The sequence below is a fragment of the Lathyrus oleraceus genome, chromosome 7, assembly GCF_024323335.1.
Source record: "Lathyrus oleraceus cultivar Zhongwan6 chromosome 7, CAAS_Psat_ZW6_1.0, whole genome shotgun sequence".
Classification (NCBI taxonomy): Eukaryota; Viridiplantae; Streptophyta; class Magnoliopsida; order Fabales; family Fabaceae; genus Lathyrus; species Lathyrus oleraceus.
Window position 1 is genome coordinate 264,591,586 of NC_066585.1, and position 72,089 is coordinate 264,663,674.

The window sequence follows — 72,089 nt, forward strand, 5'->3', positions numbered from 1 at the left end:
ATTTAATATTAGTATGTCTCAACTTAAATTTTATTTGATAAAAATATAGTATAACAAAAAATATATGACCTATTCAATTTTATTATTAAAAACTAAAAGTAATGTAGATAGACTATTATTAGATAGAACAAGAGAGTTATTATAAAGAGAATTAATGAGGGTAATTTTTTTAAAGGTGTTAGTTTTTTTTTTAAATGTGTGACATCATCACAATACTTGTCTGAAATTAGTCTAAAATTGTTTATATTTGAGTTATCTAAGATATGAAGAGGGAGTATCTTCTAGTGCGTGGACATGAGATGGAGAGACAACCCAGATTTCTCTATTATAATAAGATTACACCAAAGTTCAATCCAAAATTCTTACTTTTTTATTTTTATTTTTGATGTACTCATGGGATATACACTTTCAAGAGCTAACACTGAAATGTATATTTTTTTAGATGATATAGTCATACTTTGAGAATTGAAGGAGGATTTAAATGAGAGGCTGGAGACGAGATCTAAAAATGTATGACTTTTGCCTAAGAAAAAGTAAGATGAAGTATATGAAATTTAAGTTTAATAAAACAAGAATTTTTTTCTAACCTAAAGGTGAACGCTGAAAACCATATCACCTAAAGGTTAACGTTGGAGACCATATCATGCCATAAGTTATGCATTTTAATTATCTTTAGTCTATTTATCAAATGTTATAGAAATAGAAGAGGATGTAAATCATCGAATTCAAGCAGATTGTCTTAAAGAGATGAGGGTCTTAGGAGTTTTATGTGACACAATAATATCAATCAAGCTGAAGGGAAAATTTTATTGGACATCAGTAAGACGTGCAATATTTTATGAGACAAAATGTTGGGCGCTTAGGAATCAGCACGAGGATAAGTAACTGTAAAAAATATGAGGATGTTGCATTGGATGTGTGGTAAGGGTAGATGGGATAAGACTAAAAATGATAATATTAAAGAGAGTATATTAGATTATGTAGAAATAATACTTGTAGATTATGTTGAGGATAATATATCAGATGTAGATGATTCAAGCAACTAGAGGTAGAGGAAGACATAGAAAAAAATATAAAATAAACTATTAAGAAAAATCTTGAGATTAATGAATTGGATAGAAATATAGCCTTAAATAAAACATTATGGCAAAATTTGATCCATGTATCCGACCTTACTAGTGGGATAAGGCATGAATGCAGTTGTTGGAGTATTATTGTGTCTCCACATGCATAATTTGTTTCTGTTTGTTTCACATGGTAATTTGTATCTCTTGTTACACTTTTTTTGTTCTTGTCTCGCAACCCTTCCATCTTCATCAAATATTCAAATTGAGAACATCTTTGATAGATGTGAAATGGATAAATAAATAATCTTCTTGGACAATGTGTCTCCCTATTGTGATATCAACCCATAATTTGACTCTCAATCACCATTCATTGTTACAGGTCACTCTCCAATTGATCGTACCCCATCTTATCACACACAAATAACATTTTTTTTACTATAGTTAGTTAATGTAAGTCCTAAATGCAAATGTTTTACATTAGAACTTGATATTTGTATTTTACTATTTATTAATAGTATATAATTAATTAATTTATTATATTTGTTTCAAAGTAAGGAAATCTCTATAATAGTTAGTTTGTTTATTGGACCATTAAGTGAGACCTAATCGTGCAACCTTATTAAATATAAGAACATTATTCTTAAAGTATTCACAATATATTTTTAATGTAAGGGAAATGCTAATGAGTGTCCCCGAGGCACTGGTTAAGAAATTAAAATGGTAAATTGAGCATTATTTAAGAGATTAAAAAACATGTTTTTTCTATATATATATGTGTATTCAATGCACTGAAAACATAAATAATCAACTTTTTAAGAGAATATTATGTGTATTCAATAAACTGAACATAACATATATTCTTTATTTGGAATTCTTAACCAGTGCCCCGGGGGCACTGATTAGCATGACACTTAATGTAAAATGGGTTAATAATAAGACATAAAGACTATTATGTGAGTATATTGATAATTATTGATATGAGATATCAAATCTTTATATATTATGAGTAATATTAATATTATAATGACCCACTATGAGAATACTATATAATATGTTATATAAGTGTCATAAGTTATTCTCATAGTGATTCATTCTTCAACTTGAAATCACTATGATCCATAGATGAGGAGTTGAGTGCTTAGTTTCCATTCAAATATTATCTATAACAAGATGATGATAAAGTTAGGTAATGGGTATTTTATGAATCATACTCAAAGACATGAATGACTGTTAAATATGATTGGATCTCAACCCCAAAAGCTAGCTCACAGGGTGAAGTTGCCCTCACATATTTATACAATCTACAACATGGGAACCTAAGCAACATGAGACTTCAAACAAACTCCAACAATACATATACCAACTTCAACACCCACCATCACCCCTAGCGTGGGCCTGGGTCAAATAACCATATTGCAGTCCTTAACTCAGATCTTATACCATATTAAATAAAATTAGATCTCAACACCAAAAGCTAACTCAAAGGATGAGGTTTCCCTCACATATTTATACAATCAACAACCTGAGAATCTAAGTGATGTGGGACTTCAAACAAACTCCAATAACACAAATACCAACTTCAACAATGGCCTAGGTGAAACTTTCTCCTCCTACATAACAAGAGTAATATTTATGGGTTTCTTGGTCGAGTATGACTATCAAATGTATGAACATGCTGAAATAAGTTATAATGATATATTTAACTTATTTATTGTTACATATACCTGGGTATCAAATCATATGATATTGAAATATACAATAGAGACACATATCATGCCTTGTATTATAGGTCAAAGATACACATAATCATTATTATTAAAAGGTTAAGTTATATCACATGATAGCCTCGACAATTCAATGACACTGGTATATTGCTAGATATCACTAACTGCTTATAATATTAAATAGGTGATTTAATATGATTACCAATGTTATGAGTATCTACAGGATCACACACATAAATATTAATAGACATGAGATTAAATAAATGTATTCACTTATGATTTGGTGGTTTACTCTTACAATGAACCAACATGAGTTAAAAAAATGTGATATATCGTAAGTTACAATGCACGTAAATGAATCTATAAGTAAAATAATTATATTTAGGTGATATTCATTCATTCATACATAAAACCCTAGTTGTAATAGGATTATGAATTTGCATTTCCTAAAAACTTTCATTCGACCATAACTAGCATTATAGACTTATGTTCTCTCATTCTAATTGTGTTCATGTTGACTTGTTATAGGTTTTGTTGTTCGTGCAATACTCGTGATCAATTCAATTTTGACAAACACCAATTATGTACTATAAGAGTTAAACAATATATCCATAACTTAATATCATTCATAAAGATCCATTGAAATAGAAATTTAAATATTTATTTGTCATGTTTACTTATTTTATTCATATTTCCATTCATTGCCACCACACCCACTTGCATAATCGACCTCCAATCCCCCTTGAAAGACATCATGTTAACTAGGTGTTTTGCTCGACTGGTGTTTAAACAAATGTCTGTATGTACTCCAAGTGTTTGCTGAAATGCCTAAAAATGAATTGTTTTGTCGGTACCATATTCTAATTAACATTCTTATGGAGGTTATCACCAAATTTAGCCTCACATATGACTGGTCAACATAGTTGAATTGTTCATGTTATAGGCCACTTATAGTCGATATGAACTAATACCAACAAATATATTTTCCTTTTAGATGAATAAAGTTAAAGATCGTGAATTTTGTAAAATTCTATCATTGCTGATATGTGGAAGAACTTAGTTTGATTATTAAGATTAAGATTTTTATTTGTTAATTTTCTACAAACTTATAAAATATTTGTCTTTTGAGCCCTTTTGGCTCTCTTAATCACTAGTGTTGATCTCAAAATAGGGTTGTGAAATGTCTAAACTCATGATCAATTTAGTTATACTTTCTTATTTTAGTAATTGACTGAGAGTTATTTTTCTATAAAAAATATAAGACTATTGGTGTTTGTAAATTTACATATGACACATAAAATATTTTTCATTTCATAAAGATATTTTCTACTTTTCACTATATTGTTAGAAAAATTAAAAGAGTAAACTCTAAATTTAGTTATAAAATATTTGTCTCTCTTATTTATTTTTTAGGTATATAAAAGTGTTATGGTTAAACAAAATTATATATCTCTCTAGTACATGTTGATGTTGAGAAAATGAAAGGAAACAAAACAAACTTTAATGTACTATATGATTTATTATAGAAAAATCAAATATTTAAGGATTCAGCAAACTAAAAAAATGTAAATATGAGACAAATAACAATGACAACAATACTAAATCATATCAAACAATAATCAATCTCTAAACTATGTGTGTACAAATCACAAACTAACAAGAACAAGATAAAAGTAGAGAATCAGCACACATAAATTATTTACCTAGTTCGATAAAAAATGATTTACTCTGAAGGAGACAATAACTCTATGATCGACTAACGATCAAGAGTCTTGACAAGATATTATGAAAGAGTTACAAAAATTAGTTCAAAAAATTCATAAGAACACTTACTAATTTCTAGCCATTTATGACCCAAAATTTTCTCCTCTAGATACATGAATTACTAAATTCCAATCACACTTCTTAATTAAATGAGTTATTTCACCCCTTCAACTAAGAAAATTTTCCCTACTTGAGTTGTAGATAATGTCAAAATCAATTGTTGATATTTTTCCAACTAATAGTCATCATAGACAACTTAAATAAAAAAACACGACAAGGAGTTTCTAGTGTCACATTTCCAACATAATATGCATCTACATATCCTTCTAGCACATCTTTATCTTAAGTTTATTTTATGTGCTTCAATATGTTCTTTAAGAATCTTTTGAAATATATCAACACCCACTTCAAAGCTTCATAGTGAACTCGGTCCAGATTTAACATAAGTCGACTTACTATACTAACGACATATGATAAGTCTAGTCTACTTCAAACTATCTCATACATAAGGCTTTCAACTCCACTTGCATATGGAGTAACCTCCATATTCTTATTTTTATCTTTGGTTTAAGGAAATTGAATGACCAAAATCTTAGTCTGATGATTAAAGTATTATTTATAATTTTGGCATCAAGCACTTTAAACCACACCACCGCTATAAGTGACTAGATTGAGATAAGAATAATTACATCTTTAAAGGTTTATCATGATATCCATTCCTAGTATCTTGTTAACCCCGCCAAGATATTTCATCTTGAATTCTTTATTGAAAGTCTAATTGAGCTTATCGATTTCTTCCATGTTAGAGCTTCCCATCAAGATATCATTAACAAATAGAAGTAGGTAGTGAATGACTTCCATATTCCTATTTAATATGTATATATAATTGTCAGACTCACTACGATGCAATTTTCTAGGGTTTTGTTTCAACCTATATAAATATTTCTTCAAAATATATGAACCCTCTGATTGCTCCATGTAGATTGTATCTTCAAGAACTCCATGTAAGAAAGCTGTTTTGATATTCATTTGTTCCAAATCAAGATTATAATGACTTACAATAGCCATAAGTACCCTTATAAAATAATATTTTACAACATATGAAAAGATTTTATTATAATTGGTTCCTTCCACTTGAATAAAGCCCTTTGTCAGATATCTTGCTTTATACCTTATTTTTCAATTCCCATAATGTATTCCTTATTATTGAAGATCCATTTGCACTCATCTACCCTTTGTCTCTTAGGTAGTTTCGTAAATTCCCAAGTATGATTCTTATCCAATGAATGATTTTTTTTTTCACTTACCACCCTCAACCATTTCTTCTCTCTATATTTTCAAATGCTTTCTTGAAGGTCTTTGGTCATGAGCCTTGCAACTCTTACTATATATTTAAAACATAGCAAGTAAGATCAATATAATCATACATTTGAGGTGGTACAATTTTCCTCCTTTCCCTCTTATGAGCCAATTGATAGTTTAGAGCTATTGTAGGTCGTTCTTACCAAACCAAGTCTTCTTAACATTGTAGGTTTCCCTAGAACCAGTTGGACTGTCAACATCAACCTCATCTTTAATATCACTAGTACGAATCTCCATATCAAATCAAGTCTTCTTAACATTAGTTTATGAGTCTTTATCTTTCAATTATTTGCACATCATCCACATACGAATCTCATTAAAAATAACATCCATGCTAATAATCAACTTTAATCCTCCACGTTCCATTTTTCATAACTTATATCCCTTCAAGGTCCTAATCATTAACTTTCAATTACATATAATATCTAAACACTTAAGTTTGTGATTGTACAAGTTGAGAGTTAGTGATTCATTATTGATAAAAATAAATAAGTCAATGTGAATGAAACTTAAATCAAATGCATGATAAAATCTTGATATCTTTAATAATAAGACTTAAATATCTTTCCGATAAAAAAAATTACATTGTTATTATGTTAAACCAATTTTGGTTATTAAAGTACTATATCAGAAGGAAAACAATTACCTTCCTCATTAATTTTCAAAATGACACAAATTTTAATATTAATGATAAAATTAAAGAATTTAAGGTTTGTTTGAATGAATTTTGGTTTTTAGTTTTCTAAAACTATTTTATAAATTAGTTTTAAAAAAGTGTTTTTTTTTTAAAGTTTGGTGGTCTTATTTTTAAAACCTATTTTAGAGATTAAAAAATAAAAACTTGTTTGATGGATTAACTTTAAAAATATATTTTTTATAAAAAAGAACTTATTTTTATTTATTTTAAAAAAAATTATAATGATATTTTAATATAAATATATTTTAAATAAAATGATTATTTTTTCTTATGAAAATTAATAAAAATATAAGAATAATAAAATATAAAAAAAAATATTAAAAATATTATTCATGAATTTATTTGTGATTTTGACACATTTGTTTTCATAATACAACATGACTCATATAAAAACTCCACAATATTATAAATTTGTTGTTAATGAAAATTGTACTATTTTTCTTTATTTTTTCTTTTTCCTCTTCCCATATTCTAAAACTCAAAAACAAAATCTCTAAAATCTATTTTATATTTTAATTTCAAACCTCATAAATAGAGAATAGTAATTAGATTACAAAACAATTTTTATTATTTTCAAATTTTTAAAATTAAAAAACAATTTTACAAAACTAAATAATAAAACCCTTAATATTTTCCCTTGATAAAATTTTAGCTTGGCATAGTAGTGTCATATTTTTTCCTAACATGTTCTCTCTCCCGCCTATAATCATATAGTATAAAATATTAGTCATAATTCAATCATTAATTTATCTAAACCAAAAATTTGTTTGAATGAGTTTTATTTTTAGTTTTAAAAAAACATTTTATAAATTAATTTTAATAAATAATTTTGAAAAAAATATAAAATAAAACGTATTTGATAATTTTATTTTGTAAAACTATTTTAAAGTTGCACAATATTTATATTTGTTATTAATGAAAAATGTATAACTTTTCTTTATTTTTTTCTCTTCTCAATTTAAAAAAAAAAAACCAAAATCTTTAAAATATATTTTAGTTTTTTAATTTTTTAATTTTTTGAATAAATAATAGTCTTTAAAAATAATTTTGAAAAATTAAATTAACAAAAGAAATTTAATTATTTTCAAAATTAAAAAATTTAAAAACAGTTTTACAAAAGTAAGTCAAACATATCCTAATTTCTTTGATTAAATTTGAATAGTATTAACCATAGTAGTAAATTCTACCAAATTATTGTTCAATATTTTTCTATACCAAAACACTATAGAATCTTCTTTATCAGTTAGTTGCAGCTATACCTGAATTGTGTTGACAGGACCATAGTGATATCATTGTATCCAATCATTGAATAATCATACTAATAAAAAAACAATATATTTTTTTTAGTTCTCTCAATTTATTTAAATAATTAATGTATATAAATAATACTAAAGACGGGGTTGGGTCTAGAATGGGATATAAAAAAATGAAGTGCCAATAATTTTTTAATATCACTATTGTTATTGTTGTAAAAATAAATCCCTGTTTTCTTTACTTTGTATTTTTCTTAATTATTGTGAAAGGGAGACATTATGGATGAAAATAGGTGACGCTGGCTCACATACAATTAAAGCTTCTTTAATGTTAAAATTTGCAATGAGTTTCATACAATACAAAGTGGCTCCCACACTATCATCTTATATTTTTAAGACAAATTAATAAATAAAAAAAATAAAAAGATTAGATATAAAATCTATTTCATCAAATAATTAATAAAAATATAAATTAACATGTCTAATATATCATTAAAAAACTTTTAAAAAATATAAATAAAAAAATGAGTTTTATCAAATATCATAATCAATAGAAGAACTTTCATTAAATATAATTTATCTACATTTATATTTTTCATCTCGTATATATTAAACTTATACATATTTTTGTCCAATGATAACAAAATACGTAATTATTAAACAATTCATTTTTGTAATCATTAATTATTTGAGAAAATGAATTATTATTAAACTGATGGTACAATAACTTATTTAAATTACTTCAACAATTTATTTGCTCCCTATTATGCCACGCTATAAGTTTTTATTAAAAAAAATTCATGATTCACATATATTAGATTAGAGATAAAATTTTAAAAAGGTTTATTATAAGTGAATACCCCTTATCTTATAAGTCAAATTTGTAAGGATTGAATCATAGACTGTCCATTATTTTATCCACACACCAAATCCAAAAATGTGTTGGGTGTGAGAGGATATATTAAAAAAATCTCAAATTTCACATAGATTAAAAATATAATCTTAAAAGAATTTATATAGTATGATACTCTTTATATTACAAGTATGTTTTGTAAGAATGAGTTTGACCAATCCCTAATACATTTTACTATGAATAAATTAAATTAAAAAATATTGTATCATTTAATAAATCACTTTCATCGGAGATGTTCTTCCGGTATAAAATATTTTAAGCATTATCAATTGACCTAATTAAATAAATATTAATAATATTTTTTATTATTTATATTATATTATATTATATATTTTAAATTAGATATATAGAGTAACTCAACAACTATATGAAATAATTTAATTAAATGAGTGTAAGTTAGTAGTCTATGGTTCAATCCTGACAATAATATTTATTTATATTTATATATTAATATAAATAAGTTGTTAACAACAATTCTTAAAAAATTATACTTTAAAATTAAATTATAAATTTATTAACCTTTTCAATAATTTAAGTTAATTAGCATTCATAATTATTTTTCATATTTACATGTATTATAAACTAGAACTAAAATATTATATTTATATAGTCATATTCTATAAAATATCAAATTATATATTAAAATAAAATTTACCTATCTTTATATCTTATAAAAATTATTTGAAAACAACTTATAAACAATTATCTAAGTTGTTATAGTCTAACAAAACTTTCTTATTCATGTTGATCTTTTACCTTGTTAGTTTTCTAATATATATATATATATATATATATATATATATATATAAACACTTTCAAATAAAATAGTTTTTTTAAATAAACTAAAATCAACTAAGCATTTGAAAAGTTGAAACATCAAGACTAGAACTAAACTTCCAAAGGGACCTAAGAAAATAAGTGTGAAAGGGAGGAACACGTTTGAAATGGACAAATGCATATATCTTCCATAAAGCCCACATGGAAGACATGACAAGAGTGGGAAGTGAAAACGATGTTAAAGAAAGAAATAACTCTCATAACAATAATAGTCAGAATTCACATCCTCAAAGAAAAAATGGACCACAATTTTCCTTCATTAGGAAGCAAGTCTCCATAAATAGGCATGGACGGCTATGCTCCTTTCTTTGCCTTTTAGATGTACCATCTATTTTGTTATGTTAGTGATATTTAATGATACATGATCACATCAACCAGCAATTTTCTTTTGTAGCATTACTCCATTTTGGTCCATCACACTCTAAAAATATACTTAAATTTCAATTAGAGCCATATCTAAACTCTCATGGCATATAGCTTATGTGGATTATACTTCCAAAAAATATTAATGGTTTGTTGAGCATGATATCATCTTTAAGAAAGTAGTTGTTTGTAGGGCTAGTGGAAGTGTGCCTCTTCACCTAATCACGTTAGTTGGACGATTTTAAACATAAAGTCTTCAAGAAATATGAATTAATTCTTACGTAACCATTGTGTGTGTGACCATGTGGTTTAGGTTCATATGGCCACTGATTATGCAAAGGAAAAATCTTCACCTTATGAGAAAACTCAGAGACAATTTGATTACTAAATTAGTATGTAAATAAAGTCAAGGGAATTATTTTCAGATAAAACAAAACATGGCAGGTGTGTCTTGGAATTTTTAAACTGAATTTATACCTAAACCAATGTGAATCAACCGTCAGAGACCAGATTTTTAAGCAACCACCAAAACATATTCAATTTTGAGTTGGTATTTTAAATTGTTCTATGTACCAATAATTGTTGATATTTTAAATTGTTCTATTTTTTTTAATGGTGTTTCGCTTGAGAATTAGAAATAATCGATGAAACAAATAGTGAGACGACATCTTAGATTGGTGGAAGAAGTTTCAGGTGCGACGAAGAGGGGGTTGACCTACAAGGTTAACACTTCAAAATCTAAATCAGTGAGAAAATAATGAATAATGTGAGAGTGAGAAAGAATTTGAATACCTGAAATGGTCGCATTTTCTTCCATATATAGTTTGAGCAGTTAAATCGTCAGTGTGAGAGGGGCGCATTGTGTGGGTGGCCGCTGGATCTAATAAGGCAGTGAATATCGCGTCTGGAGGGTGGAATCATCTAACCTTGGTGAAATTAGGGATCACCTACACCATGTGCTCTTTTGCTTGATGTCGTTCTAGGGCCTCATGTTATGGACCTCGTGACCGGTCCAAAATAGTTACCCCCAGACCTTTCTTTCTATTTTGTAGGACGTGGGTTTGTCGCGTATGCCCCATAGGCCGACTGTTGACAGGAGCAAGTGAAGAGTCTTTATGGGACGTCATTATCGTTGAGAACAAAAACATTAAATGTTTTTTTTTTGCAACGGATAATAATTTAGAGAGAGCTTCTGTCGCGTGTCCCTACACTAGTTAATAATGATGTTTCTTCTATCTTAGGATACTCAAGCACCTCAAAAAATTCGCGAGGAGATCCTAAACGTTAATGGTCTGGTTTAAGCTTCCCAATATAGTGGATTGCATGGTCCTTATTGGTTAGGACACATATAAAAAGTTCATGAAGTATTGTTATTCCCCCTTTTCGCCATTTGTGAACTGCATAAGCTTTTCCTCTTTTGTATCATCAACTTTCGTCTTTCTTACAAGCTCTTTTGTGATGATTTTTTTATTAGGTTTATCTACAATATTTCATTCAATGATACCCGTGACACATAGGCGCTCTATTCATTTCTTTGAAGAAAGGTTTGTATTCTTCTTTCTTTCCACTTCAAATTACTTTATTAGGATTTCTACGGCCTCTGATTTTCAAACTTTGGTTATTGGATTGCTTAAACAGAGCGCTGAATCTTTACCCTTGAATGTGTATTGTGTTGTAACTTCACATTTGTCTTTTCTATTTTGACAGTATTCCTTATAATGGAAACCCTCTACTAGACTCCTTAAGGAAAAATAGGGCAACTCGTCAGTACGAGTGGATAAAGAGACGTTGGATGTCGCCTCTGCTTTTGTTTGTGAGGGTGGTTTGGACCATGATTTTATCGAGACATCGCCCTCATCTGAATGAGAAGTTCTTGTTCCCGACGAAATCAAGAGGGTATGGTTCAAGTATGACAAGTGTGTTATTCATCTTCACGAGTGCTTATTTTCTTTGATAGATCTTCGTCTCCCTTTTAATGATTTGAGATTTACGTTCTTAACCACTTGTTAATCACCCTTTCGGAATTACACCCTATGATTTGAGCCTACACCAAAGTCATCCGATACTAGTGAAAATATAAGAAGGGTATGCCAAACTTGATGTTTTTCTTCCACCTTTTCAAAGCTCAGCCTAGCTCGGTTGCTTCAACAAATGGCCAGGGCATGATATTATGAAAAAGAGCTTCTCATTGACCTTGACTAGGGTTTTGATGAATAAAATACACCAACAAAAGAAGAAAAATATAAAGTCAACTTTGATCAACACTGAACGATGAAGATGAAGATAATATTTGATCATGACAAAGTGGCAACAATCAACATTGAACAAAGTTAAAATTATCTTTATCTTTGATATATCATCATTCATATTATATCACTTAAGATGATAAAAAATTTCTTTAAAGATTCATCTATAACCCTCGTAATCACAATGCATTAAAACAACTGAAGCTTGGCCAAAAAAACGATGTACTTTTTTACTTCTGGTTGAGCGGTAATCGACTACAACTATGTCATAATCAATTAAGAGTTTTCAAATTTTGATTTTTCTGAGTGTTATAAAGTCGTAATCGATTACAACCTTACTGGTAATCGATTACGAGTTGAAAAATGGCACATTTTTATAAAACAACATGTTTGTAAATCATTGCAAGGCTTCATGGAACATTTTCAAAGATATGCAATCATTCATAGATATTTCTAAGTGTATATAAATGAAGGTTTAACATTGAAAATGAAATTATAACTTTTAGATTATCATTTACAAAATTTAAAGATCATTTTCAAGAAATATTATTTTTCAAAATGGTTTGGAACTTGTAAATTTTCATAAATAAAAAAGAATTCAAAACCAAAACTGAATTTGAACAATTATGTAATATACTTTGAATTGTAATACTGGAAAAATAAAGTTTATAATCTCAAGATTGGATTTGACATTCAATAGCCTACTACATTCTTCATTTCTCAACAAAGTTTAGGTATTTGTATCTTTCTTCATAGTATGCTGGTGAAAGATGTTTGTAAATATAAAGTGGTTTACTTCTAGTTTTTGTGAGGATCATCACAGGGTTTGGTTATTGTTTAAAAGGTTCTTTGAGTCGAGGAGATTCAGAATCCACCATAAGGTTTGGTGTTTGCGTATGTTTTAGAAGGTTGTAAAAGAGGTTTTGGTGAAGACTTGTACAAGGAACTAAACATATATAATCCCCTAAGTAGTAGAGGGACTAGATGTACCTCTGGTTGATAAGGAGAAGTAATATAATTCTCTTGTGTTCTTCATCTTTATGCACTTTAAAATTATGCATTTAATATTTTTCTTAAGAACCTTTCTAATCATTGCTTCCAATAAAATAACAAGTTTATAAACTAAGCACAAAATCGAGAAAAATCTAGCAAACCTAATTCACCCACCCCCTATTGGGTTACATCTTATAGTTACAGATATCACTCTGGCAGTGTACCACGATGTTTGATGTTTACTCAGATAGTGTGAATCATTTCAAAAATAGGTTATTCATGGTCATTTCCCTTAACAAAGAGGCTCATGCTAATATATGTTTCATGGATCATGGGCCTCCTTTTCAAACCCAAGTTCCGGAATCAAACCCACTGATTGTCAGAATCCAAGTCTTATGTTTACAACATGGATGATTTGTCTCAAGAAGATTTTTTTCTTAAGAGGCAGTTTGTATGTGTACTGGTCAAAAAGTAAAGGTGTGCATGGTATCCCTACAAGGGTATGGGATACTCAGAGATCTTAGTAGGTTTATAACAATTTAGGATGGTTAGGACTTGCCTATGGCAGTGAGAGACTCTGTATGGTGGTATTATGGTGGTTTAGAGGACATGTTAACACAAGGTGAGAGGCTCTATATGTAAGCATGGTGCTTAGGTTTGAGTATATCAGTTATGATATGTCATTTCTACCGTTAGAGGAGAAGTATTTATAAGGACTCAAGGAACTAGGATTTAGGAAACCCTTAGAGGCAGTAACCTCTCCCTATTCACTAGGAAAGATTGTTGACTATCTACTTTCCAGGGAGCCATGGTATGACCCGTTCTTATATTCTCATATGCCTAATGTGAAGGTAACATCACTATCCATATCCTCTATCCCGAGGGTAACAATATTAAGCCCTCTTGATGTTTCCCCGAGCGACGCCATACTAGGAGGGGACCCTAGAGTCGCTCTTGTTTGGGACTCTAAAAAATATAGTAAGAACTACACATTTCCTCAAGCACGGGGGCTTGTAAAGGGCAAGGTGTTTTGGGTATTCTTTCGGGTTCCATCCTGCTATCGAGGGTGAGTCCTTCGATAAGAGACATGTTTAATATTTTGGGACGTATCCATTCAGATGGGAGGGGAGTCCCTCAGATTAGGGCGAGTCCCTTAGCTGAAGCCAACCTTTTTAATGGGAGCCGAGTTACTCAGCTTAGGGTGGGTCCCTAAGTTGAAGGTGGCCTTTTTAATGGGATGCAAATCCCTCAATTGAAGGTTGGGAAGCAAGAAGATGTAGGATTGAATCGTTAGTGAGAGATAAGTCACCACTTCCTTCCAGATGTTTCTGGGTAAACAAATATTATTGGAAAATTTCGAGTTCCCATTTATTGACTAAAGACGTTAAAACGTCAATCAATTATGAAAGCTTGAGGGCTTGATGAAGGAAGCACTGGTAACATTTAATACAGATAATGATGGTTTTCCTAGGAAACCCAAATTAATTCATTTTCCTTACATGTGTCCTCTAGGCGTGGGAACTTTTTCATTCCTCATGGTAGTTACTCCCTTCAGTGGAGGCATTACTTGCGCATTTGGACTTTTAGAAAAAAAGTTAGTTCATTGTTTGAGAATGCTTTTTTCCTTCAGATTTTCCCTTCAGATTTCCCCAAGAAAAACACACCAGTCTAGAACAAAGCTCTGAAAGAGGAAAAATGAGAGGAAAGGAGGTGACATTCACTTATTTTCCTAGGGCATAAACACTATCATTCTTGTCCTTTTCCCCCCTCTTCTTCTCGTCTAGAGTTAATGGCTAAAAAGAACATTTGTTCATGTTCGGGACATAATATCTCTGTATGCTAGGTCTGACATGATAAGAAAGTTTCGTGAGGGCATTAGTTTTTATAGTATGTGGCACGAAGAGGATGTGGTACTTGAACCATGTTCATGAACAAATAGAGCCAACATGAGCACCGTCGGCGAGGCCTATGTCCCCTAATTTTATTTTTATTTTCCTGTTATTCACTAGTTGGGGGGTTTTGATCCTCTTTACTCCCTTTAAGGATGATTTTTTAATGATCATCAATGTCACCCTTGCCTAAATTACCCTTTACATATGGGGAATTTTAAGGGCTTTTCAAATAGTCTGCATTAACTTAGGGGCCCATCCCACCGCTTTGGTGTTTCTTTCTTTTTACTGCATGGAGGTTCTTCCTAATTGCGAATGGATAACTCTGCGTGACCTTCAAGGTAGACGTTTGTTGGACCCTTATGTGAGTCCGTACGAGGATTTGAAATATAGGTTCATGCGGGTGAGGGGACGAGGAGACGACTCCCTGGTGACCACTAGAGGGATGCGCGTCCTTGGATTTCCTTTGTCGTGGATGCTAAATCCCCAAATTATTAATGGGTTAGACAAAGACATCCTTTCCCCTATTGAGAAGGAGATGGTCAATCTCCTGAACTGCTTTTGGCCCTTAAGCTCTTATAATTTAATTACCCTAGATTGCGAAGATGGCAATGGAATGGAGGAGTACTTGGGTAAGCTTTATGGTATGATAGGAACTTTCTGTCCTGATTCTCAACCGACTGTTTTACGTGTTAATATGACTCCTCTTTTCTTTTGCACAGGACATGACTACTATCCCTATTGACAAGAGGAGATAACATTTGATTCAGACGCAACTTCCCCAACAACAGGTATCTCTGCCCCCACCCTTATCGGGAGTCTTAACTAACATGAGCGAAAATTGTAACACCATAAACCCCATAATCATTTATAAAACATTGCGGGAAATATTAAGATAAAATAAAGGTGTCACATTGACAAAACATTCAACTTTTTATTCTAAAGGTGGAAATTTAAAATTCAAAACATAACATAGTAATTCAATTTAAAAACAAATCATAAGACATATAAAGTATTCCCCACTAGATGTTACAATATCAGAGCAAAATCCAGAATAATACTAATAGCTGACAAGTCTGGCGAAAAAAACACTAAACAGAAGCAAAGTAAACCAAAAAGGCTAACTACTCCATCTCTAAAAAAAACATAGTCTCAACCTGGGAATTATCTGCATAAAGGTACATAGGTGAAAACACAAAAACAAGAAGGTGTGAAAATACATTCCACAAACTAATGGTGTAAAAACAACAAGGATAGTCTATAACACACATATACTCAAGACACACTACAAAATATCATAATACACATAATAATGCAAATTAAATGTTCATATCCTCTACCCCCATGCATGTGGTACCATCTCCGGATTTTGGAGTTGTATTACTGAGAATCCTACATCACCGGATCGAAGTCCTACAACGCTAGACCGAAGCTGCAAATTTCTAGAACAAAGTCAAAAATCGCCAAATTGAGGTCGAAAAATTGCCAGACCAAGGTCGAAAAATCACAGGACCGAAGTCCCATCCTAACTTCAATATATATATGATGCATGATAATGACAAACAAATGCAAATATATCCATCAGAACCTTAATATTCTCCATGCTGGTTATAACAACAAGATCAATACTAGTTCTTACGAACCAAATACATCAACAAGGCTTAACACTGGTTCTCACAAATCTAATACGACAACAATAATAAACACTTGTTCTCACAAACCTACTATAAAATCAAGGATCAACACTAGTTCTCACAAACCTAATACAATAACAAGGATCAACACTGGTTCTCACGAACCTAAACATATCAACGCTGCCTGATAGGGCTAACACTAGTTCTTATGAATCTTCCACATAATCAATACTGGTTCTTACCTAACCTAAGGGTATTCACATGTCCATTTACTTTGTGCAACAATGTTCCTATCAACAGTCCTGAATCATGTTTTCTACTAATCATGCCTTAATTTCAAATAGTTATTTAAAATATCAAACAGAATCGGAATCAAGTAAATGAATATGTTTAGGAAATCTTAGAGTTTATATTTTAAGACTATTATTTTAGTTTTAAGACTTAAGATATCAATCGGTACATTTTAATCAAACAATAGGAACTGGTGCAGACACTGGATATAATCTTTTATACTAGTCATACCTAAGATTCAAACAATTATTTAAAATATCAAACAAAGTCGGAATAAAATAAATGAATATATTTAGGAAATATTATAATGTATGTTTTAAGGGTATGATTTTTATTTTAGGACTTAAGATATCAATCGGTACAGTTTAATCAAACAATTGGAACTGGTGCAGATATCGGGTAGAATATTTTGTACTAGTCATGCCTCAGATTCGAACAATTATTTAAAATATCAAATGGAGTCAGAATCAAATAAATGAATATATTTTTTGGAAACCTTGGAGTTCCTCCTATTTTGAGACTATGATTTTATTTTAGGACTTAAGATCCCAATTGGTACAACTTAATCAAACAATAGGAACTTGTGCATACACCAAGCAAAATGTTTTGGCCGAATTGTAACTAGTATCTTTCCTACTATACTTAATTAAATGTGATACTTATTAATTCAAATGTGTATTAAATTTTATCTATTTTCTTATGATACACGTTTTACTCTTAAAGGACTTGTGTAGAGTGGGTTATATCCAAAACACTAGCAGTGTGTCAATTAACTGTGATGCAGAATTTTCAGAATATTACTGAACTTGCAGTTCAGTTTTCTCATCTTTGTCACAACAAAAATGATCAAATTCAGAGTCAATCACGTGATAAATTTAGTATAATTTCTAAATATTTTAGTTCCACTTATAAACAATATTTGTAACTAAAGTTATAGGAAAATTACTAATAGGGTATACTAACCACAAGTTGAAGAATTTTAATCTTAGTTATTTCTTGCTAATTTCATATAGCTTATACTCCTTAGGATTCTATAGAACTCTGTAACTTATTCCTAACAGTAAACACACCCATGTAATTCCTAATCACCACCATTACCAACATCAATCATTCACCATTCCTAACTTGGTTCACAACAAGGTACGAGTTGTAGGGAATATCCTTTAGGATTCCGAGAACAACTTTATTTCTTATCAAATGTTTTTCAATCTTTCGAACTAATATATACGAAAAGTTTAGCTCAAATTGATTAAATCAATTCAAGGGTTTCCCAAACTCTTACCCTTCTGAGTTACTCTTAGGACTCTAAACTCTTAACTTAACTTTAAAATTATCTCATTGTAATCAAATGGATTACATACTCAAAATTGTCTCACTGTAATCAACAGAGTTATATACTCTAAAATGTCAAAACCTAACAGACTCAATTCAAGTCTAAATGCATAACCCAAAAGCTAAAGGACCAACGAAACAAAATGAAAAGTCTCGAAACATGAAAATTGAGAAATCTAACCCCAAACTGAGAAGTCTCGACTTTTTATGACTTTTTGAATTTTTTTACTTATTCCGACTTATGTTGAATTACTTAGAGTTATCTTGACTTATTGCGACTTTAACAGTTCTAGAATCATAGTAATAGACATATACGAATTATAGCAGCAGAATAAGTACAAATTCAACACATATATTCCATTCATTACTTCTAACAATAATGACTATGGGGCCATCATTGTAAGGGTGGATGTTGAATGTGTATTTCTTAGAGAAGGCAATTGTGGATTCTGGTGCCTTCGAACCACATTCACCTTCAATACTAGATAGGTATTTTATATTCAGAATTTGTGAACCTACCTTCTATGAGTGAAGCTAGTTTCCCTATTTCCGATAAATGCTCCTGCAATAGGATTGAGCGTGTGGCACACGACTTTTCTACCTTTGCCTTGGGATTCCTTTTTTGCCTTGCTGGGACCGAAGCTCCCCACATCATCTCACCCATGAGAGCTAGATTTTTCAGACCACAGGAGGAATCACCATTGACATACTTCTTGAGATATCCCTCTTGATTCAACCTCTCGATTTCTTTCTTGAGTTGGTAACAGTATTCAATATGGTTCCCTTTGACTTTATGGAACTTGCACCATCTACCTGGTTCATGACCAATTACATCTTCCTTCAAAGATTGATGCATATAAATGTTGTGCGAGTGAAGAATCTTGACCTACAAAGATTGGCATGAGATGCTTCACTTCGCTCTACATGGCTATAAAACTTCGGTATGCACCTCTACTGGGGAAACTCCATTCTCACTTGTATATGGCATGGAAGATGTCATTTTGGCCGAGGTTGAAATTTCTTCATTAAGGGTCATCATGGAAGCTAAGCTTGATGAAGAGGAATGGATCCAATCCAGATTTGATCAGCTGAATCTCATAGACGAAAAGCGTGTGACTGCTCTTTGCCATGGTTAGTTATACCAGAGACACGACTCAAGAACGCTTTTGACAAAAAGGTTTGCCCTCGCGTATGCCGAGAAGGTGACCCAGTGCTCAAGAAATACTTGTCAATACACTCGGATCCACGAGGCAAGTGGACTCCTAACTACAAAGAATCGTTTGTCGTAAAGAATGTCTTCTTAGGCGGAACCTTGATTCTCACCATCATGGATGGGGAGGATTTTCCACTGCTTGTGAACTTCGATGCAATAAAAAAATATTATGCTTAAAATGATTATTTTTTAACATTAATTCAAAATTTTTAGTGAGTTTTAAATAATAATAAAAAATGGTTTTTTTCATAAAAAATTGTGTACTAATGATTTTTTTAAATAATAAAAGTTAACATTTAATCATAAAAAAATATAAACTTTTCTGAAAAATTAAAATTTTAATATCATTTACTATACTTTAATGATATTTTAATTATAGTTAATATATTACATATATTTATTTTTTTATAAAAATAACCCACTTTTTAAAGGAAATTCCCAAAATACCCCTAGTTTCAAAAAATTCCCAAACTACCCCACTTTTAGGAGGAGGCGCCAATTCAATTGGCGACTCCTCTTAAATACTTGAATGGAGGCGCCAATTGGATTGGCTAGGGCAGGTGTCCTAGCCAATTGGATTGGCGCCCATGTGTATAAGTTGATAGGAGGCACCAATTGGATTGACACCTCAGTGTAAAATGCAATTTTTTTTTGTAAATGGTATACGTGATAGATAAATTTGAAATAGGACCAATTGATATTAATAAAATTTGTTGTTTACACAAAAAAGCCTAATGGTGATGACCGAGATCACCTAACCGACCTCCGGTCCCACATCCTCTAGCTACCATAACCCGTGGCTCTAACCCACGTTGATGATTCAGTACCAGTGTTTGAGCATCTGATGGGCCAGGAGCGTCACTACCAACTACAGGAGAAGGCCTGTTGAGGTAGTCAGACAAGTCGGCATAATCTTCAGTATGCATCGATGGTGTACCGCCGTAGCTGAGCTCATGACCCATGCCAGAGAAGTTGGGTTGTGGTTGACTCATTGATGGGCGACCGGGACGGTTGAAGGGAGACATGGGTGTGAACGATGCGTCGAGGAAAGGTTGTTGGGGTGTTTGGTAGATATAGGGTTGTTGGATGTTTTGGTTTTGTGAGGCTTGGGCTTCTTGGCTATGGTAGGAGGAGGGGCGATTGGTGTTGAATGATCGTTGGGTGTTCTGGATAAGGAGACTTTGGTAGGGTGATAGAGTGGGTGAGAAGCGATGTTGGGTCTCAGGTTGATGGTCAATTTGTTGATGGTGGTATGGGGTATGCTCTTGGTATTGGGTTGGGTGTATGACATATTTTGGTGTATGTTTGTGTGTTGGTTGAACAGAATGTTTGACGGACAAGGGGTTGTGTGTATCCGGTCTGACACTGTTGTTAGGGGTTTGATGTTGAGGTGTCAGGTGTGTAAGTCATCTGGCGTGGGACGTACAAGTACATATCCTTGGCGATGAACTGAAAACCAACCGATATGTACCAAGCCATATAAGTACGACTTGGTTTTTCTTCAGTTGGCATGACTGCGTCAGTTAAGACATGGTCATGGCGGTGCTTCCATTTGCGACACTCTGATCTTGCGAAGCTTTGCCATGGATTGAAGTTCCATTGGACGTTAACTTTACGCATATGCTATTCTCCTAGGCTAGCTGGGGGATCTGGTGTTGGAGAATTGCCATCCAAGGCGCAGCGGAATTTAAAAATTTCTCCATTTAGTGATCCTTACGAATGGGCATGATCAGTGATAGAATCGTTACCTCTTGTGGCGATTCAAACCTTTGGTGCAGATCTCTGATAATGATCAAAACCTTTGATACAGATCCACGGGGCGATCACGAACGTTGAACGATGACAACGTCTCTACTCAGTCCACACGAACGGATTCCTTCAATCGCAGTGCTAGCTGTTATGAATGAAGGCTTTGAGTGAGAGAGAGATACGAAATTCCAACTCTTCAGTTGTGTTGTATTCCCATACAAAGCTTCTGCACAAGAGCTCTATTTATAGAACCACTTGTGTGGGCTTCAAGCCAAAAAGCCCACTTAAGTGCATTTTGGCCTATATCTCATAATATACCAAAATCACTTAAGTATTTGGTACCTTACCATATTTCGTATTCCACTCAGGTGCACCGTACCTTACGATGTTCCTTAATTATTCTATCTCTCATCAATCCGTCCTTTGTGTGTGACCCTATAGGTTTTCGCGGCGTTGGCAATTATATTAAATCACGCATTTAACATAATAAACAGTGAGCGGTATCTAGCAACACATCACTGCTACCCAAGTCACGAAAATGTCATGTGATCTGACAAAACCTCCTGTGATAATAATTATGTGTATAATTACCCCTTTGCCCTTATGTCTATATTGAACACAAGGTATAGACCGTGTCACCCTTGTCCAGTTCAATATTGGGCCCATAGACATTTATCCTGTTACGCAGGATTGGCAAATTCCATCTAGGACACTCATGTCCCTCAGCATGCTTCGTGGAGTACCCATCAACTGTCTTTATGGTTGTCCAGTTACGGACAACGTTGGATCAGCAATAAAGCACTCGACTCTACATCTAGGATCCATAGTGGTTTCAGGTCGAAGAGTGGTATACACTATTATCACCATGAGAATAACTTATGACACTTTGCATAACTTTCTATATAGTATTCTCATAGCGGGTCAATCCGGTATAAATATTACTCCTAGTATTCATACCTATGTTTAAGACTTGATAACTCTTTATCCATGATCCATGAGATGTGATCATCAGTCTACAAACATAATAGTCTTAATGCTTTAATTTTATCCCACTTCACACTAAAGCTCGACTACGGATACTTTAAGAATAGTGTCCTTATGTTTAATGTGTTCTCATGATTAAGTCACACTTAATACATTAAACGGACTATCTATTCCAGAGACTTTATTAATCAACCATAATAAAGAAAATGCCTTTTATTATTAATAAATAATTCGATACAAGTACCAAAAGTATTGGCCTCTAGGGCTTACACCAACAATCTCCCACTAGCACTAGAGCCAATCAGACATACCCCGTATGCCCATTGATCTAGTATGGCCATCATGCTTCTGCTGCGCAAGAGGCTTTGTCAGTGGGTCAGCTATATTGTCTAGTGTAGGTACTTTACATATTTTCACATCTCCTCTATCTATTATCTCTCGAATGAGATGATAACGCCTAAGTATGTGTTTGGATCGTTGGTGAGATCTAGGCTCCTTAGCTTGTGTGATAGCACCATTGTTATCACAATAGAGACCAATGGGATCCACAACGCTAGGGACTATGCCAAGTTCACTCATGAACTTCCTGATCCAAACAGCTTCCTTTGCTGCACTTGAGGCAGCAATATACTCGGCCTCGGTTGTAGAATCAGCAACTGTATCTTGCTTCGAACTTTTCCAGCTCACAGCGCCACCGTTCAAGCAAAACACATAACCAGATTGCGATCTAAAGTCATCCTTATCTGTCTGGAAGCTAGCATCAGTGTAACCAATTACAGCCAATTCTTCCTGACCTCCATATATCAAGAATGATTCCTTAGTCCTTCTCAAGTACTTAAGGATATTCTTAACAGCTACCCAATGGGCATCACCAGGATCAGATTGGTACCTACTCGTTGCACTTAAAGCATACGAGACATCTGGTCGAGTACATAACATGGCATACATGATAGATCCTATTGCAGATGCATATGGAATCTTATTCATGCGTTCCCTTTCTTCCTTAGTTGAAGGGGATTGTGTTTTTGATAGACACAGGCCATGTTGCATAGGTATGAATCCTTTCTTGGAATCATGCATATTAAAGCGTCTCAGCACTTTGTCTATGTATGTACTCTGACTTAGGCCAAGCAGTTTTTGTGATCTATCTCTATAGATTCTGATTCCTAATATATAGGCTGCTTCACCTAGGTCCTTCATAGAAAAGCATTTCCCCAACCAAGTCTTTACTTGTTGCAGGGTAGGGACATCATTTCCAATGAGTAATATGTCATCTACATATAACACCAGGAACATGATCATGCTCCCACTAACCTTTTTGTAGACACAAGGCTCATCTTCGTTCTTGATGAATCCATATTGTTTTACCGTTTCATCAAAACGAAGATTCCAGCTTCTGGAAGCTTGCTTCAATCCATAGATTGATCTTTGTAGCTTACATATCTTATGGGCTTCTTCTGGTATGTCAAATCCTTCAGGCTGTGTCATGTACACATCCTCAAGAAGATTCCCATTAAGGAAAGCAGTTTTGACATCCATCTGCCATATTTCATAATCATGATATGCAGCGATAGCAAGTAAAATCCGAACAGATTTAAGCATTGCAACTGGTGAAAAGGTTTCATCATACTCAACACCATGAATTTGTTTATATCCTTTTGCAACCAGTATTGCCTTATAGGTATGTACCTTACCATCCATGTCAGTCTTCTTTTTGAAGACCCACTTGCATCCTATAGGATTAACTCCTACAGGAGGCTCTACCAAGTTCCAAACTTGGTTAGTGTACATGGAATCTATTTCGAATTTCATGGCCTCTAGCCACTTCTCAGACTCGGGACCAGTTATGGCCTCTTGGTAGGTCACAGGCTCATCTTGATCCATGAGTAATACATCACCTTGATCTGTTATGAGATATCCATATCTCTCAGGTAGGTGACGTATCCTGCCTGACCTACGCTGGTCTTGTTCTACTTGAGCAGGTTGCTCTTCCACAACCATTTGTGTTTCCTGCTCTAATTCCTCCATAGGTTTATCGATGCTTTGTGATTCTTGAATTTCTTCAAGCTCTACTTTCCTCCCACTGGTTCCTTTGGAAATAAAATCCTTTTCTAGGAAAACTCCAGTTCGAGCGACAAACACTTTGCCCTCAGAAGGATTGTAGAAGTAATATCCTCTTGTTTCTTTAGGATATCCCACAAATAAGCATTGGTCAGATTTGGGCTCAAGCTTAGTTGAAATTTGTCGTTTCATATAAACTTCGCAACCCCAAATCTTCATGTAAGACATATGTGGTCTCTTACCACTCCATATCTCATATGGTGTCTTATCAACCTTTTGGATGGAACACGGTTAAGTGTGTAAGCTGCGGTCAACAGCGCATGTCCCCAAAAGGAGTTTGGAAGATCGGCTTGACTCATCATGGATCGGACCATGTCCAACAGGGTTCGATTTCTTCTCTCAGACACACCATTCCATTGAGGTGTTCCAGGAGGAGTGAGTTGGGATAGGATCCCACACTCTTTCAGATGGTCATCAAACTCTAGGCTTAAATATTCACCACCTCGATCTGATCGAAGAGCTTTAATATTCTTACCTAGTTGGTTTTCTACTTCATTCTTGAATTCTTTGAACTTTTCAAAGGACTCTGATTTGTGTTTCATTAAATACACATAACCATATCTACTGAAATCATCAGTGAATGTGATGAAGTACTGAAAACCTCCTCTGGCTGATATGTTCAGTGGACCACATACATCAGTATGTATGAGGGCCAAAAGATCATTAGCTCTTTCACCTTTTCCTGTGAATGGAGACTTTGTCATCTTTCCAATTAAACAAGATCTGCATGTCTCATATGATTCATAATCAAAAGAGTCCAACAGTCCATCTTTATGGAGTTTGGAAATGCGTTTCTCATTTATGTGGCCTAATCGACAATGCCAAAGGTAAGTTGGATTTAACTCATTAGGTTTCATCCTTTTAGTATTAATGTTATAAATAGGCATTTCAAGATCAATGACATATAGTCCATTGTTCATTTGTGCAGTTGCATAGAATATATCATTCAAATAAATTGAACAACAATTGTTCTTTATTATGAATGAAAAACCGAACTTGTCCAAACAAGAAACGGAAATAATATTCCTGCTAATTGCTGGTACATAATAACAGTTCTCTAACTGAATTATTAAACCACTGGGTAAAGTCAATTCATAAGTTCCTACGGCTAAGGCAGCAACCTTTGCTCCATTACCAACTCGTAGGTCGACTTCACCTTTTGCCAATTTTCTACTCCTTTTTAGTTCTTGCACATTTGTACAAATGTGAGAACCGCATCCAGTATCTAATACCCATGATGCAGAAGTAGATAAATTAATTTCAATAACAAAAATACCTGAAGTTGGAGTCTCTACTCCATTCTTCCTATCTTCCAGGTACTTTGGGCAGTTCCTCTTCCAGTGTGCGGTCTTACCGCAATGGAAGCAGGTGCATTCCTTTTCTATGCTTCCACTAGGCTTCAAAGCAGCACTAGTGGGTTTGGGTTTGGCAACTTCCTTGCCTTTCCCTTTATCATGTTTGAGGACAATCCTCATGTCTTGGTACCAATCCAGAAAATTTGTCCCAGACAATTTTTCCTTGTCAAGGTTTGATCGCAATATGTTGTTAGAGGTGTTTGCTGTCATGGTAATCTACACAAGGATTAATGAAAATATAAGTATCATTGACATATTCAATTAGGCCTTTAATTAAATATGCTCCCAGTATTTTACTCAAAACAAATGACCCTCATCATCTGATTCGGAAAATCCCGTTGGAAGATTTTCTAGTGGGTCGAGATCCATATTTCACTTCGTTCTAAGTCCGCGTAGGCGGATTACACAAAACTAGGTTATTTTAGGTAGGAACTCCTTCCAATTGTATCTCATACAACTCTCGAAAATTTCAGTTGGGTGAATAACTCCTTATTCTAATCCATCATATGGATTATTCCCAACTCTTGCTTCTAAACATATATATAATCTTATTATAATTTGTTTAGTTAAGTTTGACCTATTGTTTTAACAGTTGGATATTACAATTATCCCATCGCACCTTACTAATATATAGATCATGCACCTCGCGTAGGTGAAACCTACATTATCCATTACTAGTCTTGATGAGTGTTAAAACTTGGAAAGCATAAACTTAATATTTTATTTTTGAGGGAATTGCAATTTTCTGATCTCACCGGCTTGTTTATCATATAAACCGTCTCTCACATGCATCAACATACATTCACATGCAAAATGAAACAGTTATGGCCCCTAGCGCAATTGTTCTCCCAAGCCAATGAGAGAACCTAAGCTAACCTACAACGATCTAAGCTTCTCCAAGCAAGATCTTCAAGGTTGTCTTCCTTTGGCACTGACTTCTTTGCTTTCTTCATATCATTACATTACATGAAAGAAACTCGTTTTACATACGAGGGAGTGAGATGAGAAAAGAAGTTACATTTTGGAGATTAAGAGAGAGGCACGACACGCAGGTCGTATTTTAAAACCCAAAATCAAACAAAGAAAAACTAAGGCCATAACCGATCACCACAAGGCAATAATAAACACTTTATTATTATTATAATTAATTCCTTTAATTAATTAAAATCAAATTAAATTTCGACGACCGATCATCACATTTTAATGAACAATTCATTTAAAATCGATGTCGCTTTTCGTATCAACACTTGACACTTTTAAAGCACTGAGTTAGCCGAACGGGTGAAAATTTCCTTGCGTTAACCGGTTAACCATATGCGTTAACCGGTTAACACTGTTTGAAAACTTTTAGAAAATTCTTTTCTGCCTTGCGTTAACCGGTTAACCAAAAGCGTTAACCGGTTAACACTGTTTGAAAACTCAAAATTTTTATTTCGCAATCCGTTAACCGGTTAACCATACGCGTTAACCGGTTAACACTGTTCCAAAAAGTGTTTAGGAAGCACAACTCTTGTGCGTTCAAACCCCAATCGCATAACTCTCTGACAACACAACCTTTGTGTCGTCACTAACCCTGATGCACCAATTTCAGACCGTCAAACACATCTCGATTGTTAATTCAGTATGATTGATCAACATGTCATTGCTTCACCATACTAATGTCGGATCAAGAAGCAAACGACCATTGATCGCTCAAAGGAAAACAATCATCGAGGGTTTGAATGAAGGAAACAAGAACACTATATCATATATAATGTATTTTGCATCAGGGTTACATATATCACATATATGTAACTTGATCGATCTCAATTTAACCTTTGATTCATTCTGTTTTAATCATATTATTACAGAACAAAAACAGATATCAGATTCATGGTTTCATAAGTGGCTCTGATACCACTGTTGGAGAATTGCCATCCAAGGCGCAGCGGAATTTAAAAATTTCTCCATTTAGTGATCCTTACGAATGGGCATGATCAGTGATAGAATCGTTACCTCTTGTGGCGATTCAAACCTTTGGTGCAGATCTCTGATAATGATCAAAACCTTTGATACAGATCCACGGGGCGATCACGAACGTTGAACGATGACAACGTCTCTACTCAGTCCACACGAACGGATTCCTTCAATCGCAGTGCTAGCTGTTATGAATGAAGGCTTTGAGTGAGAGAGAGATACGAAATTCCAACTCTTCAGTTGTGTTGTATTCCCATACAAAGCTTCTGCACAAGAGCTCTATTTATAGAACCACTTGTGTGGGCTTCAAGCCAAAAAGCCCACTTAAGTGCATTTTGGCCTATATCTCATAATATACCAAAATCACTTAAGTATTTGGTACCTTACCATATTTCGTATTCCACTCAGGTGCACCGTACCTTACGATGTTCCTTAATTATTCTATCTCTCATCAATCCGTCCTTTGTGTGTGACCCTATAGGTTTTCACGGCGTTGGCAATTATATTAAATCACGCATTTAACATAATAAACAATGAGCGGTATCTAGCAACACATCACTGCTACCCAAGTCACGAAAATATCATGTGATCTGACAAAACCTCCTGTGATAATAATTATGTGTATAATTACCCCTTTGCCCTTATGTCTATATTGAACACAAGGTATAGACCGTGTCACCCTTGTCCAGTTCAATATTGGGCCCATAGACATTTATCCTGTTACGCAGGATTGGCAAATTCCATCTAGGACACTCATGTCCCTCAGCATGCTTCGTGGAGTACCCATCAACTGTCTTTATGGTTGTCCAGTTACGGACAACGTTGGATCAGCAATAAAGTACTCGACTCTACATCTAGGATCCATAGTGGTTTCAGGTCGAAGAGTGGTATACACTATTATCACCATGAGAATAACTTATGACACTTTGCATAACTTTCTATATAGTATTCTCATAGCGGGTCAATCCGGTATAAATATTACTCCTAATATTCATACCTATGTTTAAGACTTGATAACTCTTTATCCATGATCCATGAGATGTGATCATCAGTCTACAAACATAATAGTCTTAATGCTTTAATGTTATCCCACTTCACACTAAAGCTCGACTACGGATACTTTAAGAATAGTGTCCTTATGTTTAATGTGTTCTCATGATTAAGTCACACTTAATACATTAAACGGACTATCTATTCCAGGGACTTTATTAATCAACCATAATAAAGAAAATGCCTTTTATTATTAATAAATAATTCGATACAAGTACCAAAAGTATTGGCCTCTAGGGCTTACACCAACATCTGGGATGTTTTGGGGCATACCGAACTGCAACTTCACACGATCATTGTTGTGCATCTCCACAGTTGTGAACTGTATTATCGATGTGCATGCAGTTCATACGGCCGCGTCTTCAGCGTTGACCTCATGGTCATGATCCAAATTAAGGTATGAATGCCAAATGAACTGAAATATGAAAGAAGATAAATAGGATTATAATCTAGGTAGAAGAAGTTAAAAAAATATAACAAAATAATTAAGTTATTATCCTTACGTCTGTCGGTCGAAGGTGATCCAACAAATTGCGATACTGAGTAATACAGTGTCTTGGACATCTGTTGTAACTCATACCACGTGCAAACCATCTACACCAAAAAGTCAAAAAATATTAGTTAGAGATAATAATCTTTAAAGAAGTAAGTAAATATATAGCAATTTAAACAACTTACTTTTATGCATACGGAAATGTGAAAAGGGTTGTTGTTGACGGGTGCTAGGGACGGTAGTCTTGACCAACCCCATGCTTGTAGCAAAACAGCACATCCAGAAAATGTAGATGTGTCTTTGTGTGAGTTTTTGCACAAGAAGCTATAGAGATAGGCTAGACAAGCAGATCCCCAACTGTAACTTCCTATTATATCTACATGTCTAAGTAAAGGTAAATACATAATATGCATGCTAGAACCACTACCTTCGGGAAATAAAAACGAGCCAATTAACAGCATAATGTAACAACTAGTTTTTATTATTCGAGCATCTTCGGTAGAATGCTCATCTAAGTATAAACTATTATAGTACGACTTAAGGCGTGAAAGTAGTATACCTCGACCTCTTGCGTTATCATCTAACAGATCCATGCAAATTGAATTTGCATAGTTGGTTTTACCATTAACAACCTTACCTTCAATGGGCAGTCCCAAAAGCATGCAGACGTCTTCTAACGTCACGGTACACTCACCGGTCGGGAACCAAAATGTGTGTGTCTCTGGTCGCTGTAGCGGTAAATTCATGATCATCAAGCTATGGATAAGCTAGACATTAAATAAAAAGAGTCGCCAACGTGCTTTTATTGTTTCCAAGGGAAAAAGTACGAACAAACCCCAAAAGTAAGAAGTTTTCAAATCAAAACTAATAAAATGTCAGAGATTACAGGTAAGGGGGTTTGGTTACACAGAGGGAAGGTGTTAGCACCCAAAGTGTCCTAGGTACTCCTAGGGAGCCCTTTTTGTGTGCATATGTATTTGGTACAAAATGATGTTTACAAACAAATAGAATGGGGGGATGAGAAAAGAATTCATTAATTATATTTTTGTGTTTGACAAGACCTTCGGACTTGTGCCTACGTACCAACATAAAAATGAGGGATTAAAACCTCGTAGTTCGTGATACAAATTTCAAAGTGGATGCATTGCTTTTAACAAAAATTAAGTTTGAAAGGCACAAATGCCTAAAAATGGTTTGAATGAGTTAGTTCTTTTTGGCTTTTAAAAGTTTTGGTCAAGTATATTTAAGTCTATTTACAAGTTTGATTAAGAAAAGAGGTTTGAAAATGCAATGGCATAAGGCCAAAGTTTCTAGTTTGCAAAGTGGTCAAAGTTTAGGACAAAACTAGTTCAAACAAAGAAGATTTTTGAAAGGAGGAAGAGATTTTGAAATTAAAGAAATGGGGAGGAGATGAAGAGACTAATCTTATGCACAAAATTAAAAGTTAAGAGTTGAAAAGATCTGACCGATGGGTAGCAATCCAATAGACAAGAATGCCATATAGAAACCCAAATTCCCTTGGACATTTAGAATCAAGCAACACACAAATGCACAATTATATCAATCCACTCCATGATCTTCTTCAAGATAGCCCATGTAACAAATGAATTCACAAGTCACAGGTTCAAAATAACAGCTTCACCATGATCATGTTGCAGATGAACTCAAATGGATCTTCAATGATGTATCAGATGAAGTTTCAAATCACAAGCACTTGGTTACATGAAAGTTGGCATTGTCCAAGTCCTTTAGCATAGGAATGTTGCCTAAATTCTAAGTCCAATTGTCCAAGATCAAGTCAACAGTCCACACAAAAGTTTTTTAGGATTTTTGTTGTTATTATGTACATTAATGGCCAAAGACCACACAAAGAAACAAAGTATCCACATAATGGAAAATATCACACAATATGGTCCAAGTGGGCAAAGTGAAAATTGCATTAACATAAACAATTAGAATGGTATGAATAATGGCAAATGAAGAAAGACTAAAACTAAATGACATTAAAGTAAATGGCTTGAAATTAAAAGTTAGTTGTTAATGAGTTAGAAGTTAGTATTGTTTTGCTTTTGCTTTTTGTTTTTTAGTCATTCTTTGGAGAATACTCAACCCACTTATCACAAGCATGGATCCTTGAACCAAGACATCTTCCAAAAGGAAGGAAAAAAGGCCAAGTTTCCACACAATACCATGAAAGAGGGGAGACTTACAATCTCACTAACTAGAATGCTATGCCTTTTTGTGTCACAAATTTAGCGCTATGTTAAGCAATCGTAATTGGACTTATCTAGAAGTCATAACTATTTGAGGCGGGACAATAGAATTTTGGTGTTAATGCATGTTAGAGACATAATATAATGGACTATGCTCATGAAACATACCACACACAAAAAGAATATGCAAAAAAGGTGGCCTAATCTCATCCATACTTATGTTGATTGTTCAATCAACTAGCCTTAGGACTTTGAGATATCATAGGCCAAATGAGATGAATTCATAAAGAATGGGAATGAAATGAAGAGGGAGGGGAATGGATCAAAACTCAAATTGGTCAAAGGAGGACTTTTACCAAATTAATATCATCCATTCATTTTGGGAGATGGAATGTACATTCCATCAATCCCCTAAATCCAATGATATTAACTTGACAAAGTCAAATCAACCTTGACCAAGGCCCAACAACCATTGTCAAACTCAAATAAGTCATCACAATTGGTCAACACAATTAATTGACATTTATTCAAATTAAAAAGACTAAAATAATACATTTAAATTAAATATGGTTTTTCAAATTCCTAAAACCTCATCAAAACACCAAAGAAAGGGCCCTGAGATTTATCATAGGACAAACAAGATCAAAGGACCTTGGAGAAAAAATTTCAGAATTTTTAAAGACTTAAAAGTATTTTTAAACAATTAAAAACAAACAAAATCAATTAAATCATGAAAAATATTAATAATGATCCAAAAAATAATTTTAATTCAAAATATGAAAGAGGAAATTATTTGAAATTTTTTGGTGAAACTCTCATATTTTTTGGATCAATATTAAAATTAATATAAATTTATGAAAATAAAAGGAATAAAGAAAATAAGAAAATATTAAAAAAACGTGAGCCACTTGATATCCCTCATTAATTGAGGTGGCAGATCAAGTGGCCTGAAACGCGCGTTCCACCAAACACACGAGTCAGCGCGCTGCAGGGATGGTAATCACAATGAGCGCTCAAGATTAAAACAAATTGGATGGATCCTATGGCTGGGAGACGTGCCAACGCACCGCCAGAACTGTAACTCCGGTCTTCTTCTCCGGTGGACCTCACCGGGCTGGTCCACCCTCAACCATCACCAAAATAAAAAAGGAGGACATGATCTGAAAGAAAAAATGGCGTAGAGCACGAATCTGACCTCAATTTCAACTAACTCCAAATATATAAAAAGATATGAGGAGTTGAATTTTGAGGTGTGTCAACTGAGTTGCTTCAATTTGACCTCTAAGCAACTCAATCTTCTTGCCTACATTGGTAGGACTTCAGACAACCAAAGATCCAAGAGAATTGAGTAGAATTGAGTGAGAATCGAAGAGATGAAGTTTTCTGAAAATTACCTTCAATGCTATGCAGAACTTCATGTTGCTTGCTTCAAACACGACCTGATCACACTTGAGAAGCTAGCAGGAAGTGATTGGAGAGGTTGTAAGGCTGTGGATCCTGGAGTTCTTGAATCTCCAACAGTTGAGATTCAAACTCAAATTTCAAATTGAAATTTCTCAAGTTTTCCTTTAGAGTGAGAGGGTTTGAATTGGGGGGCAAAGCTGGCGCGCAAGGTGTGATTCAAATGAGCTCATAAGCCTTCTATTTATAGTCAAAGGGAATGATATTTGCACACTTCAAAATCTGTCCAAAATTGGCAATGTGAATAGCACGAGTGCATGGGCATGTACAAGCCCATGATGCAATGCATTAAGGTCCAAAATGATTCACGTTGAAGTCTGAATGAAGCTTGAATGGCAAGGCTGTTGGTGTAAGCCCTAGAGGCCAATACTTTTGGTACTTGTATCGAATTGTTTATTAATAATAAAAGGTTTTTTCTTTATTATGTTTGTTTAATAAAGTCCCTAGAATAGATAGTTCGTTTAATGTATCAAGTGTGACTTAATCATGAGATCACATTAAACATAAGGACATTATTCTTAAAGTATCTGTAGTCGAGCTTTATTGTGAAGTGGGATAACATTAAAGCATTAAAACTATTATGTATATAGACTGATGATCACATCTCATGGATCATGGATAAGGAGTTATCAAGTCTTAAACATATGTATGAATATTAAGAGTAATATTTATACTGGATTGACCCGCTATGAGAATACTATATAGAAGGTTATGCAAAGTGTCATAAGTTATTCTCATGGTGATAATGGTGTATACCACCCTTCGACCTGAAACCACTATGGACCCTAGATGTAGAGTCGAGTGCCTTATTGATGATCAAACATTGTCCGTAATTGGATGACCATAAAGACAGTTGATGGGTACTCCACGAAGCATGCTAAGGGACATGAGTGACCTAAATGGAATTTGCCCATCCTGCGTAACATGATAAATGTAACACCCCTTTTTCTACCCCAAAATACTTAACATATAATCAAAGTAAATAAGCACGCATATAAACAAAAGGGCGTCACATCGACGTTTTCAAAAACTAAAAGCTTTCAAAAACCAACATCATTCATCATCAATATACAATACACCTGGTCATTTAAAATAACACATTTCACTTATCATGAATATTCAAGAATATGCGTTCGCAGCGGAAAATAATGAATACTCATGTATTTCATAAAATGATCCATGTCCCATACCATGATCATCTCTCAATAATCACCTCAAGATAAAATAAAACAAGTAATAACATAATGCATATCCAAATAAGATATGAGTTCAATACTACTAATCTACCCAGTGTTACATGACCAGAGCATTGACTCATTACCTAGTCTCTAAGCTAAAACACGGAAACTCTCCGGCTAAGTCTCGAGTGAGCTACCGTCCACTCACTTCAGTAATACTACTCTTGAGTATCTGCACGATGCCATGTAAAGCAACATTCAAACAAAAGGGTGAGAATTCAAATCATTATGAAGAAGTATAATAAAGCACAATGATTAAATAAACAATTAAAGGAATTCATCACACTTCGTATAACCATGTAAATAATACTAACCAACATTTATTTCACATGTTTAAAACATCCATGAAAACTCAAGGAGTATAATATTCAAATCCAATACTATATTCCCAAATATACACATACTACAATTATCACATAATCACATAATTTGCCAAATTATGTATCCAAACATCACCAAATTCAATTACCATATCTCATACACACATCACAATCACATCAATGCATACATTCAATTATCATACAACTCTAATGTGACTCAATGCAAGACATGTGACTTTATGCATGTGGTACCGCAATGTGAACCCAACATTTCACCGCTTTCCGATTCAATATCTAGAATCCAAGCCACGCTTCCGATCCGGACAAGATCAAAGCCACTACGTCTATTTCCAATTAAGGATCAATGTCTGCTACGCCTATTACCAACTAAGGATCAACGTCTATGTGAACCCACAGTTTCACCGCTTTCCGATTCAATATCTAGAATCCAAGCCACTACGCCTATTTCCAATTAAGGATCAACGTCTGCTACGCCTATTTCCAATTAAGGATCAACGTCTATGTGAACCCACAGTTTCACCGCTTTCCGATTCAATATCTAGAATCCAAGCCACTACGTCTGTTTCAAATTAAGGATCAACGTCTGCTACGCCTATTTCCAATTAAGGATCAACGTCTATCACCATGTGAACCCACAGTTTCACCGCTTCCACCATGAAGCCGACCATGCCATGAATGAATGTACAAATACCAACACATATGCAATTAAGATCATCTTTACCATCTTAACGTTCCACATATCACCATAATTCAACTCTATGAATTATCCACCAATGGTACATATACACATTCATAACAATATATCATTCACAAATATAGGCTAATTATCAAATACACACACTAGATTTCATTTCAAATGAATACAACTTTTAAAGTCTCCATTTTTCATTTTCCAACAGTGTTAACCGGTTAACGCTTTTAGGTAACCGGTTAACGCGAGACAGAATGCACTTCCTGGCAATTTTCAACAGTGTTAACCGGTTAACGCTTTTGGGTAACCGGTTAACGCAAAAACAGAATGCTATTTCTACGTAGATTTTTAACAGTGTTAACCGATTAACGCTTTTGATTAACCGGTTAACGCAAAACAGAATGCAATTCCTGCGTTAACACAAAAAAGAATGCAGAATTTTCTGCGTTTTTCATCGTTGGAGGACTTTCGGACCTCCGATTTCGATTCCGTAAAAAGCCAAACGCTCGGAAAATTATAACTCATACAATACTCTAAGTATATAAAGTTAATTTACAATTTTAACACAATTAAATCACCATAAATCAAGAATACTCATCAAAACCTAACAATTCCAAAAAACCATGAAATTAGGGATTTCAACCTAAACATATTTCTACCCATTGACCAAATCATACTAACCCATAATAATAAGGATTCTCCCCCTTACCTCTTCAATTTTCTGGAAACCTTAGCTTCTCTCTTGTTCTTCCCCTCTTCTCCTTACTTTTCCTCTTTTCTTTCTCTGTTGCCGTCAAATGATTAAATGAATCCTACTTCTCACTCTCCTCACCTCTTATATACTAACATTATATTTGGGCTTAAAGAATGATACCTCTAATTTAATTATTAGGCCCAATAAGACCTAGTATTATAATATCTCTATTTAATTCAAATAAATTAAACCAACTCAATATGCACACCAAGTTAATTAATTCAATTATTAATTATATCTCATATCAACTAAATAATTAATTAACACACCAAATTAATTAATATAATCAATTATTATACTACCTAACAACCAATTAATTAATTAACACTCTAAATAAATGAAATATAATATAATAATAATAATATATGAAATAAATACTAAAATTGGGTTGTTACAATAAATGTCTATGGGCCCAATATTGAACTGGACAAGGATGACACGGTCTATGCCTTGTGTTCAATATAGACATAAGGGCAAAAGGGTAATTGTACACATAAGTATTATCACACGTGTCTTGGGTAGCAGTGATGTGTTGCTAGATACCGCTCACTGTTTATTATGTTAAATACTTGATTTAATATAATTACCAATGTTGCGAAAAACCTACAGGGCCACACACAAAAAGGACAGATTGATGAGAGATAAAATAACTAAGGAATACCGTAATGTACGGTGTCCTTAAGTGAATTGTAGAACATCGTAAGGTACAATATACTTAAACAGAATACGAAATATGGTAAGGTACCACGCGCTTAAGTGATTTTGGCATATTATAAGATATGGGTCACATACACTTGAGTGGGCTTTTTAGCTTGCAGCTCATACAAGTGGTTCTATAAATAGAACCCTTGTGTAGAAGCATTTGTGCAGTTGCAATTTCGTTTCTCTCTCTCTCTCTCTCTCTCTCTCACTCACTCACATACACACACACACACACACACACACACACACACACACACTCAAAGCCTTCATTCGTAGCAGCTAGCACTGAGATTGAAGGAATTCGTTCGTGTGGACTGAGTAGAGGCATTGTCATTGTTCAACGTTCGTGATCGCTCCGTAGATCTGCATAAAAGGTTACAATCGTCACAAAAGGTAACGATTCTATCACTGATCATGCCTATTCGTAAGGATCATTAAAGGAGAAATTTTTAAATTCCGCTGCATTTTGGATCGCCCTTCTCCTTCAAAGGCAATGTGAACTGAAGTTTGTAGATTTGATTCTTTCCAATGATGCAGCCCTGTTAAAGCCATGCGCAAACCTAGAAATCTTCATCCAAAATGCATGAACTTGGGTTCTTTGGAAAGCTTGGATCAAGGGGAACAAGTTTGATGTTCAACACTTTTTCATTTGGAGCTTGGAACATGGAGAATTTTGAGGTGGAAGTTTGGAAATTTCAACATGTTGAAAAATTTACTAAGTGTCAAGCTATATACTTCAATATTCCACCTTGCTTAACTTTTTATGTGAACTTCAAATGAGAAAAGTGTCTTCATCAAAGTTGTATCTCTTTCAAATAACTTCAAAATGGTCACTAATTTCATGTCATTTGGATTTATAATGATAGAGTTATGTATTTTTGAAGTTTGAAAAAATCACTTGTTCAATGGTATATGTCAAAAATGACCTATAATGTATCCTCATATCATATGCTCATAAAAGTTGAATTTGTTTTCACTACAAACATAAAAGTTGAAGTAGACATCTTGAATTTGATTGTGCAACTTGGAAATTTTTCATCTTATAAAAATTGAGCAAGTTATGGCCTTGGGAAGTTGACTTTCAAATTAGGGTTTAGACAAAATGACCTATAATGTTTCAACATAGAAGGTGATTTTCCAAGAAAAACTAGCTCTAGGTCTCAACATGAAAGTTGTTTGGAATATCATTTAGAGTACCTTTTCTCTTGGAATTATTTTCATATGGTGAAAATTGTAGGAGATAGGGTCTAGGAAGACCCAGTTTTGATCAAATGAATTCATCTGGCCAACCACCATCAACCAACTTGCAAACCTTCAATTCTCTTGTCTTTTTAGGCTCATGGTAGATCATATATGCATAAGATGATGAATTTTGAAGTGTCCCTTGATAAATTTGATCAATTGGTGAGATAGCTTGTTGGAGAAGTTACTCAAGATACCCAGTCAAACTAGGGTTTCCAAGGCAAATCACTTTCAAACTCTTGAAGAACACTTGATCAATATATCATGTAGGAATCAATGGAACTCATATATGATGCTCATAACCATTCTTGGATCAATTCATGGTTGTGCTCTTTGTCATGAGGGTCTCAAACCCTAGATATGAACTTGATAAATAAATGGGATCATGCCTTTCCTACAAAAGAGTTAGGCAAATGCAAAGACATATTTTTGGTTAGTAAAATGATAATATACAAGTATGATACAATCACATCGTGCTTGGTGATCTCTCCCAAAACAAACCCAATGAAAGAGGGGTAAGGAGGATGTCAAGGTATGATCCCAATGCTAATGCTTATCGGCGACGAACACCAAACATGATTGCCAAATGATTAATTGAGATGTGGAACAATGACTCACACAACACATCTATTTATAACAAAAAAAATGCATTTTACACTGAGGCGCCAATCCAATTGGTGCCTCCTATCAACTTATACACTGGGGCGCCAATCCAATTGGCTAGGGCACCTGCCCTAGCCAATCCAATTGACGCCTCCATTCAATTTTTAAGAGGAGCCGCCAATTGAATTGGCGCCTCCTCCTAAAAGTGGGGTAGTTTGAGATTTTTTTTGAAACCAGGGGTATTTTGAGAATTTCTTTGAAAAAGTGGGTTATTTTTGTAAAAATTTCACATATATTTATAAAAAATAATATCACAAACAAATAAAGTTTATAGATACAAATTATTATATATTATTTTTTTTACATTTTTTTATATTGTATATGATTTTCCATTAAATTGAATTTCTTTAATTAATTATTATTTTGAAAAACACAGTCAAATTAAATTTCATTAATTTCATTTTTCAGGTATGGTCCAAACAAATTTTAAAACATAAAATCAAATTGAATTTCATTAATTTATTTTATTTTAAAAAACACAATTTAATTGATTAACTCTATTTGATTTGTAATATATTGAATGATAAATATGAAAAAGTAAGTTTTGTAAATATATAATTAAACAAAAATAAGTTATTTAATGTTATAAAAAAATAAATAATACATGGGAGAAAGTAAGATACGGTTCCAAATACAGAAAAATATATTCAAATTTAAATTTTTATTACTATATTATTAAAGAGTTTGTATTTATCAATTTTATTTATTTATTAACTGCAATTAAAAATACTATTAAAATATAAATAATAGTATTAATATTTTAATTTGTACCAAAAAATATCAATATTTCAATTTATGATAATATTTTAGTATTTTGTATCCTTTATATTATATACTCATGATTACAATAATATCTATAATTATTGTGTAATTCATCAAAATACCAAACGTTCAGATAATGAAGCAAATCCAAAAAAGATATATTAAATTTTGAAATTATAATTTATAATTTAAAATATAATTAATAATTTATGACAAGATTTTATTCTTTATGATTAAAATATAATTAATAATTTTAAGAGAAAATGGGTGATGCACTGACATTGTAAATTTATTTTACACTGTCAACCAATGACGCCCATGCATCCCGCCAAGTCAGACTGAAAATTTTAAAATACTGACATGGAAAAATGATATATTCTTATTGGATGACAGTATAAAACTATTTTACATTGTCAGTGCATCACCATTAAACCCTAATTTTAAACTTGTAATTTATGACAAGATTTTTGTATTACTTTGTCCAATTTATATTAAACATTCATTATTATAATAAACTTTATCATTGTTGTCTAATTGAGAAATTTTTCCTCAACTAATCCACTTTTTCAAAAAAAATCTCAAAATAACCCACTTTACATATTAATTATCAAACTACCCCACTTTTAAGAGGTGGCGCCAAATGAATTGGCGTCTGCTCTCTAAATTAAAGAGGCGACGCCAATTGAATTGGCTTATGCACATGGCGCTGCCAATCTAATTGACGCATGTGTTAGGTTTTAAAGGAAGCGTCAATTGGTCTGACACCTATGTGTGTTGTGTAATTTTTTTTTGAAAAATAATGTATATGTTAGATACAAGTTGAAATCGGACCAATTAATATTAATATTAATATGCGTTTACATACAAATACCATAAAGACTAATGTCGTTGACCGGGATGACCTAACCGACCTCCGGTACCACATCCCCTAGCTACCCGAACACGTGACCCTAACCCACGTTGATGATTCACCCAAGGTGTTTGAGAATTTGAGGATCTAGGAACATCACCACCACCTGCAATGAAGTGCTACCGCCATAACTGAGTTTGTGACCTATGCCAGAGTAGTTGGGATGTGTTTGAGTTATTGTAGGGCGACCAGGACGATTGAAGGGAGACATTGGTGTGAATGATGCGTTGAGGAAAAGTTGAAATGGTTATTTTGGTGTTTGGTGGCCATATGATTGTTGCATCATCCATTGTGTATGCTTCACTTTCCTGGTCAAGATCCATTTAAGACCCACTTGTTCATGGTCTATTATGGAAGTTTCTTTGGTCTGTTTAACATTCACTTCATGGTCTTACATGTTCATCTTTTGCTTGTCTATGTTCATTTGTTCAAGCTCATTTCCATGACATCACAACTTCCACTTGATTCAGTTCATCTCTAGCATTGCATCTGATCATATCCCCTGATCATATCCTCATGCCTAGTCCATGCCTAACCCATTTAATATGGCCAATGTCATTCATGCCATTTGCATTGTCATTGTTGTTTGGTCCATGAATCTTTGATTATGACCTAGTTCATTGTACATCTTGGGCCTTGCTAGAGTTTTTGTTTCATGCTTGACATTGTTCATCCAAGTTATGGTCATGTCCATTGATCCATGATTAGGTATTCATCAAGTTCATCACTTAGTCTATTCCATGTGTCCATTAATTCATGTTATCATGTTCATTCATTTCAATATCTTTCATATCCATATAATTCATTTCAAACAGTCAATGCATTCAAATATCAAATATCATTTCATACAATCATATCCAAAGTCCATACATGTGCAAAGGCTACAAAATTGACCATTTATACAACAATTGACTTTTTGTGCGACAACCACATCATTTAAAAATAACATTTCTAACTGATTACAACAATCAAATTAATATCATTTGGTCCAAACATCACTTCCCTAGCATCCTTATCATTTTTTACTCGCACTCATCCACGTAAGACATCGAGTCTCTCAATACTTCTAATTTTTTCGCCTTCAGGTATGTTTTCGTCTAACCAATGAACGAACTCGCTTTGTAGTTGCTTGAAACAACAGATGTTCCAGAAGAGCATATCCATCGGAGACTTGTCTCTCGAATAAATCACTTTTTCATAGTGGCGACGAAGACGAACCATGTTTGCAATATAATGAAAAGAGATGTGGAAAAATGAATCACACAACACCTCTATTTATAAATAAAAAAGTTACGCAATACACTGAGACGTCAGACCAATTGGCGTCTCTTCTCATTTTTTACACATGGGCGCCAATTGGATTGCCAACACCATGTGCATAAGCCAATCCAATTTGTTCCACCTCTTTAACAGACGCCAATTCATCTGACGTCACCTCTTCAAAGTGAGGTAGTTTTGAAATTAATGAATTGGCGTCACCTCTTCAAAGTGAGGTAGTTTTGAAATTAATTTGAAAAATGAATTATTTTATGATTTTTTTTGAAAAAATAAGTTATTTGAGTAAAAATTTCTCTAATTGACGCGAATAGCAAACATACACAGAAGAAATAAGATACGCTCCAAATCCAGAGACATATATTCAAATTTAAAGTTATGATAATATATTCCATAATTTGTATATGTTTTTAAAAATTGATAAATTTGTGCTAAATATTAATTATTCTCATTTAATGGGTTGGTTTTATAAACGGAAATGAAATTAAATGTGAAGAAAATATACGATTTTTAAAATCCTAAAAAAATGTATTTCAAAAATTTTGGTTAATTAAATTTTAAAGAAATTATTAGGAATTTATATTCTTTATAACCAATATTTTTATTAAAAAATAATTTAATTTAGTTTTATACTTCACTCAATCTTATTGAATAGATCCATATTAAAATGGATTTAGTTTATAACTAAAATATAATTTAATATTTATTATATATTTTAATTATTATTATGAATATGCAAATTGAAATTACACGTAACTATATATCTATACAAATTGTATTTTTTAATGATAAAAGGATAATATTTCTATTATAGTTTGCTATAAATTTTAGATTTGACTCATCTCCCTTCCCTTTTTGACCCTCTAAGCAGGACAAGCCTATATGGATTGTGTCCCTAGACTTTATCATCCCTAATTTTGACTATTAAATTCATTCTAATAAAAAAATATGTTAATCAGTTTTTCATCTTGCCAACTTGTCATATATGATAATTTATTTTTTCATATTAGAAGTGATGGACAACATAAAGAGACAAATATTTATGATCAAAAGTATAAAATATTAAAAGATTGTTGGACCGATTTATTAACAAGTCACTCCATTATTTTATTAAGATAGGTAATTATTGAATAATGTGATGTAGAAAAGTTTAAAACGGGTTGATAGACTTTTTTCGCTTTTAAAAGTTCAAAAAGAGTTTTTTTTTACCGAAGCTAAACCTAAAAAATCATATGAAAAAGATTTTTTTGCAATGGAAGTATTTGGCATAATGATTCAAGTAAAATGTGTACAGTTACGGCGAAGTGAAGACATACAACTAAAACATGTCGTTTTCTGGAGGAAAAATCGTTGATAGCGGTTATCTTCGACTTAGTATAAATAGGGGTCTTAGTGTATAGGATTCTGTGTGTTCAAACGTTGTACAATCACTCATAAATTCCTCCAAGTATCTAAGTATATATGAGAAACGAGATTATTGAGAATGTACGTGTGAATCACCGTCTTTGCATTTTAATTGAAATTGTTCGCAGTTTATCCATTATTTCTACTTACTGCAATTTACTTTAAAGTTCCTTTATTGCAATTCTTTTACACTTTCTGCATTCTATTTCTTAAACTTTAAAACAACATTCTCAAATTATGAACATTGTCGAAGTGTTCATGAACTTTCAAAAGGAACATTTAACAAAAACACATGTCCTAGGATTTACTGGTTAGTCCTGTTAAGTAAACCATTTTGTTTGGAGACTAGAGATTGTTTACCAATTTTTACGGTAAACAAATTGGCACATCCAGTGAGACGATGCTATTGTTAAAAACATTTTTTCTTTTTAGAAATTTTTTATTTGTTCTGCATTTTACTCTCTCTAACTTCGTTGCATGAGACTTAGAAGTGGCAAAATAGCCACAAACAACGAGGAAAGACTAGAAAGAGGATACAAAAGGAGGATGGTGAATCAAAATCCACCAAATAATGGAGAACCACCCCCGTCATCTTCGACAGGGGGAACTACGGTCACATGATCTATAACTGAACCTGTGCCGTCCACGACAAATACGACGTCTGTGCAGTCGATTTCCCAAAGTGGACCCACTTTGTCTTATGTCGGAACACATGGTCCACCGGTGACTCTCACTCTAGTGGGGAATAACGTATTTAGGCCTTATATGCCTGGGTTCTCGATGCCGTTAAATGATCGAGAGAAACCTTATGGCATGCCAACTTCGATGAAGGCAAGTTTGCACAATACAACATCAACGTTTACAGAACCAGTGGTGAACGTGACTTTGCCACTACAAGGATCTAGTTCATCCGTTAATAACATGGTTAGAATGAGTCAACCATTAAGGATGGGATTTCCTGTTCAAACGTCTAACATCACCAACCATTATGCGGCAGTAATAAGGCGGTAGAGGGACGAAAGTAACCATGAGATGGTCCAAATGTTGGCGAACTAAATGAATACAATATTCAACCTATTGACCCAAAACACTACCCAAACAAACCAATAGATGGCAACGCAGATGATGCGTATTGCTGACTTCTTTGGTGTTCCACAACCTCTTCGACATCCCCAGAGGGAGTGAATGATACAAAATCAGGGGATAACCTTTTAGGAAGATACCACCATTAACCAAGTCCAACAAAACCAAGAAACGTACCCCAGAAGAACGTGGTAAATCAGGAAGTAGGAGTTGAACCCCTAGAGTCGAACCCCCATGGCCTGAGCCACCGATCCCAATGGAAAGATAACCAAGGGTAGTGATGGTAAATAGGAACCAAGATACTGACAAAGTTATACATCAAATTTGACATGATGATATGACGGCAAACAAAAATCTAGCAACCATGGTCGAAAGAATCATGGCGCGAAATGGGGTGAATGTTGGCCCTCATAGACCAAATTACACATCACCGTTGTCTGAATATATCCTGCAACCAGAATTACCCCCTAGGTAGAAAGTCCCCAAGTTTACTAAGTTTTCTGGGGACACTAACAAGTCCATTGTCGAACACGTGGCTAGGTACCTAATAGAAGCGGGGGAAATTGCTAATAACGAGAACCTAAGGATGAAATATTTCCCAAGTTCCCTTACGAAGACTGCCTTTATGTGGTTCACCATGTTTCCAATAAGTTCAATCCATGGTTGGGCTCAACTACAAAGGTTGTTCCATGAACAATTCTACATGGGACAGTCGAAGATCAGTTTGAAGGAATTGGCCAGTGTTAAACAAAGATTCTCTGATCCAATAGATGATTATCTGAATAAATTCCATTTGCTTAAGGCTAGATGTTTTACACAAGTGTCTGAGCATGAATTGGTCGAAATGGCCACTGGTGACCTAGATTATTCTATTAGGAAGAAACTAGATACCCAATATCTAAGGGACATGGGCCAATTGGCTGACAGGGTTTGACAAGTAAAGCACCTGAAGGCTGAAAAAGCTAGGGCAAATAAGAATAACAGGAAGGAAAATGTAGCCTACGTGGAATTGGATGAAGATGATCCAGAAACGTATAATGATCCCCTAAATTTCGATGAAAGTGTGTCATACCCCAATTTTGTCCGGGCATTTTAAATCTTCGTAGAATTGATTTCATTTTTAATTTGCATCATATGTACAGCATGACATGCATTCCATCATGAATAAAACCTGAAATATCAGTCGGAATAAATTATTGAAAATACAGACAATCGGTTAAGTAATTTCTCAAAAACATGCAAAAATCAGCGGGTAAAAAGTTTCAAAATTAAAATTACAGACGCCAGTATTATTAGTCTACGGTTCACGTAGTTTAACCTGGTGTGCTCGTCATATTTTTCAGTGACTGTTTCGGCTGCGTTGTGACCCGCCCGAGCCTTTTAACCGGTGAAAATTTATTTCAAAATTTAAAGAAACGCTGTATTTTTTCAATAAATATATTTTGTGCTGATCATTTTAGTGTGTCCGATTTAATTTTTCGAGCAAATTTATATCCGGCTTCTATTTATAATCGATCACTATTTTTGCTAGGTTAATTATTCAACTAAAGTAATTAAAAGTTTATTTAAATCAAAATATTTATTAGGATTTTTTAATAAGAATATTTCTTTTAATAATAATAGTAATTGTTTGAGATTTAACATTGGATTCTTTGTAGTATTTTTGACAGCTAGCATTGAAGAAGAAAAAAAGATCTCTCATATCTCTCTCTCTCCCAGCCACGTCACACTCACAACAAATACTTTTTCTCCCACTAACTCTCTCTCTCTCTAATCTCTCATATGCATAAAAAATAGAAGAAAAAAAAACAAAAAAGAAAAAGAGAGGCACGAACCACCACTCTCTCTCTCTCTCTCTCTCTCTCTCTCTCTCTCTCTCTCTCTCTCTCCCTCCTCACACTCACCTACAATTACTCACTCACTCACATCTCTCTCTACACTCAGACTCTCTCTAAAAAAGAATTTTAAAAAGAGAAAAAAGAAAAGGAGGAACTACTGTTCCTCTTCTTGAATCCATCCGCCGTCATACTCCCCCACCGTCACAACCCAAAACAATCGTTCATCACCACCAAATCTACCGCGCCTCATACACCATAACCACCGTTAAACCATGAAACATTTCCTTCGACAAACTCTCCAACTACTCTCTCACACTCACCGAAAACTCTCTCTCACCTCACCTATCTTCTCTTAATCTCTGTAGAAAAAAAAGGAGAAAAAACGAGAAAAGAAAAAGAAATTGGGAAAAACTCTTCCTCTTCTTCGAATCTCACAAGCCACTACCCCATCGCCTCCATTGCCTCCAACCGACGCCATTACTTCCATCACAGACCACCGCTCCACCTCAACAACCTTCATCAAACCCATACTCCCTCCAAATCACCAAACAACCAAACCAGATCCATACGTCTTAATCCCGCCACCGCAACGTAAAGATCTTCGACGGTATCCGCTCAACATGCGATTTCATATTTTTGGTTCAATCGATAAGAACGGGGTTTGAATTTATAGAAATCAAATTTATTTAGTTCCTGTTGTTTCTAAAATTTTCTAGTTGGTTTTGCTTTACCATGGTTTGGTTAGTTTTCTCAGAGGTTTAATTTCATAAGATTGCTGCCATGTTTTAGTGATAGGCTTGCGTTACGTTCTTGGAGTGATGAAGTTGCTAACCTTGTGCTTCACTACGAATCACCTCCTTCACCACCGTCGCTCCCAACGAACTTTCCAACCCTTCTCCGTTCAGACGCCGTCACAACACCGTAACCAAACAACAACACCGTTCCGCGAGCTCCTCCTTCCACCTGTCCAAAACTGAGCTCAAATTGGAAATCTCCGATTCCGACTACTTCAAGAAGCTCAACTTACAGTGGCACAAACTCATCAACATTGACAATACAACGACATTGTGGGTAACAACATTCTAAGGCCATAATTTTATTATGTTGGTTATTTATTTTACTGTATAATTTTATGTTATTTTGGATCTCTGTGGTGTTGCTGTTGTTTCATGCCATTTGTTTTTAATACTAGGATGAATAAATGTTATGCATAGTAAGTTTTTTGTCTTAATTTTCCCTATGGATATTGTTGCCATCGCCTATTAAGCACTGACACTGGGTGCTACAGAGGTTGTTGTTTGTTTATGAGATTTATTACTTGATTTAACCAAATGTGGATCTTAAATATAAAGGTGACCTTAGCTAGTACGCCAAAATTGAAAATGCACCCTTATTTTTGTAGTATATGATAGATAATTGCTTATTAAATAGGACATTTATATGTAGCTTCGATACTGAGTATAGGTTAGTATGCTGACACTATTTTCTTATATTAATGTAACATTCTAGATTTCGGTTCACTCGTGTAGCCATTGTTGGAATTTTACTCTTTCCAGTTTTTGTATTACTCTTGCAAAGATATAAACAATGTTTGTGTTGCTTTTATTTTATTCCTGGTGCGTGCAAAATTCGATAAATTAATGGATTCGACCTTTTATGTCGTTATTCCACCAAAATTTCAATATATCAATAAAATATTTTTCACCGCGCTTGGATTTTGTAAATGACATTGATCATGTTGTCATCTTGCACAAACCGGTTTGAGCACACCGATTCAATTAATCGACTTAATCAAATTCTGATAAATTAATAATTAAAGGTTGACCAGTTTCTTTTCCACTGTCTTTTCATAATAAGCAAATTCGATTCCACTTCATGTTATCATCAACCCAAAATCACAAATAAACCGCACAATTCTCAATTCAAAGTTGAGCCCATTTTTCCAAAACTTTGTAGGTCAATCGCTTTTAGCATCGCCATCAACCTCACATAGCTTACTCTTGGGCTTTCTTACAATGAGACCTATTCGATTTTATTCAATCGAGTAGAAGAACGATACACTAAAATAAAATTCATTTCACTCATAAGCACCAAATTTAAAACCTCGACCCAATGTCGATTATTTTCATTCGAATTAAATTAAAGTACCCAATCACAATCAAATACCATTTCATTTGGAAATGAAAAGGGGGATGGCTTTGAGTTTTCAATTCCTCTCCTCGATTACTTGAATACGAGTTCTCTTAGTCGGTTAGTCAAATAGTCGTCACTTCCATCCATCTAAGCACAAAAAAATCGAATCATTTTATAATAAGAAACGAAAAGGGAGATGACTTTGAGTCTTCAATTTTTCTCCTCGATTATTTGAATACAAGTTCTCTTACTTGGTTAGTCAAATAATTGTCGTTCCTCTACAAACTTCCAAACCTCGATTAAACCAAAACACTTTCATAATAAGCTAAATGAAAAGGGAGATGACTTTGAGTTTTCAACTTCTCTCCCCAATTGTTTGAATACGAGTTCTGTTACTCGGTTAGTCAAACAATTGTCATTTTTCCACAAACATATAACTTAATCAAATCATTTTCATAACAAACTGTATGAAAAGGGAGATGGTCTTGAGATTTCAATTCCTCTTCTCAAATGCTTGGATATGAGTTGTCTTACTCAGTCATTCAAGTACTTGTCGTTCATTCTAAAATACATCAACCATACACAAACCTATTTTCATAATCGCTCAGATGAAAAAGAAAGTGGTCTAGAGTATTCTATTCTGTTTCCCGATTATTAGGATACGAGTTGTCTTACTCGATTATCCGAGTATTCGTCATCCAGTCAAAATACCTTAATTATTACTAAAACCTTTTATAGTTAAAGAGTAAAAACAAAGTGGTCTAGAGTTTTCTATTCCCTTTCCCGATTATTAGGATACGAGTTGTCTTACTCGGCCATCCGAGTAATCGTCATCCAATCAAAAATACCTTGACACATCCAACCTATCTTTTCTCACCCCCGTGCGATCAAAACAAACCAAACAAAACATCAAACACATTAATTCAACTTGTCACCCCGTGTGACCAAAACCAATAAACTCTACTCAAAAGAACACTGTTAATCCTTTTTAATGCGCACAGCAAACTAGTGCTAGAGCCTCCCCCGAGAGTAGACAAGCCAACGTTTAGCCGTTAGAACGCTGACTTACACATTCGTTCATCAAACAAAACACACCAAATATTCATAGTAGCCCGAACTACGAATGCTCTTATTTCCTTATTGCACCATAAGGATACGTAGGCAGAAGATTGTTGTATCTTCGCGAGCACACTAATAAAAAAACCTCCCATTTCCCCTTCCTGAGGTCTTCATCCATATCTATTATCAACTCTAATTACTCGAAGAAAACAAACAACATTCAGTTAACACTCAAATTGCAAAATTGAACTAAAAGGTTCCCGTTGAGTACAACGGACGTGAGGGGTGCTAATACCTTCCCCTTGCGTAATCCACTCCCGAACCCGAATATGGTTGCGACGACCATTATTCCATTTTCTTAAAGGTTTTCTCGATATTTTCCTATTCCTTCTTTGGAATGAATAAAATTCGGTGGAGACTCTGTTCGAACATTTTTCCGCATCCAATCGCGAGGGATCGCATTTTTTTTCGAGGTGCGACAGACTAGCGACTCTGTTGGGGACCCATGCTCCAAGCAAGAGAGAGTGAAGCCTAACTTAGTTTAATATCTGTATTGGGTGTTAATCTTGTTTATTTGTTTATTACCTTTAGTATATCATTATTCTATTGTAATTATTGTATTGTGGTTTACTTCTTATGATACTATTGGGGTTCTCTGATTATGTGTACTGTGTGAGATATACTCTATACCCGAGCCTGAGAAAAACCATAAGTTTAAGTTGGTGGTTGCGTAGTGGACGCCCATAAGGAGTCTTCCTTGTTGGGAAGATGCGAAGACTCCGCCTAGAGGAGATTCTCTTGAGATACTATTGTCCGACGAGCCTTCGTCACGGCGATGGTGTTTCAAGTTGGATCAATGACTCTAGGGACCTTTTAACCCACTATCCGACGGTTATGTAGTATTAACCTACGAAGTTTCATACTTGTTGGGTTAATACGAAAACCCCAATCAGGTGAGATCCCTTGGATGTATTATTACCTTACAGTAATATTTCCAACCTCGATCTATGACTCTGAGAACCTTATTAGAACCTTGGACTCAAGAGTCGCATAGTAGAATCCCCACGGAGTCTTCCTTGTTGGGACAATACGAAGACCTCTCCTAAGATGAGACTATCTTAGGGGTATTACTGTCCGACGAGTCTTCATCACGGCAGTGACGCTCTCGACGATAATCGATGACTCTGGGAACCTATTAACCTTAGGACTTACCCTTGGGAATTTCAGTAATCAGAGAAACCTATACTTCCTCCTGTTATCCTGATGTACACGACGTGTGAATGATCTTGAGTATTGGCATTCCTTTGCAAAAAATGGCGAAAATTCATGCATTTGCATATCATAAACATGCATTGCATATCATCTTCCAGAGACAAAAACTTACACCATATTCTACCCTTTGTCCAATAACACTGACTACTCGACACCGGTACGAGACACGCCACAACTACATGATGACACTCGAACAGCTTGGAGCAAACCAGGTTTCAATAAGGACAGACATCGACTCCATGCAAGCGAAGATGGATCGTTTACTTGAAACTCTGTTGCTCCTAGCCCAGAAGGAAAAGGATGCCGAGACTAGCGCCGAAGCCAGAAAAGTCGCCGCTCAGTTTGGATCACCATCGCTTAGCATCCCTGGAGTGACTGACCTTGATGGTAACCTTGCCCATCCTAAAGGAGGACCCATCCCTATTCATGTTCCCATGGTCAATATAAACCCCCATGAGCCTTCCGCTACATCTGCTCGACATGGATCCATGATGGGTGATGAAGATCCATATGACGCTTTCTTCATGCCACAACCCACCAAACCTATTGTTGGAAGTCTCCTAGACCCAGCTGTTGAGAGACTCCATGCTCTGGAAGAGAAGTTTAAGTCCTTGGAGGTTCACACTACTCCCGGTTTGGACGTTGTTGACATGTGCTTGGTAGTAGGCCTCGTGATTCCACAAAAGTTCAAGGTCTCGGACTTTGACAAGTACAAAGGGATTAGCTGCCTGAGAACTCATCTCAGAGCTTATTGTCGCAAGATGGCTGCCCACATCAGTAATGATCAACTCCTGATTCATTGCTTCCAAGATAGCCTTAGTGGGGCATCCTTGGAGTGGTATATACAGCTAGAGAGAGGACAAGTCCAGTCATGGAGAGATCTTGCTGAAGCTTTCCTTAAGCATTATCAATACAACACTGATCTAGCGCCCAATCGCACCCAGCTGCAGGACATGACTCAGCGCAATAACGATTCATTCAAGGAATACGCACAGCGTTGGAGAGAGCTAGCAGTTCGTGTCCAACCTCCTCTTCTTGACAAAGAAATAATTGATATATTTATGGGAACTCTTCATACTCAATATATGGAGAAAATGGTAGGATCCAGTTTCCCAACTTTTGCTGAGGTTGCCTCCGTGGGAGAACGAATCGAGAGCCAGATCAAGAAGGGAAAGCTACCTTGCGCTGCCAATGCTTCAAGTGGGATGAAGAAACCCTATCCTAATCTCCCAAAGAAGCCAGAAGGTCAGTGTAACACCTCAAAATTTGCCCTCCTCTTCTTGAGACTAGTTTGACACATTGAATTTCATATTTTAGGGCATTAGGCATTGCATTTTGCATCTCATATGAAATAAGAAGGTCATCTTCCAAAGTCTTTTCAAAAGATGGAGAAGTTACATGATTCAAGCCTGAGGGTTTCTATGAATTGATGATCAACCATCTGAAGGCATGGGCTTCAGTTAGGGTTTCTTGATTCTTCAAAGGTCTTGAGTATTATCTTATTTGCAAGGATATATTACCATCATCATGGTTCTATCATCATCAAGGGTTTCATTGTTCATTCTCAAGTTCCTTTGGATTATGGTTGTGACCTCTGGTCAACCCTAATCAATGCCATTCTTCCAATCAGGGTTTCTCAAGGAGATGAGGTATTTTCTTGGGATAAGGATCACATTATTTTTATGAAGAGCTTACATGAGCTAGGGTTTCATTTTTGAGCAATTTCCCCAAGTGGTAGAGGCTCAAGTGGATCAAGGCATTTCAAGGTCATCTAAGGACCAAAAAGTCAACTGTGCAGTCAACTGAGGGCTATGAGGTGGGGAAATGAGTTGAGACACCTCAATCATGTTCAAAAGAGGTCCATTCATCATTCTAAACATCCATCTTGGAGATTTAGAGGTCATGACAAAAGTTACCAAAAATGGAAAGTGACCTGTAATTCAAAGTTTCCGAAAATGGCAAGTTTTTGGTCCACATTCAACTTGACTTTTCAACATCAAAGAAATTTCAAATGGATTTTTGGTGAACATGAAAGTTGTAGATCTTTGTCTCCCCTTTCTAAAAAGTCCTAATTCATGTCCATATGATGAATGGTTGAGAAGTTATGGCCAAATGATCACAAGGTGTGCATGGAAGTTCAAAGTGACATAACTTTTGATACAAAACTCCAATTTGGTCCATTCTTTTTGCAAAATACTCCTCATGACCAATACTTCTCAAAACAAGCCTTGCCATGCATGAGAGAAGCTTGTATGTCCATTATTTCACATGTGATCATTTTGGAGGGAAATTTCACAATTCAAATTTGGCTTATGATACAAGCAAATTACCAATCCCATGATGATCCTTGGTTGTTTTTAAGTGAATTCAAGCCTTGCATGAGTACTATTCACGTGTAGCATGGCCATGCAAGTTCCATTTGCAAATTTGCAAGATATTCCAATTCTCACTAATCATGATTAACCAAGGCCTAATTGGATTAGCAGCATCATTAGTGCACCATATAAAAGCAAAACCCTAATCTCATTTGCTCATAACAGAATTTCAGATCTAGAATTTTCCATTTCCCTCCAATTTTTCTTTCACTTTGATTTTCATTTTTCTTCACACAAACACCAATAATTCTTGTAGATTCATGATCCTGGTGTAATTCTGAGCAAGATTCATCCCTTGGTTTGGACAATTGAGCTGGATTTCAAGCAGATCGAGTGCATGAACATGTTAATGGATTTCTGAAATTGAGTTGGATTCAAGTGTTTTCAATTGCTTCTTTGTGCATAAAGCTTCAATAGAGGTTCAATGGAGTAGATCTGGAGCATAGGAGAGCTTGAGGACGCGTGCACAACAACTTGCATTTCCAAGTGATGAAAAATCGATCCATTCCTTTTGCTATTTTCTTGATATGATTGTGTAGATCTCACTTAGCTGAGCATGCTGATATGTTTAGATCTTGATTTGGCTTAGAAACGAACATGTATGATGAACTTAAAGTTTTGATGTCAATAATGTTTTCATTCGATCCGTGCAATTCATGATGATTTAGATGAAATGAACATGATATCTGAGATTCTGGTTGAAAGAGCTTTCGATTGGTATAAGATTCGTTCAATTCTGGAAAAAATTTGTTGAACTCCACCGGAATGTCGCCGGGGAAGACGACCGGAGCTACAGCTCCGACGTCTGGTTCATGTCCTAGGGTTTCTGCCATGTGTGATCCACGTTTCGCCTTGCGTGTCCAATCCATTGGCTGAGCTTGTTTTGACCAGGCCACGCGAGCTTTGACTCGCTGATGTGTGTTGCCAACACATAAATGAAACGCAGCGTTTCATTTAGATGATGTGGCTGCTGAATGTGCGTTTACGTGTGTGGTTAATTGGACCTTGTTTGTTTGACCATGCTTGCGTGCGCATTGACTGCTGAGTGTGTTGCCGATGCAATTTAGTGATGCTGTGCGTTTTGCTGTTTTGAATGTGATCCGTTGATCAGATTTGCGCACTAAATCATGTGGTCCTGATTATTTCTGGCTTTATTTCAAATAATTGCTTGCCCTCCATTTCTATTTATTATTTCATATTATTTTGTTCATCTTTAAAAAATCATTAAAAATTGAAAAATGCTCCAAATTGACTCCAATTTTTTTCATGATTTTGTTTTAATGTCTAGTTTTTTATAGGATTAATTTCATGAATTGTTTGTTTCTGGATTTTTATTTTGGAATTTTTGATTGAACCTTGTGCTAAATTGATATGTTGCATTCAATGCTTTGTGAAATCTTCATCCTTGATCCAATTGATCTGATTTTTTGTATGCTTGATCTTCACATATGATATGAATTTTTGAGCACTAGTTTGAATTTTTTCTCATATGCTATCACTGTTTTTGACACATGTAGATATAATGTGACAATTTGTGTCACATTTTTGGCATTGCATTTGTGCATTTTTGTTCACCTATCATTTGAACCTTTCTGGATTTGATTTTTTGCACAGTGCTTGTTCATAACATGAGAAACTTGCATAAAAAAAGTTCATAGTCATTGCATGCTTTTCTGTTTTGATTTGGATTTTCTAAATTGGAAGTTCACTTTGTGCACATTTGCTTGCCTTTGCTTTACATTGATCATTTGAGCTACTTGCTTATTGAATTGATGCTGGTACTTTTGAGGACATCTTGTGACATGTTTGAATGTGCATTGTGCAAAAGATTGACTTCTGTTTTGATCATTTGGTTTGGTTTTGGACCTAGTCTTTGTACTAGTGTTTTGTACATAAACTAATTGTGCTTTGTGTTTCAGGTTTGGACATTTAGCATTGATGGTTGGTTTGGTCTCACTTTGTGAGATGCAAATGATTTGAATTCTAACTTTTGTTTGTTTTGTAGGGTTCTAAGTGATACGCTTGAGCTCATTTGAGTGCTTGAGCATTGTTCATTGAGTTGTGTACAGTTGGATGGTTTCACTGTTTGTTTTTCTGATTTTATGTCTGAAGTACTAACTGGTTAGCCTTTGTACAAGTACCTTAGTTGCTTGCTTTTAGCTCTTGCTTGAGCTTTGGATTGTGGTTGATACACCACTTAGGTAGCTATTCTCTTACTTCATGTAGTCTGGAAGTCCTGTCACCTTTTTGGCAGGCATTTTGCTGGAAGTCCTCCTTAAGAGGCTCTGTTTGTGTTTGTTTATAATTGTGCCAAAGACCTCCAAGATGAGGCATGTTATTTGATAAGACCTCCTAAGTGAAGAGGCAATTGACGGATAGAAGGGATTAGTAGCCAATCCCCCGTTATTCAGTGAGTCGTTCATTATGCTCGCACTAAGTGTTGACGCTTTTGAACATGTACCCAAGATCTTTGTCCAGTGTCTGTCAAGTGGAATAGGATCCCTCTTTCTGGATCCCCACGCTTTCATTTTCATGAGCTCACCCTGGCCAGGCTTAAGAGCTATGAGGTCTCATCCTCATTACCATTTTGATCTGCTCACCCTGACGTTCAATGTCAGTGGTTAAGAGCCCAGTTGATCACCCTTACAGTTTGGCTTGTTTGTCGAGGTTGATATGACCCCTCTTGACTAAAGCCTACCCATTGTTTGGGCCTCTTGTATGGATATAGCGTGTCATGCTTGTTCACTTGTGCTGGTGCGTTTATCTGCTTTCCTCTGGATTGACTTGCTTCCTGTGTGAGTTAGGATTCTGATTAGAGACCTCAACTTAGGGATGTTTGATTGCATGACAACTATTAGGCTCGAGTCTTAGTCTCCCTATTAGTTTGTTGTTTCCCTGGTCTCTGGTTAGGAGAGTGTTGTACCCCTGTTAAGAGGAACTATGTCGCCCTAATTCTCATACCAGATGAGATACGTAGGCAGGAGGTTGTGAGCAATCTCTCCGGGCACCCTTTTTCTTTTTTGCTGTGTTGTTTGGTGTGTGTTCATCACCCTTATTCTCGACTTAGGGATATTGATTGCATGACAACTATTAGGCTCGAGTTAGTCTCCCTATTAGTTTGTTGTTTCTCTGGTCTCTGGTTAGGAGAGTGTTGTACCCCTGTTAAGGGGAACTACGTCGCCCTGATTCTCATACCAGATGAGATACGTAGGCAGGAGATTGAGCGAGATCTCTCCGGGCAACCTTTTCTTTTTCTTTTGTTGTTTTGTGTGTGTTCACCCTTTGTTTGTCTTCTTTGGTGTGAGTACTCGTTTGTTCAGCGTGTGCGTGTGTGGTATGTTCATTACCTTGAGGATTTCTTCTGTTATCACTTGGGGTTTAGATTGGGGTTCACCTATATTGATTTGGGGTTCACATTTGGGGGTTTAACTGTATCACTTGGGGTTCATCTTTGGGGTTCATTTGTGATGATGGTTATCATCTTGGGGTTCATTTGTGACGGTTGTCACTCACTTGGGGTTCATCTTGGGATTCATTTGTGACGGTTGTCACTCACTTGGGGTTCATTTGTGACGGTTGTCACTCACTTGGGGTTCATCTTGGGGTTCATTTGTGATGATGGTTATCATCTCGGGGTTCATTGGTGACGGTTGTCACTCATTTGGGGTTCATTTGTGACGGTTATCACTTACTTGGGGTTCATATTGGGGATCATTTTTGATGATGGTTATCATCTTGGGGTTCATTTGTGACGGTTGTCACTCACTTGGGGTTCATCTTGGGTTCATTTGTGATGATGGTTATCATCTCGGGGTTCATTTGTGACGGTTGTCACTCACTTGGGGTTCATATTGGGGTTCATTTGCGATGATAGTTATCATCTTGGGGTTCATTTATGACGGTTGTCACTCACTTGGGGTTCATATTGGGGTTCATCTTCGGGGTTCGTTCTGAGAACTTTTTTTCTTTGGTGTTCGTTGGTTAGCGATTATTACTGTTGGGAGTCAGGTGTAAGTCCATGTATTGGCATTCTGTTTCCTCTCGTTTGTTATTGTTGGGAGTCGAATATAAGTCCATGTATTGGCATTCCGTTTCCTTTTGATCGTTATTGTTAGGAGTTGGATGTAAGTCCATGTATTGGCATTCTGTTTCCTTTTGTTTGGTTGTTGTTAGGAGTCGGATGTAAGTCCATGTATTGGCATTCTGTTTCCTTTTGTGTGGTTGTTGTTGGGAGTCGGGAGTAAGTCCATGTATTGGCATTCTGTTTCCTTTTGTTTGGTTATTGTTGGGAGTCGGATATAAGTCCATGTACTGGCATTCTGTTTCCTGTTGTGTGTTTCTTTTGACGTCTCAGCGTCCCTTTTTGGTGTTTTGTTTTGGCGTGCGTTAGCCGAGCTACGAGTGCTCTGATTCTCCTCTGGATAGAGAAGATACGTAGGCATAGGATGCGATATCCTAGCGAGCATGCCTCCCTTTCCCCGAACTACGTTGACTCTGATGTTTGATTCTGACAAACTACGTAGGCCCAGGATGCGACATCCTGCCGAGTCCACTTCCTCTGTTTTCTCTCTTTCCCCACCTGTTTATTCCGGTTTGTGCAGTTTTTTTGAGCAGTTTATTAGCAGCAACCCCTTCCTATTCTTTGAGGTATCTTTTGAGTGTGGATCCCGTCGAGTACGACGGACGTGAGGGGTGCTAATACCTTCCCCTTGCGTAACCGACTCCCGTACCTTGTAATCTCTGGTCGTAAGACCGTTCCTTTCCCTTTCTTAGGTTAGTCCTGCACTCCCTTTCCGTCATAGGATGAATAGCGTCGGTGGCGGCTCTGTAAACTGTATTTTTCCGCCGGTTGTTTTTCGCGTTGCGACAGTCAGACCAATGCCATAATGAGAGGAGGAGGATATTGGACACATCCATATGCTCCTGTGCCTTACCATCAGGTTGCCGCTGTCATCCCAACACCATATCAGCCACCATATCAACAACCATATCAACAACCATATCAACAGTCGTATCAACAACCAGCTTACCAGTAGCCACATCATAATCAACAGCAACGTGCTCCACCACAACGTCAACCTAACCAGCAGGGGGCAAGGAGACCAGAAAGACATTTTGATCCTTTGCCAGTACCATACAGCAAGATCCTTCCCTACCTGCTAAAGGATGGATCAATTGTTTTGAAGGAGCTAACACCTGCAACTCCGCCCTATCCACCAGGCTATGACACCAATGCTTACTGCGAGTATCATATGGGTGCCCCAGGGCACACAGTAGAAAATTGCAAGGCCTTCAAGCACAAGGTCCAGGACCTGATTGACAGTAAGGAAGTTACTTTCACGCCAGTTAGGCCAAATGTTGCAATAAATCCCATGCCAGCGCATGCAGAGTCGAGTGAAGCTCGAAGATAAAACTTCCCACCGGCCTGGACAAGCAGAGCAATTCCGCCAGTGGATCAAAAGATGAAGGCCTGTTTCTTTGAATGAAGGCGATCATTATGCCATTTTTACCCTTTCACATTCTTGTAATTTGTTCTTGTTTGTCTAAGTACTGTATTGCTTTAAACATTGTTATTTGTATTTGGTCTTATTAATGGGATGATTATGCATGATTTGAATCAATCTTTCATATTCACTCATCTATCACATTTGTAAAACACAAACACATACTTTTCCACTTCACCTTCTTTATCACACTATTGTTAATAAATGTTGGAAGGAGGATGACGAAAACGAAATACCCATAATTGCTGATTGTATGCTTTCGGATAAAATCCTACTAATGATGTACATGCATTGTTTCAAATCCCCAAACACTGGAGAGATAAGGAGTTAATCCCTAGTCAACCACTTCGAGCCCAGAAGTAGGAGTTTCTTTCAGATCTACAAACCCTTACGCTTAACCTGGGGCAGGGTAGTGTTCAATTAACCTGACTACACATTCGAATTACAAGATGAAATATTCCATACAAGGATCAATCACATGATATTCTTCGCACACATCCTGAAGTGTCGAAGGAACTATACAAATCCAAATTTTATGACGGTTGTTCTTCAATGACCAATGACTTGGCAGTCACAATTTTCAAAAAAATCAAATCAAAAAAGCCCGCTAAGTCCAACACCCTAAAAGGAGACTTAGGCAAAAACTGGGGCAATCTTGATGGATTAAAGCTTCAAAAGGCGGTCCATGCAAAATTAGGGATCAAAGCAAAAATCGAGAGAGGTCATGAAAGTCCTCAACAAAGCAAAACAAGAACCAGTGACCACCATACCCAAGTCAAAAGGTCGCCAACATCCATGAAGAGAAAAAATAGGATGACTGTCAAGGGATCGTACACTACTGAACTCTCGCAAAAGTAAGTGTGTGTCGAATTAACTGAACGTAGGATTGGAGATCATTGTGAAAAAGGGGTGGGTTAAAATAAACTTTGAGCCTTATATCCTTTTGTTTCAAAAAACCATGAACCAAGCCAAGTTACAACCCTCAAAAGACCTAATTGAAGTAGGGTTTATTCTGAAAGCATACTACAGCAAGGTTGCGTAAACTGACTCCTAGAGATTTGCTAATATTCTATTCTCACTATATCACTCACACGCCAGCTAAAATCAACACCGCATTTGGACACATGGTCCACTCGTCACACACTACCACAATACTCCCAAGTGAATGATTGTTTTTCAAAACTTACATAACTATTGCATTAACATCACCATTTCTTGGATATGAGATGTCGAAATTCTGGTATCAGATATGAGATGTCGAAGGTAATGTCACGACACTAATATTTGAACAATACGAACAGGATAAAAGATAAAGAACAGTAATGCAAGAGACACAAGCAATTGTTAACCCAGTTTGGTGCAAACTCACCTACGTCTGGGGGCTACCAAGCCAGGAAGGAAATCCACTAAACAGAATCAGTTCAAAGACTCTCAGTAAACAACTTCAAGTTACAGTCTTTTCACCTAATCTCTACCTGTGTGACTTCCACCTAAGAACTCTTAGATATGAGATCCTACTCACTCCCCCTCAATCACAGCAGTGATATAAAACAAGAATTACAATGAAAAGAAGACACTCTTCAAAGACACATACTTGATCTTACTTAAAAGCTTCAATCAAGTAAACACACACTCATGCTTCAAAGCTTATAGTGGACAAATTACAACTTAAAAATCAGTCCAATTCAATCATCTATGGATGAATGAATGACTTACAATACACACGACCACACAAGACTAAAACCCTTATTCTCTCTCAATTTTTCGTTCGTTATTTCTTGTGTATAAAACCAGGTTTTCCATGCCCTATTTATAGAATCGTTTGGCTGGGCTTGGAAATCATAAAACCCTAAAACTATTTTCCATTTATATCTTCTCATGATAGCTGATTATATCTTGTTGGATAATAAGTCAATCTAGTTGTAATTACTGATTGAGAGCACGTTTAATCATCTCTTCAATCATACATAGATTAGCATTAAAAACACAATCACACAATACATAACATTAAGACTAAATGTTCTGTATACAGATGTCATGACATCGGGTCTAACATCTCAGTAAAATCCTGCATATTCACATTTTAAACATCCTGCAGGTACATGTTATCTTATGTCAAGACAACACTTGTGACATCTTGTGAACACTCTAGGTTTTACCAAAATTGCTGCCAACATATAGAACCAACAAACTCCCCCTTTGGCAAATTTTGGCTAAAACATACATCAGTCCATTTGTTCACAAGAGTACAAAAAAACATATCAGCAGTTTAGCAGCAGAAGTAATAAACCACACATTTACTAGCTACCATAGCAACTAGTAAACACACATAACACATATATGTGCTTCTTCTCCCCCTCAGTCTGTTCAACACATACATCTCCTTCAACAACACCTGTAACATCCATCACTCCATCTGACATCTTCTTCAACATCACCTATACAACACAGAACACCATTCTGTTCAACATCAGCTGTCATCTGTTTATAGCCTAGCTACTTCATAGCACATATTAACTGCAACTCTCCTTTACAGCTCTCCCTTTAGCTACTACTTCTCCCCCTTTTTAGTCAAAATAGACCAAAGAGACCAAATGAGACAAAATAAATGTCTATTAGTCCAACAGAGAATGTCACATAGAATGTTATAACATATAGAATGTTAAAACATATTGTCAGGTGTTACAGAACCATAATTATACACAGCTATATCAGCTGAGATAAAAAGAAATCCAGAGAACCCAAAAATTACATCATGGCATCAAAACAAGACTGTCAGAAAAAACATCAAATAACATATCATCATAACAGGGGGAACCATCCTCACCACAACTCAGTCTGAGGATCTAGCATCTTCATCAGCTTCAGATCCAAAACTGTCACTTGATTTATCTTGAGATTCAGACCTCTCACTTGAGATGTGGGCATCTGTGTCCTTGGCTTGACCAACATTATCCATGTCTCCTTGCTCCAAGCTATTAATCAGAACCTCCAGAGCTTATTTCCTAGCTTTAGCCACCCTAATCCCAGTCTCCAATTCCTTATAGGTCTCTTTCAATTCAGCAATCATGCCACCTTGAGAGGCTGGCTTCTTCATAGCAGATGTCAAGACAATGTCATTGACTTGACTGCCTTCAAATAACTTGTAATGAACTGAAAATGGAGGTTTTCTTCTACTAGGGATATCACTTGTCCTCAGTATTCCAGGTTGCTGGCTTAGGATTATCCCACAAATTATTGAGGGAAACGCAATGGGCAGCTTCACTGCATTTGTGAAAGCATGTTTGACAATTTGTTCAAACATGAACCTTCCATAATCAAAATTAAGCTTGGTTCCAATAGCAAATATGATCCGCCCAAGAGCATTAGAGATTATAGAGATATGGTTTGTTAGTACCCAGTTTGTTGACCCTATCTTATGCAAGATAGCATATTTCATAGTTAATTTACCAGCAGAGAGATGCTTTTTTCTTGGCCACTCCTTGAACTGTCCAGCAGTTATTGTCCTACAGACCTCATTGTCTGTGGCCTCTAATTCAACAGCACCTTCTGTTCCTCTTCCTAGAAACTTATTGATCACAGTAGGAGAAAACTTCACACACTTTCCTCTAACAAACACCTTGTAAAACTCTTTGTTGTTCTTGTCAGCAATGTCCTCAGGGATGTTCACCACAAACTCTTTAACAAGACCTTCAAAACATTGAGATAACCCACTAACTGTTTTCATTAAACCAGCAGACTTGATCAGGTCCATGACCTCCTTAACTTCCACAGCATCCTTTCCCAGTTTTCTTTCCACAGTTACTCTCCTTTGGATTACAAATTTCCACTTGGCTGCACCATCTTCCAGATGGAAGGAAATGTTATCCAAATGCACAGCAACAACCTTAGCAGGGGATTTTCTAACATTTGACCTTTTGACAGGAGAGATGTCTGGGACATCATCTTCAACATCTTCCTCTGAATTAGAACTTTCTCTTACCTTTCTCTTCTTTACCTCCACTTTACTCCAAGACTTTGAAGGGCCTACAGCAGTAGCCTTCTTACCAGTTTTGGTTGTCATCATCTCAGCCACAGACCTACCCTTTCTGGTCTTCATCCTTTTAGCAACACTTGGCTTCAAGTGATGAAGCAAGCTATCATCTTCCTCATCTGAGCTTTCATCGTCCAAGTCAATCACCTTCTTACCAGAGTCATGCTTCTGAGAAGCATCTACAGATTTCTTACTAGGCAAGGTTTGCCCTAAAGAACACAGTCCTTCTGCAGCAATATCTTTCTCAGACCTAGATGAGTCATCATCTTTCTCATTGTGAGGTTCAACCTCAGGATAAGGGTCCCTTCTAGACAGAGGAGTAGACACTCCCTTTACCGAGTGTCCTTCATTTAGGATCCTCGTGACAAGATTTCTAATGACACGATTAGTATGATGCATGTCATCTTTAGAGGTAGGGTTATCAGAACTGTTACCTTGAGTATGTCCAGCAGTGGAGGATGGACCAAGAGCGTCGCCTGGGATGACTGATAGGGGAATCACTTCCAAAATGTCCTCATGAAGAAAATCCATGGATGGTGTTCTTGCTTTGTGCGCAGGTTTGGTGTTTTTAGAACTAGAAGATGAAGGATGTTGTGACATCTTATTGAGCTTGTGAAAGAATTTTTGTTGCCCTAGCAGAGATGGCCGATAAAATTTGAGGAAGATGGAAGTGGTTGAGCTGAGGTTGCGTGTGAAAATGCTATAGATGATAGTTCCTATACTAGGTAATGATTTACCATAAATGGGGCACTTTCTTTTAAGTGGGCAGACAATATTCTTATTACCTTTTCCACTCCAAATTAATTGCTATAAGTTCTCATGGATACAAATCCCTAATTTCCCTCTTAAACATTCAAATTGATTAGCATCCAAAGCCTTTTTAAATATGTCAGCTAATTGCATTTTAGTAGTAACATGCTCCAGGGCTATGATTTTCTCTTCCACTAGTTCTCTAATAAAATGATGACGAATATCAATGTGTTTTATCCTGCTGTGCTGAATAGGATTCTTAGAAATATTTATAGCACTTAGGTTGTCACAGTACAATGTCATGACATCTTGTGTGACATTGTATTCAGTCAACATTTGTTTCATCCAAACCAGTTGAGAACAAATACTCCCAACTGCTATGTATTCAGCTTCAGCAGTGGATAAGGACACACAATTTTGTTTCTTAATAAACCGTGATATTAAGTTGTTCCCCAAGAAGAAACATCCTCCTGATGTGCTTTTCCTATCATCAGCACTTCCAGCCCAGTCAACATCACAGTATCCAGTCAGCATAGATCCAGATCCATGAGTATACAATATCCCATAGTCACCGGTGCCATTGACATATTTCAGTATCCTCTTCATTTGGTTTATGTGACTGGATTTTGGTTCAACTTGATATCTAGCACAAACACCTACAACAAAAGCAATGTCAGGTCGGCTTGCTGTGAGATATAGCAAACTTCCTATCATGCTTCTGTAGAGACTTTGATCTACACTAACACCATTTTCATCTTTGGAGACTTTCAGATGTGTAGGAGCAGGTGTTCTTTTATGACTTGCATTCTCCATGCCAAACTTCTTAACAATGTTTTTGGCATATTTGCTTTGAGATAGAAAGATAGAATCTTCCATCTGCTTGACTTGTAGCCCAAGAAAATAGGTCAGCTCTCCAACAAGGCTCATCTCAAACTCAGACTACATTTGTTTAACAAAATGTTCGACCATCTGATCTGACACACCACCAAACACAATATCATCCACATATATTTGAGCCACCATGAGTTTTCCTCCTTCATTCTTAACAAATAAGGTCTTGTCAATACCTCCCTTCCTGTATCCATTGTTAGTGAGGAACACTGTGAGTCTATCATACCAAGCCCTAGGAGCTTGTTTCAAGCCATAGAGGGCTTTCCTCAACTTGTACACATGCTTTGGAAGATTTGGATCTGTGAATCCTTTAGGTTGTTCAACATATACTTCCTCATTTAAGTAGCCATTCAAGAAGGCACTTTTTACATCCATTTGAAACAGTTTGAACTTCAGAATACATGTCACTCCAAGCAATAGTCTAATGGACTCAAGGCGAGCTACATGGGTAAATGTTTCATCAAAATCCACTCCTTCAACTTGAGTGTATACTTGTGCTACTAATCTTGCTTTATTTTTAGTAACCGCCCCTTGTTCATCAGATTTATTCTTATACACCCACTTTGTTCCTATGACATTTATTCCTTCCGGTCTTGGAATCAGTTCCCACACTTCATTTCTCTTGAATTGGCCTAACTCTTCCTGCATGGCATTGATCCAGAACTCATCAGTCAAGGCTTCCTTGACATTCCTAGGCTCAATCTTGGACACAAAACACCCATGTGAGATCACTTCCCTTGATCTAGTTGTGACCCCTTTATTTGGGTCTCCTATAATGAGATCTTTAGGATGATCCTTCTGAATTCTGATGGAGGGTCCCTTGTTGATTTTGTCAGCTTCAGGTTCAGCTTGAGGAGGTTCACTCTCATTATTTTTTTCTGGTAAATCAGCTGGGGCATCATTTAGAGATGTCTCAACATCGTCTGTGACATCAGTTTGTTGATCATCAACCACAACATTGATAGATTCCATCATTACTTTTGTTCTGGAATTAAAGACTCTATATGCTCTGCTGTTTGTTGAGTAGCCCAGAAATATTCCTTCATCACTTTTGGGATCCATCTTCCTTCTTTGTTCATGATCAGTCAAGATATAACATTTACTACCAAACACATGGAAGTATTTGACTGTAGGTCTTCTCCCTTTCCAGACTTCATATAAGGTAGTAGGAGTCCCTTTCTTCAAGGTTACTCTGTTGTGAACATAGCAGGCTGTGTTCATAGCTTCAGCCCAGAAGTGGTAGGGCAATTTCTTGGCATGAATCACAGCTCTGACTGATTCTTGGAGAGTTCTATTTTTCCTTTCTACCACACCATTTTGATGGGGAGTAATGGGAGATGAGAACTCATGGCTAATTCCTTCTGATGCATAGAATTCAGCAAATTTGTTGTTTTCAAATTCCTTCCCATGATCACTTCTGATTTTGATAACTTGACTTTCCTTTTCTCTTTGAAGTATTAGACAAAGATCTTTAAAGATTTCAAATACATCAGACTTTTCTCTTATAAAATTGACCCAGGTGTATCTGGAGAAGTCATCCACCACTACATAGGCATACTTCTTCCCACCAAGGCTTTCCACCTGCATGGGTCCCATCAAATCCATATGGAGGAGTTCCAGCACTCTGGAAGTGGTGTCATGTTTAAGCTTCTGGTGTGACATCTTTGTCTGTTTTCCAATCTGACATTCCCCACAAACTCTTCCTTCATCAATCTTCAAGTTGGGAATTCCTCTAACAGCTTCAACAGATATAATCCTCTTCATTCCTTTAAGATGCAGATGGCCCAATCTTTGATGCCATATCTTCACTTCTTCTTCTTTGGCTAGAGTACACATTGAGGAATAACCAGTTTCTTGAGAACTCCACATATAACAGTTGTCTTTAGACCTAACTCCTTTCATGATCACTTCATTTTCTTTATTAGTAATCAGACATTCAGTTTTTATGAAGTTTATAGTTAGACCTTGGTCACATAGTTGACTGATGCATATTAGGTTTGCAGTGTCCCTTAACAAGTAGGACATTGTCAAGATTAGGAACTCCAGGGAAGTTAACCTTACCAATCCCCTTGATCTCACCCTTTGCTCCATCACCAAAGTGTAACACCTCAAAATTTGCCCTCCTCTCTTGGGACTAGCTTAGCATATTGCATTTCATTTGTAGGTCATTAGGCATTGCATATTTGTGTAAGAACAAAAATAGTTCTACAATAGATTCCATGATTTTGATGATAACAAAGGATGAAACCAAAAGTGGCACCCTAACGAAAAGTTTCTAAGTGTGCAGGGTTCTAAAGAAAGAAGAAATAAATCTGATGATGTCATCAGATGCAAAACAAGATCAGATGCAAAATCTCAAGTATCAGAAGCATCTAAAGTGAAATCTCGTTTCAAGAAGCTCTGACTCTGGACAAAACTACAAAATATCAGAAGCATCTGAACATGAAGTAAAGTCTAGAAGCTCTGACTCTGAACAAATGCCTTCTGCAAAGTCTGAAGTTATCAAGCGTCATCTGAACTTTCAAGAGATAACATCAGAAGCCAATTTCTCCAGATACACAAAGACTCTAATCAGAATTGTTAATCATGATGAAGTAACGTTTAAGCCAAGTTAAAGTTCTGCAAATGGATTTCCTCAATTAGAAAGAGACGTTAATCTCCACTTCCAAGAGAAAAGATACTAATTGTGGTAAGTAGTCACTTCTAAGTGAAAAAGTCTACTGCAGAAGCTATTAATGGAATGGCGTAATTACATCTCAATATCCAACAGATTCAACGCTACTTCAACTCTACTTCAACTCCTATAAATAGAGAAGAAATCTCATTCAGCATACACGAAGAAATCACTAGCCAAAACTATACTGAAATTATATCACGCTCAAGAAAAACATCTTTGTTCTTCAAAGATTTTCACTAAGCTTTTGCTTATCAAGTGAAAAATTTGTTCTTAAGTTTGTAATATTTGCTTTCTTAGAAGCATTCTAGATTACACATCTTGTATCTATTTTTATTTGTTTTCCTCAAGTGACTCTTTGTAGTCTGTAGACTTGAGAGGACTAAGAGATTTTCTTTTCTCTTAGGGGTTGTTTGTAATCTTTCAAGATTAGTGGATTAAGTCCTTGTTGAAGGCGAAATCACCTTGGCCGGGTGGACTGGAGTAGCTTTGTGTTATAAGCGAACCAGTATAAAATCTTTGTGTGATTTCATTTTGCAAAAGCGCTTATTTTTCAAACAATTCAAACCCCCCTTTCTTGTTTTTCTCACCTTCAATTGGTATCAGAGCTCCGGCTCTGTTATTGATTTTCAAATCAAACACTTAACCGTGTAGAGAGATCCAGTGCGAGAAAAACAAATGGCCCACTCAAATGAGAAAGATTCTTACAATGCCAAGCCTCCTGTTTTTGATGGAGAAAAGTTTGATTACTGGAAAGATAGAATCGAAAGTTTCTTTCTGGGTTATGATGCTGACCTCTGGGACATTGTCACAGATGGATACAAACCTCCAACCTTAAATGGAGCTGAAGTTCCCAGAAGCAAAATGTCAGAAGATCAGAAACGTGAGTTCAAAAATCATCACAAGGCCAGAACAATACTTCTAAATGCTATATCATACAACGAATACGAAAAGATCACCAACAGAGAGACGGCTAAAGATATACTTGACTCTCTGAAGATGACCCATGAAGGAAACTCCCAAGTCAAGGAGACGAAGGCTCTGGCGTTGATCCAGAAGTATGAAGCCTTCAAGATGGAAGATGACGAAGCTATAGAAGCTATGTTTTCCAGATTCCAAACTCTTATTGCAGGTCTTAAAGTGCTAGACAAGGGATATACGACTGCAGATCATGTTAAGAAGATTGTCAGAAGTCTGCCAAAGAAATGGAGACCAATGGTTACTGCTCTGAAGCTATCAAAGGATCTGAACAACATCAGCCTTGAAGAACTTGTTAGCTCTCTCAGAAGTCATGAGATAGAACTAGAGGAGGATGAGCCTCAGAAAAGGAACAAGTCAGTGGCGCTGAAGTCCAGACCTGAAAGACGGAAGTCAGACAGAACCAAAGCTCTCCAGGCAGAAACTGCAGATACTGACGACTCTGAACCTGAAGACTCTGATGATGAAGAAGAACTGTCCTTACTAACCAGAAGAGTTAAGCAACTCTGGAAAAGAAGGAACAACAACAACTTCAGAAGATCAAGACCCAGAGGGGATAGATCAGAGTCAACTTCAAAAGGTAAACCTAATAAAGATATTACCTGTTTTGAATGTAAAGAAACAGGTCATTATAGAAATGAATGCCCCAAGCTGAAGAAAGATAACTCTAAGAAAGAAAGCTTCAAGAAAAATGCCTTCAGAACAAAGAAGGGATTAATGGCGACCTGGGACGATAGTGAATCAGGATCATCAGAATCTGACTCTGATGAACAAGCCAACGTAGCATTTATGGCTACCACATCCAGCAGCTCAGATGAAGAATCTGAAGAGGTATTTTCTGAACTTTCTAGATCTGACTTAGAATCATGTTTATCAGAAACTCTTACCTCTCTTCAGAAATTAAAACAAAAAGTTAAAAGCATTAAAGGCCTTCTTAAAGCAAAATCTGAAGAATGTAGTGAACTTGAGACAACAATTCTAGCACATGAAGATACAATCAAATCTTTAACGTTAGAAAGAGATGGAGCTAAAACAAAAAGCTTAAAATTAGAAGAAGTGTTGTCTCAAGCACCACAAACTTCAAATGAAATTATTTATAAATATGAAGAAGCCTTTCAACAATTTCTGAAGAATGGGATAAATAGGAGTATTATGGCATCCATGATTTATGGAGTAGGTCAGAATAATAAAAAGGGAATTGGGTATGATTCTGATTCTGATAAAACTTCTACCAGTAACCAAATTAAATCGCCTTTCTCATACCACTACACACACACACAAGAACACAAATTTAAAAATGCTAGAAGACCCAAAGTTGTAAGAAACTCTGGGAAAACTAATCTGAAAGGACCCAAGAGATTCTGGGTACCGAAAGATAAGATTATCTATGTTGCAGATATCCTATGCAGCAAAGTTCAGACACCAGTCATGGTACCTGGACTCTGGATGCTCGCGACATATGACGGGAAGAAAGTCTATGTTCCAAAGCCTGGAACTTAAAGACGCTGGCTTTGTAGGCTTCGGAGGAGATCAGAAAGGAAGGATCAGAGGCTCCGGAACTATTGGTAATGGTACTCTTCCCTCTATATCTGATGTTCTTTATGTAGAAGGATTAATGCATAACTTGTTATCCATAAGTCAATTAAGTGATAACGGTTATGATGTAATCTTTAATCAAAAAACGTGTAAAGCCATTAATCAGAACGATGGCTCTGTCCTTTTCACAGGCAAGAGGAAAAACAACATTTATAAAATAAATCTTTCTGATTTAAAAGATCAAAATGTTAAATGTTTAATGTCAGTTCACGAAGAGCAATGGGTATGGCATAGACGCTTAGGCCACATTAGCATGAGAAAACTTTCTCAGCTAACTAAACTTGAGTTAGTCAGAGGCTTACCTAAACTGAAGTTTTCTTCAGATGCTCTGTGTGAAGCTTGTCAGAAAGGAAAGTTTTCAAAAACATCTTTTAAAAAGAAAAATGTTGTTTCTACCTCCAAGCCTCTGGAGCTTCTTCACATTGACTTATTTGGTCCTGTGAAAACAGCATCAGTCAATGGAAAGAAGTATGGACTTGTAATCGTTGATGATTACAGCCGCTGGACATGGGTAAAATTCCTAAAGCACAAGAGTGAGTCTCACTCTGTATTCACCAGTTTCTGTTCTAAAGTGCAAAAAGAATTTGACTCTAAAATTGTTAGAGTCAGAAGTGATCATGGTGGAGAATTTGAAAATAAAGATTTTGAAGAATTATTTGATTCTAATGGAATATCCCATGATTTCTCCTGCCCTAGAACTCCACAACAAAATGGAGTTGTAGAGAGGAAGAATAGGACACTCCAAGAAATGGCCAGAACCATGATCAATGAAACAAATGTAGCAAAGCACTTTTGGGCAGAAGCTGTAAATACAGCGTGTTACATTCAGAATAGAATCTCTATTAGACCTATTCTGGATAAGACTCCCTATGAACTGTGTAAGGGAAGAAAACCCAACATTTCATATTTTCATCCTTTTGGATGCATTTGCTTTATATTAAATACTAAAGAACATCTGAACAAGTTTGATTCCAAAGCACAGAAAGGTATTATGTTAGGATACTCAGAACGCTCTAAAGGCTATAGAGTATACAACACAGAAACCAAAATTGTGGAGGAATCAATCCATGTTAGATTTGATGATAAGCTTGACCCTGAAAAGTCAAAGCTAGTTGAAAAGTTTGCAGATTTAGAGATCACTCTGGTAGAATCTGAGAAAACTCCAGAAGCAACTGTCACTCCAGACTCTGAAGAAATTAAATCTCCAGAAATTCCAAGGAAAGTCAAGAGTCGTAGCAACGTATCTGAAGAGTTGATTTTGGGAAACAAAGATGAACCTGTTAGAACCAGATCTACCTTCAGAACTTCTGAAGATATTCCTCTGGGACTAGTGTCTCTGATTGAGCCTACGTCCTGTGATGAAGCTCTTCAAGATAATGATTGGGTGGCAGCTATGCAAGAAGAGTTAGATCAATTCTCCAAGAATGATGTCTGGGATCTCGTTCCTAAACCCAGAGGCACTCATGTCATTGGAACCAGATGGGTGTTCAGAAACAAACTGAACGAGAAAGGAGAAGTTGTCAGAAACAAAGCACGACTGGTAGCTCAAGGTTATAGTCAACAAGAAGGTATTGATTATAATGAAACTTTTGCTCCAGTCGCAAGGTTAGAGTCTATTCGTCTTCTTGTATCATTTGCTATTAATCACTCTATAAAATTATACCAAATGGATGTCAAGAGTGCATTTCTAAATGGTTATATTTCAGAAGAAGTGTATGTTAATCAACCTCCTGGTTTTGAAAACTCAAATTTTCCAGAACATGTTTTCAAACTTAAGAAATCCTTATATGGACTTAAACAAGCTCCCAGAGCTTGGTATGAACGCTTAAGTAATTTTCTTCTGGAACAAAATTTTATCAGAGGGAAAGTTGATTCTACACTCTTCTGTAAAAATCATAAAAATGATCTCATGATATGCCAAATTTATGTTGATGACATTATTTTTGGTTCTGCTAATATCTCTGTTTGCCAAGAATTTTCTAAGTTAATGCAGGCAGAATTTGAAATGAGTCTAATGCAAGAACTAAAGTTCTTTCTGGGAATTCAAATCAATCAAACTCCAGAAGTCACGTACATTCATCAAAGCAAGTACATTAAAGACGTTCTGAAGAAGTTTGATATGTCTGAATGCAATTCTGCAAAGACTCCCATGCATCCAACTTGCATTCTGGAGAAGGAAGAGGTAAGCAACAAGGTTTGTCAGAAGCTCTATCGAGGTATGATAGGCTCTCTTCTCTATCTGACTGCTACTCGTCCTGATATTCTCTTCAGCGTCTGTCTTTGTGCCAGATTCCAATCAGATCCTAGAGAATCTCATTTAACAGCTGTTAAGAGAATTCTTAAGTATCTGAAAGGAACCCCTAACCTGGGCCTGATGTATGAGAAAACATCAGAGTATAGGCTTTCTGGTTATTGTGATGCAGATTATGCAGGAGATAGAATAGAACGAAAAAGTACATCTGGAAATTGCCAGCTTCTGGGAAACAACTTAATCTCCTGGGCTAGCAAAAGACAGTCAACAATTGCTCTATCAACTGCAGAAGCAGAATATATCTCAGCATCACTGTGCACAACTCAGATGCTCTGGATGAAACATCAGCTAGAAGATCTACAAATCTTTGAGAGTAACATTCCTATCCTTTGTGATAATACTGCTGCTATTTGTTTAAGTAAGAATCCCATTCTACATTCCAGAGCCAAACACATAGAAATAAAACATCATTTTATTAGAGACTATGTTCAGAAAGGGATAGTAACGCTGAAGTTCATTGATACAGAACATCAATGGGCAGATATCTTTACTAAGCCTCTAGCTGAAGATAGATTTCGTTTCATCTTAGAAAATCTGAACATTAAAAATTGTCCTGAGTAAAATTTGGCTCTGAACATGTAAAATGAGAATCTGATAAAAACAAATACACTTCTGCCTCTGACTCTGATACTTCTACCAAGTTAAGAAGA